A 72,089-nucleotide genomic window follows, 5' to 3' on the forward strand; every position below is an offset into this window, starting at 1 on the left:
TCTCACAAAATGAACGGACTGATTAATTAGGAAGCAGCTAAATGAGTTCTTTAAAAATGTCTAAAATGTTTGTCTTCTTTTCCTAATCCTCCTCAATCAAACTGACAGTTTTTTTTAATCCTCTTAAATAGTGAATGCATAACAATTATGTTGGAACTCAAAGAATTATCACGGCCTTAAATCCCTTAAAGAAGAGATTTTAAATCATATAGAAGAGGATTCCTCTATTCACGGTTTATGGCTGGCAGATGCTCCCCCTCTGTCCCCTAGCAGACACCACCCACTTCTCTGGCTTCCTCTCATCCCTTTGTTTTACCTCATTTGATGGCTTTGACTTCTATGGGAGAAAACCAGTCCGTCTCCACTGAGGCATCTGTCCTCAGGATGTGAGCTCAGCCTTCCACTGAGATAATCACTTCCTTCCTTGACAGCCCTTACTCACAGTCACAAAATATCCAACTTTTAATGTATAAAAATACATGTATATAAATACATTATAAAAATAATGTCTCATGCCCTTTAAAAGGGAGGAGGAGCCCCACTCCTGAAGAGTGAATTGTATATAGTGACTTTCTTCCCAAAAGGACAGAAGAGGAACTTTATAGTGGAGAAAGCTGATAAATTCTACTTCAAGCCAGGTGATCAAGGTCAACATCAATAATCTTAAAGCACATTAATAGTTCATACTTTTGATATGACGTGATGAAAAATGGCACTGTACCTCTGTGGTCTTCCTCTCCAAAGCCTATAAACCTTTGCAATCATGAGAAAAACATCAGATACATCCCAAGAATTGGGGCATCTCATGATGTGTATAACCAGTGCTCTTCAGAACCATCAAGGCAATCAAAAACAGGGACTCCTAGAAACTGTCACAGCCAAGAGGAACCTGAGACAACATAATGACCAAATGTACAGTTGTTTCCTGGGGCAGAAACAGTACATTAGGTAAAAACTAAGGAAATCTGAGGAAACTATGGACTTTTGTCAAGAATAATGTATTGATATTCATTGTTCATTGTAACGCATGTATTACAAACCCACAGTATTGAGAGACTTTAATAATAGGGAAACTATGTGCCAGCTGGTAAATCTCTGTACTAACAGCTCATTTTTTTTTTTGTCAATGTGAAACTTCTATAAATGAGCCCTATTAATAAAAATAAAGGAGAGATAGGAATGGTTGAAGTACGTATGTGGCTAATGAGGTATAAAAGCCTGAGGTTTGGGATCCCTGGGTGGCGCAGCGGTTTGGCGCCTGCCTTTGGCCCAGGGCGCGATCCTGGAGACCTGGGATCGAATCCCACGTCGGGCTTCCGGTGCATGGAGCCTGCTTCTCCCTCTGCCTGTGTCTCTGCCTCTCTCTCTTTCTCTCTCTGTGACTATCATAAATAAAAAAAAAAAAAAAATTTAAAAAAAAAAAAAAAAGCCTGAGGTTTGCTATCACTGAGCTTGGGTACCACAGTGGAGCTCTGGGAGGGATGCAAAGCACAAAGCTCCCCTGGGAGGTCTGGCCTGGCTGAGGGGGACTGGCCTCAGGTGAGAAGAATCACGTGTACTTCGTCTCTGTAACTCCATGCCCAGCTCAGCACCTCAACATGCACCAATGGTCATCACATAGCCACCATGGAACTAACACCGCGTAAGTCCTTTTGGTACATGAGCTCATCAACCTGATTGTACAGATGAGGGAAACTGAGGCATGTGGAGTAGTTAAGTAGCTTACCCAAAGACACACAGATAGTAAATGGCAGAGCCAGCATTTGAACTCAGGCAGTTTGACTTCAGAGTACCCTACTATGCACTACCACCAGCAGACATGCAGCAAATGCTGGCAACGTGAAATGATTTTCTGTTGTCACATTACATTTCGGGGTGAATCATTTACTTTGAACATTTGAAATTCCCAAACTATGTTTGGTAGACCCAGTTGATCCTCAGCATCGGATTTATAGTTCTTGGGTTTGGCTGCAGGAAGGAGTCACTAAAAGTCCATGACGTAGAGCAATTTTAATACTGCTGAGACATGAAGCAGAATCACGCTGCTGTGAGGCAGGATTGTGGAATTCAGTTTAATAGCAGTCATTTATTTTGAAGGGTTTCCAAATCGAATCCCTACAGACCTGGGTCCTCAGATCTGACTCCTTGGCTGCAGCCTTTAGCAGGTCAGCATCCTGCTGGAGGGATCCACCTCCGTGGGAGGGTGTAGAGGTGATAGTAATGACAAACACGTACATGGATTTCTTACCATAATGCTTTATTGACACACTAAGGTATTGGCTGCACAGTCATTAAATAGATACGGGCTCTAACTGAACACATCACCAGATGCTTTTCCTATATGTTTAGACATCATGATTTCCCCCAGGACAGCCCAGCTTATGGCTGTTATCCCCACATAATTTTTAACAGCGCCCTCTTTTGCTCTCAAAAGTGCCCATTTAAATAACTTGCACAGCCACCATATCTATAATACAGAAATGATGTGCTACTCCCAAGCTAAAAACTCTAGAGACCATACCAACTGCTATTCTAATATGTCTGTGACAGCTGGGCCTCTTGTTCCTAGAGCTTTGGTAGAGTGAACTCAACTGAAAAAAAAGTTATTGTGAAAGAGATCATGGTTTTCAGGGGTGTGATTATTCACTCATTCCATGGAGGTCATGGTTTTGCAACTTTGAGAAATTTCAACTACATTTCTTTTGCAATCAAAGACTGTATTACCAAAAGCACATTGATTTACAAAGAAATATACTTTGTGATCATCACCTGAGCTCCAAAATTGAGATGGTTGCCTTTAAGAAGTGACAGATGGCATGATCCTCCATGAGGATGGTCAGCATGGCCACATGTGATGCTACACTGAGCATCAAGCATCAATGGCTAGCCTGCTGGAACAGGGCCAAGGGCAGGAAATGCTTTAGTTTAACCCCAATTGTCATTTAAATTTGTTCACAGGTCTCATACCTAGTGACCTACATCCTAAATTTCTTTTCAGGGCTAATATACCTTGTGTTACACTGAGTGTACAAAAATTGATAGTTCCCCTCCAATCAACTAGCAACATAAACGTCTTCTATAATTCTTTACATTTCTCTTCCATATGAATCGTTTTGCTCTGTGCATCTCTTTATCATTTGCAAAGTTAGCAAACTCACTGAAAATGATGGGGTTTTACTTCTAAAATCTTTTAAGGTAAGTGTGTCAGCTTTTAATTCCTATGATTTGCTTTCTCTCAAGAATTTTAAAATTTGTTGTAAAATTCTCTTCTCCATGGTCACCAGTGTGTAGCAGCCACCAAGAAATCCCAATATACACTCAATTCTAAGCCTTGGCTGAGGTTGTTGATAAAGTGTTGTGTTCTGTGTGGTAAAGGCCACTGATGTTGGCTGTAGCCAAACTAATCATAAAATATAGACCAGACCAAATTCTGGAGATGGAAGGTGGTGATGATGATGCAGTTATGTAAATAAACATAATGCCACTGAACTTGACATGTAAAGTGGTCAAATTGGTAAATTTTATGTTATGTATATTTTGCCACAATAAAATTTATGTATATGGAACACATCACTCAGAAGCACTGGGAGACAAGGGCCATGCGTGTGTGCATGCATGTGTGTGTGTGTGTGTGTGTGTGTAGATGCCGCCTGGCTTAGCTGAAAAAAATGAAATTCTCTCAGCCAAGAATGAGAGAAGGGCAGAAGTCTCTGAGACATGTTTGCCCATTGTTGGGTGGTCTAAAGGGGCAGCAAACTTTTTTAAGAATAGATATGAATCCTGTCTTAGGAGACCATATTGGCTAAATGCTGTCCTAGAGCTGCAAAGACAAAAGCAGACAGGCATCATCCTGAAGATGCAAATAGATGCTAAATACATTGATTTGTTCATCAAATATGTACTGCACTCTTGCTACCATATTTCATCAGATCTCAGACAATATGAATTATTAAGCCAGTTATGAAGTATGTGTTTATTATATGACGTTCTGGTTTTTTGTTTTTATTTTTTTTTTTTTGTATATTCTGAAATACCCAACTGTTTAAAAGCTCTAATACCATTGCAAATACTTTGAGTCCGGGTATGATATAAATTTACTTCATTCACGTAAAACCCAAATAGGAAAGGAGCATATCAGATCACAAACAACCACAGGAAAGAAACAGAAGCTCTAGTTACAGAATGGAGAATAATTGAGGGGCAGGAGAGAAAGAGAAGTTAGCAACTATGCCTAATAATTTTCCTAGAAAATACCTATTTTTTTTTTTAATGTCAAGTGTTTTTCACACATTCAAGGAAAAACTGGATGGCTGAAAAATCCTAAGGTCCTACAGAAAATCTAGAAATGCCATCTTATGACTCAAAGCCCAGGCCTCCTGAAGTTAAAACAAGTGGCTATGCAGAACTCTTTAGAGCTAAAAATGTGCTATGGGTCACATGATACCCATAGCAATGGGCCCCAGCATATCAAAGTTGCTCAGGTTTATATCTGCAAACCCAAATGATCATCACTGATGATCTAATAATGGTCTACGCGGCCTTGGTGTCACACAGACTGCTGACAAAGCCAGATTTAATTACACACTCACTGGGGCTTTAGATAAGTTACTTAAAATTCACTCTCTTGACTCAGTTCCCTGACCTGTCATCTGGAGTCAGTCACAACCTTCTAGGATTGCCGGGAAGGTTGAACAAGATGGTACATATGCAGCATCTATCACGTGGTGCCAGGTATATATTAAGTGCCCAATAAATGTTAAGTGCCGGTATTATTAATATGCTGAGAGATTTGTTTCTTATCATTGGTATGGGTGAAGGCAGACTAAACGAGGAGTCAGCCCTGGCTCTGACCCTAAAATAGCTAGGTGGCCCCAGGTCAGTAATCCTCATCTGTGTGCCTTGATTTCTTTAACTGTCCAACTAGAAACTCTCCCAAGTCGATTCCTCTTATGGATTTGTTGTCTCTCCCATATCTTTCGTGTGACCCCCGCCTCTCCCTGTTCCCCCAACTCCTCCCTCCTGTCCCCATGTCAGACCTGCTTTACTCTGCAAGCACCGGGGCAGCTGATTTCCTTCTCTCATGGGGACAACCACCCTCTTCTACTAATTATTCACTCTGTTGCCACTTTTTCCTTCTTCCAAGCCTCATTCCACATGGCTTCCAGGATTTGTGTTCTATAACCCAGCTCTGACGACAACTTCCTGAAGCTTACAGAGCTCTCTTCCCAGGATGGCCTCGCTCCACTTGGATTGCCATCCTTCTTCTTCTCCAACAAGGATCTGCTTTGAATGCTATATCTTCTTTCAAGTGTCTCCAATTTCTCTGGGACAAAGCTAGATTCTCCCTCCTTTGTGCTCCTGCTGCCCTATATACACACTCTTTTAGAAGTCTTTACTATAGTGACCTTTTAAATTTTTATTTGTTGAGAGAGAGTGCATGGAGAGGGCCAGAGGGAGAGAGAGAATGTTAAGCAGGCTTCCTCCTAATATGGGGCTCGATCTCACCACCCTGAGGTCACGACCTGAGCCGAAACCAAGAGTCAGATGCTTAGCCCACTGAGGCACCCCTAGTAATGATTCTTCGTAGTGAAACAAGACAAAACAAGCAATGCAGAGCTAAGTATTTTATTTACAAGAACTGGAATGTAATAGGTATTTGATAAGCATCAAAGAATTTTAGGAAATGCTGTTAAGTGACACGATCCAAGACACGTCCAATTATTTTAGTTTCAAATCCATTACTCTTCCGTGTAACCAGGAATAATGGAGGGGAACTGTGTGAGCAAAATATTTGTGGAAAGGTAGAAACTGGAGGTCCCTGAGATCCCCTTGAATTGGAGGTCTGTTGAACTGGAGGTCTGTTAAGCTGGGGCTATAACAGATATGCAGCAGAGAGCATGCAATCTCCAGATGACCAGTGCAGTTCAGCGATGACATGATGATCACTTCAACAGGCACAGCGCTGGTAATGGAAACGGGGAGTACATATAGCTGAGAAAAAGGCAAAAAGACAGTATATTGCCATGAAGTGATTGCATGTGAGATGTGAGAGGTGTCCATCCAGGTGACTCTTGAGGGGACAGTGGTACCGGTGACTGAGATCGAGACCTTAGGAGAAGGGCCAGGGAAGGTCAGGGTGATATCCCAGAGGTAGGTGACATATCACAACTCAAGGTATTCTTTACCTTCTTCTCCACCCCATGTCTGAGCAGAGAATGGGTATTAGTGGGATGAGTGTGAATCCTTGATGGGGATCCATGGACGTGCCAGTTGGAATACCCAGTCTGCTGCATGGACGTCCACCTTTCCTCCTTGAACTCTGGACGTTGCGATAGTGCTGAGATCTAGAGGTCTTGGCTTAACTTAAGGTTGCCCACTCGTGAGCTGTGTGACTGCGCTCCACACATCAGTATTCTCATTGGTAAATTGCCAAAAAAAAAAGATGATTATCTTAATGGTTATCGTGGCCATCAGAGTGCTAATGTGCTTGAAAACATCTTACGACTTACAAACAACTGTTAATATGTCATCCTAACCTTCCCTGCTCATCTCCAAAGCAGTTACACCGTGACAACAAAGAATGGAATCTTGTGGTTGTGTTTTAGGGATTAAACTAACGGTAGGAACAATTGTTTCCAGAACACTGTGCTTCTCCCCACAAGCATCATTGCTTTTAATTTCTTACAGCTTTTGGGTAGCTGCTGTGATGATGAATGTGCTTTATCTGATCTCAGAAAAACATACCGACAAGACTTTACCAAGTCGCCAGGGGCAGCTTCCAGCGAGACTGTGGAGCCGTTTTGCCATGTTTACGAAATCGTCAGTGTTCTTCATCTTTCTGGGTCCCAACCACCCTCATGGAGGAACATGCTCTCCCTCCAAGGCTGCTTCTCAACTGTGGCTGCACCTTAGAATTAACCAGGGATCTTTAAAAAGTTCTGATGCCTCAGACCAGTTAAGTCAGACTCTGGCAGTGGGACTCAGGTGTCAGCGTTCTGTAATGTTCTCCAGGTGATGCCAACGTGCAAGTGAAAGTTGAGAACCATCGCCCTATCAACCAGGGTAAGTGCCTGAGAACAAAAGGCACAGAATTTCAGGCTAGGCCACAGGCCACCTGAGTGTATAATTCTGGCTGGACGATATGACACTACTATTTGTTGCCCTTCACAAAAATGACTGGTTTCAGACACAATCCACCCAGAATCTGGTGGGGATGTGAGGGCCAAAGCAGCCATGGTCTGTGCTTCTATATCTGACTGTAGATGTACAGTTAGGTCTTCGAGGCTATAAGTCATGACAGAGGCCGCGTTTATGAGCGGAACCAACAGTTCTCGTGGTTCCCACTCTGCCTGTGTCACCAGCTATCCAAAGAGGCACTGTCAACTCCAATGGAAGTCCCTCCCCAGCCCAGGCAATCCGAATTCCTGTGGCTTACAAGGCCTGTCACAGTCCAGTGCTAACCCACCATTCTAATTGAGCCTCCGGTTCTCCTCCACACATACCTTGTATTCCGGCTACATCAGACTCAACACTACAGCCCTACACAGACCCACACACTGCAGATGCTGCTGGTTCTATCTCCAGGGCTCCTCCCCAGCAAGCCCCTGCTCCTCCTTAGAGAATCCAATCCACCGGAAAGACACCTTCTCTATGAAATGTTTCCCACTCACTCCCCTCCAGTGCTCCTCTATGCAGCAACACCTCTGCTGCCCAGGTAGAAGGGAACAATTCCTTCCTTCTGCCTGTGTCTCTTCCCACTCTTTCCCCAAAGTGAGAGGAGAGTAATCTGGTTCGATTTCAGGACAGTGATTGGTTCATATTCACCAGTAAGCACCAGTGAGTGTTTTCCAGCATGTCCAAAGGTCATAGGTCCACGTGTAAATAGCACAATAGAGTCAGCTCACTTGGGTTTGTCTCTTGCTTCTGCCATTTACATGTCATGTGACCTTGGGTGAGTTGTTTATTCCATTAAAGCTCCAGTTTTCTCATTTTTTAGGGAAAACAACATTTCTACCTCATAAAATTGTAGATTAAATCATATCATCCACATATGGTGTAAGTTTCTATTTTGTATTTTGTTGCAAATGTATCATTTCCAATATCATGAATCAAAATTAGGGTTCAGGTTTAGCGAAATAGAGACACATACTTAGCTTTCATGCTAATCAGGTTGCTCCAGCTCTGCTTGGACCAGGGTTGTCTAGCCAGAGTATCAGCCACTGTCCCCACCAAAAGTGAATAGTCCCTTAATTGTCGTTTGTTTTTTATTAGCACATTGCTTCTTGTTGGTATAGCTTCATCAAGACTTTTGAAGTAGAGTTAGTAGGACAAGCGTTCCTAGATCTCTGGCCTTGATACTATTTATACAATATGATTTGAGCAAATATTATGTGCTAACTATTGTTCTAGGTACTGGGGTTCAGCTGAGAACAAAAAAATAATACTCTATTCATATTCCTTCCTTGGTTCTTTTACATATCTTACTATAGAGCCCTTTTCATACTAAGTCATAGTTATTTGTTTTTTATCTACCAAAGCCATGGCATCCCATCAGTGTCAGCTAAGGTTGGGAAAATGGAAGTATCTAGAACCATCAGGGAAGAACTGGCTCTCATCTCTGCTTTCCCTGTCTTTTTTTCTCTGTTTTGTGTTCTGAGTAATTTCTTTAGCCCTATTTTCTAGATTACTAATTCTTGCTCCAGCTTTGTCTTCTCTGCTATTATCTCATCTACTGAGGGTTTATTTCAGTCATTTGTTTTTTTTATTCTAGAAAATGTGTTTGGTTCTTTTCTAGATCCTCCTAGATCCTCTAGATCCTCTTCTTTTCTAGATCCTCCTTTTTTTTTCTTTTTTTAAGAGAGAGCATATGTGAGTGACCACAGGAGGCAGAGGGAGAAGCAGAGAGAAAAATCTTAAGCAGGCTCTAACTTAGTGCAGAGCCTGCCATGGAGCTCGATCTCCATAAAAGTCAGAAACTTAACTGACTGAGCCACCCAGATGCCCCGTCCTCGTCTTTTTTCACAGTGTTATGTTAATTTCTTGTGCTTTCAATTCCACCTTCTATTTTCTTTAAATATTTTAAATTAATTTCTATATCTTATATCTGATCATTCCACTTCCTGAACATCTTGAGGGGATATGGTCCTCTTACTACTTACTGTTTCTGCTGACTGTGGCTTGCTTATACGATGCTTGCAATTTTGGATAACAAACACAAATGTAATTGGGATTTATCTATGGGAATCCTCTGACTCTTGGATTGGAAGTTTATCCCCCCAGGAAGGACTTTTTTTCCTCCTCTGCTACATGTGTAGGAATATTATAAGCCTGTGGTCACTTTATATCAACTTTTATCTTTGAAATTTCCAGGACTAGGTAGTATAAATGTGAATCCAAACCCATGCACTAATAGATCTATAATCACTAATTTTGAGATGTTTTTAATCACTTAGAACTTTTGCCAAGACAGACACATTTATTTCTCATCTCCCATTATGGGGAAAATGTTTTCTAGCCTACTCTTTCCCCAAGTGTGCCTTTCAGGGCTCCAGGTTTACAAAGCTTTCTCAATCCCATTCCTGACTTTTGCAGAGCTAAGATTTTGTTTTTTGTCCCCACAGAGTCACTGAAAACTTGTTCTTTGGTTGTAAACTTGGCAAATACCTTCTGAACTGAGGATTTCAACTTCTTGTTTTGGACACCCAAGGATTTCTCTGACTTTTTTTTTTCATTCTCACCTTGGCATTTGAGAATACATTTATCTTATTTTATCCAACTTTTCCAAGTATGTTGCAGTGGAAGAGTTTTCATATTGCCACCATCATCTTTGAAAGGTTGAGTCTCCCAGACACAATTCAGATGGACCAACATGACATGTTTCACTGCTCTTCTGTACCTCTGTCACTGCAAGCATGAGCAATGTCACTGTTGCTTGGGGTAAGTGGATACAATACCCAGTTGAGCACAAGAACTTAGCAAAGTACATTTGAAAGTTAGGGCAAGAAAACCATCTAAGAAAAAGCTTTTTGACTAATGGAAGAGAGACTTTCAGGTGTCACTCAAGCCAGGATATATTAATTCCCCAACCAAAGTTGAGAAATCCTCTATCATCTTTATATCCCAGGGGAAGGCATCTTATAAGTAGTGTTTTTCACAGAGGGAGTCATCTGACCAATAGTTTCAGAATTATGTCAAAATTTTGTTTTAAAATGTAGAGTTCTGGGGCACATAGGTGTCTCAGTCAGTTAAGTGTCTGACTTAGGCTCAGCTCTTGATCCCAGGGTCCTGGGATCGAGCCCCAGTTGGACTTCCTGCTCAGTGGGAAGTCTACTTCTTCTCCCACTGCCCCTACCCCAACTCACACTGTCCCTGTTTTTCTCTCTCTCAAATAAATAAATAAAATATTTTAAAAACAAAATAAAATATAGAGTTCTGAGCTCTACTCTCAGAAATACTGATTCAGGGGTCTAAGGTAGAACCTGGAAATCTATATTTTTAACAAGCACCCCCTGTCCCAGGAACTCTTAAGTATGCTGAAGTGAGAGAGGCCCTAATGCAGAGTGTGTTTGCTTTCTAAAGAGTATGTTGCCATAATTTGAGAGGCTCCACTGATTCATGCTGTAGGAATAGAAAGAACCAAGCGTAGAAAATCAATTTCAGTTCTTGAGATTGAAAGACTCTAAGTCTCTGTTGTATTAAAACCAAAACTTTGAACCATTGCAGAGAGAGACAGACAGACAGACAGCCCTCTGTCATTGTTCACCCCGCCTGATCCAAATACATGCCCATCCAGACTCTCATGATGACAGAACTGTCATTCTGTTAGGCAGAATTAAAAGTACGTAACAAGAGTCTGAGAAATAGACCCAGCACCATAAAAGAAGAACTGCTAGAGCAAAAGCAAAAGCAAGACTGAAACTTCATTCTGGGCCCTCCTGGAGCGACCCTGTCCTCAGTGGAATTCAGGAAAAGCCTAGTCACTAGTGCCAGAATCATACTGGATCTAAAGCCATATGCTATTTGCCATTGTATACAGCATATTTTGTTTAACCATTACTTAACTATGTATGTTAATGTATGTATATGTATGTATATGTATATCTATGTAACTATGTATGTATGTATGTATATCTCCTCCCATTATGTGGGTTTAATCCTTATCCCTAAATTAAGCCTTCATAAAATCCAAGCTAAAAGAATACCTTCTGGAAAGTTTATATAGAGATACCAGAATCACTGTCTGCTGCCCAGAGACTGAAATGGTGCTCAAGTAGGGGTTCCTGGAGCACTAACAATGTAAAAAAAATGTTACATAATATGGAGTGTGGGAGGGGAAGCGAGACCCATAATCAACAGAATTAGGCAGAGGATTAGGTTTATAAGAAATAATTACAATTATAATGGTTTTAAAAGAATGTCATTAAAATGAAGTATTTTAAAGAGTGCCATGCATTTGGAATCATTTGGGGAAAAATGGAGACATGTCAAATGAAGAACTTTGCTGTGATTGTTGCTTTAAGCTCCATTTTTGGTTTACAAATTACTGCCATTTTACAGACAACTAAAGAAACATGATCCAACTGTATTATTCTGTTACCCCATGTATTAACAGTTCCATATGGTTAACATCAGTAAGCTGATTTCTCTAGAAACAATTAAAAGTCTTGCCAGATACACAAGAAGAAACCATGTGAGCATGTTTCCTGCTTGCTGGTGACATTTCATCCCCTCCCCACCACTTTAGTCCTAACAAATTACTCAGCCCACTAGAGCAGGATCCCTCAAAGGCCGGGAAATGACAGCCCTCATCTGAGACATCCTTTCTTACCACAATCCAAATTGGGCCTTCAGGCAAACAATAAAGCAGTTTGTTGTTGTTTTGTTTCTGTGGCACCAAGTGACGTTATTAAGAAACGGAGCCCATGTGAAAACCAGCTGGTGAAGGTCTTAAAATGCAGTACAATGTGTACACCAAGGTAAAGGAATTGACAATAAATCAAAAAAAGGGGGGGGGCCATTTTGAAATATTGGTCAGGATGGGTTAGATTTTGCTACAGTAACATCCATCCCCAAATCCTAATCAATGGCGATCATAAAGGTTTATTTGTCACTCATGTTCTCAGTTTCGGCGGGGAGGTGGGGAGCAAGTCAACTCATTGTCAAAGTCATCACTCTGAGTTTGAAGCTGACAAAAAAGGAAAGCATAAAATCTAAGACACTTGTGTCCTTGAGAAGGGACTCTGTTTCCTGAGTTGCTGCCCCCATCCCAGTCCTGGGGAGAGGAATAATAGAAACTCCAGGTGGGTTTGGGGGATCAAAGGACAAAGAGGCACCTCTACTTCAGAGCTGGGGAAAGGGGGGGGGGGAGAACACAGGGCAAACCTGGGAGAGTTTCCTGGCCCTGAGCCTGGTCTAAAAATAGTAGAGACTTAGCTGTGGGAGGTGCCCAGGTGGACAGGCAGGTAGCCATCTGAGTAGACTCTTGATAGAAGGCTAAGTGCAAAGGAGGGCATATTAGTATTAGTAGATGTCAGGACAGACAGGGAGGATAGCCACCTCCCCTCCCTAAACTCTCATATTTCAGCATTTTGGGAGCCCCCAAACTTAGACACAATTTAGGGATTGGGGAAAGGTCCTCAGTTAATGGAGATTTAGCATCTGCTTCTGGGCAGGAGAGAGATTTGCAATATAGGTTTTAACCTTTCATCAAAATTCCTTCTAAATCTCCACCTCTCCCCTTCCTTAGAGAGGGAGCATTTGAGAAACCTAAAGGGTTGTGTCATCCTAAAATAGTGGGTGCTCTGGACAGGAATTCTATTCTTGAGAATTGCAGGTAATGTAAAAAGAATCAGAAACAGAATCACGCCAGGCTCAGCCCCAAACACCCTGCCTTCTCTGGTTCTTTCCACTGTTCTTCTGGCTCTGATTCCCCAGTTGTCTCCAGCACATCCCTTCCCTGACTGCTCCTCATTTGTCTTTCATGAATTTTGCTCCACTCCATCTGTAGGATGCCAGAAAGAATCATAACCATAAAATATCATTTAAGATCACACTCCTCTTGTCTCTTCTATTTGATACAAGGGACAAGGAGACAACACACACAGGTTCCTCCAACTTTTCTTTTTACCCCTCAACCCCAACCCCTTTATTGCCCAAACTGAGACTGGCAAGCCAGACCTTCCTTTGTAAGCAACCCTGACTCCTGGCTCCTCCTGCACATTTGTAAGATTCTAGGGGCTTAGGGAGCCAGAGTGGAATTTTCTGGATTTGGGAGGAAGTTGGACACACAACTCTTGGGGACTCATGTCTATTAGTGTTTAAGTGTGAATGTATGTCCAGAGGTGAGGGACAGAGGGCTCATGAGCTATTAGAAAATAGACAAGAAAAACAAAAGCAAGCCAGATAACTATTCATCTAGAAGTTAATTCCTTATGCCCCTAACCACTCCATCAATATCCTTTTGGTAGAAGGGGAGAACTGTTCTTTTGCAACATAATCAACAAGTACAGTCTGAGTGAGACATTTGATGGTCTTTTGGTCTGGTCCTAACAAATATTTGGATGCTTGTGTGATTATAAACCTGGGACCACAAAGTTAACAGTGGAGAACAAAAACAAAACATAGGTTTGTTGTTGTGTATGTGTACATGTGTGCGTGCACCCATGTGCGTGTCATCCCCACGAACTGAGAAAAACCTAACAGCAATGTCAGCCTCAGGCACAGAGTAACTAGCTCCTAGTTACCTAACTAACTAGCTGCTGTTTCTGTTTCCTGCTGTCGTGGAATTGATTTTCCTTACCTTCTCATCTGCTTTTAACCTGCATGGCTCCTCCACCTTAAGGCAAATCCAAACTTTCCTCTCAGCTATGGTTTTCACTCACTTCTAGTCTCTGTTCTTTTTCACCACATTTTGGGGCATGAAAAACTCTTCCTCACTCCCTCCACTGTCCCTTCCAAAGGGAATCTACTCTGTAGTCAACCAGCTCTGTCTTCTAGAAAAGCTGCTCTGTGGAACCAGAGTCCTGTATTTATTTCCCATGCCTGCTGTACCTAAGTGCCACAACAGGGTGGCTTAAAACCATACCTACTTAGGGTCTCACCGTCCTGGAGGCTAGAACTCCAAAGCCAAGGTGTCGGCAAGACCAAGCTTCCTGAAGCCTCTAAGGAAGAATCTTTTCTTGCCCCTCTCAGCTTCTGCCGATGGTAGTCATCCCAATGTCCCTTGGTTTGCAGTGACATCATTTCCTTCTCTGCCTCTGTCATCACCTGGGGTTCTCCCTGCGTGTCTGTGTCTTCACGTGGCATCCTCCTGTCTGCATGTGTCTGTGTCTAAACGGCCCTCTTCTTAGAAGAATATTGGTCATGTTGGATGAGGGCAGACCTTAATGACCTCATTTTACCTTTATGTCTTACAAGATTACATCTGCAAAGACCCTATTTCCTTTTTTATTTATCTGCACTCCCATGTTTATTGTAGCACTGTACACAAGAGACAAGCTATGGTAACAACTTAAGTGTCCACTGAAGGGTAAAGAAGATGTGGTATATACACAATGGAGTATCATTCAGTCATGAGGAAAAAGGAAATGCTGTCATTTGCCGTAATACAGAATGCGCTTAAGGACATTATGCTGAGATAAGTTAAACACACAGAGACAAATACTACATATTTTTATATGTGGAATCTTAGGAGAAAAACAAAAAACTGAACTCAAGTAGGAGAGTAGAACGATGGTTACCAAAGGCTTGGGTGGGGGGATGTTGTTTAAGGATACATACTTGCAACTAGTAGATAAATAAATCCTGAAGATCCAGTACACAGTACAGATATTACGAGGAACAAAACTATATCATGAACCAAAGACCCTATTTCCAATTCAGGTCACATTCACAGGTAGCAGGAGAACTTCAACATATGTTTTGGCAAACAGAGTTCAACCCTCATTGTCTCCATATCCCCATCTCAGAGTTAAAAGCGGAGCCTCCTTGGGTGACCGAATCAAGACAAGAAGCCAATGCAGGCCCAGGAAGGAAGCTGAGGGCCTTTGATCAGGGAATTCTGGGAAGTATCCTAAGAGTGGTTTAGAAAAGGAGGCATCTAAGGAGCCCTTGGGTGGTACAGTTGGTTAGATATCCAAGATATCTCCTCTTGGTTTTTGGCTCAGGTCGTGACCTAAGATGGTGAGATCGAGCGCCCCCCATGTAGGGCTCCTCACTCAGCACGGAGTCTGCATAGGACTCTCTTCCTCTCCCCCTGCCCACCCCTGCCCACCCACGTCCTTAAAATAAATAAATAAATCTTTAAAAAGAAGAAAAGTCGTCTAAGCTCTGGCTGGGCACATCCTCTTAGCCTGTCGACATTGTACCATGTAAGGATGAATGCAGCAGAAGGAAGGTCTGTAGAAGGACCACCCAAAGTTTGGTCCTGGGAGGGCTGCATTAGCATCACCAGGAACTTCTTGGAAATGTGCACTCCCAGGCCCTACCCAGACCAACTGAATCTGAATCTTTGGAAGTGGACAGTAGGGTAGCAAGTATCTGGGTTTTTTCCACGCTCTCCCATGATTCTTATGCAGGCTAAAGCTTGAGGGCTTTAAAGCTTTCAAACACCCCATTGTCTTAAAGCCCGGGTGCCAGGCAAAGCCCATCCTTCCCTTCTAAGCATCTGAGGGCAGTACTAACCTCAATAGCATCCCAGCAGAAGATGTACAGCCGCTGCTGGCCACTCAGGTGATGCGGAGGGGTGTCATTATCTAAAAAGGCAGCCAGACCCTTTGATGCAAAGATCTCTGGAAGCAAAACTGCATTTTCTTTGTTGGGCAAAAATTGCATCTCTGTAGTTCCCACCTCTTGGTTAACATTTCTCTTTGGAACTCCAAAAGAAATCGGTTCCCTTTTCCACAAGCAGCCCTTGAAGGTATTCAAAAATAGCTAGCATGTCCTCAATTTTTTCCTCCCATGCCCATCTTTCTAGACCTGTGCTTTTTAATATAGGAGAAGAAGGTATGACATAGGGGGTAAAACAGAATTGAGTGGAGGCATTGTTCAATTTGCTGCTGGTGAAGACATTTGATTTGAAACCTTAAATAACATTAAAGGAGAACATGAGGATTTGTTTTTTAAAATGTTTATCGAAAAGGACCATACATTCGAAATGACCTTTTCAGTTAGATGACAGGAGACATAAAGATCCCATCTCTTTTTTCCCAGATCCTTACTCAAAGAGGTAAAAAAAAAAAAAAATCTAACGTACCTACAAAGCCAAAAAACTTTTGGAGAAAAAAATCATATGAGATTTTGAAATGGAAAAAAGAAATTACTGAAGATCCTTTCTGCGGAGTGTCCCCGGATCATCAGATTCTGTAAGTGCGTGCATCGTGGTCAACCCTTCCTCTAGACTTCTATCCATTTGTAAATGAGTTTTGCAGATTCCTGATTGGACCATGTAGATGTGGTACTTTGAAAGAAAGGTTGTAATACTTTGCTGGTTCCCTCATTAATTTCTGAGTTAAAATCTTTGGCATATTTTTTTTTTTAATTTGGATGAGAGTCACTATTGTATCTTATTTTGAAAATGACCCTTTAACAATAATTTTTCTTATAACTCACCCATCTCTCTGCCCATCTTTTGGCTTTTGAATCTACACTCCCTTCCTTCCGCCCATATTATGTAGACACAGAAGCTCCTACCATTCTAATACTGTTATCACTGTAAATTCTGGAATGGAGCTGCCTTTGCTCAAAATCTAGAACCCCAGTCAAGCTGCTGACATTTCTGGGCCTCAGGTCCTTCATGTGTAAACTGAGGAGACCTCACAGGGTGTGTGATGAATAAGTGAGTTACATAAACAGAGCATTTAGAAAAATGTGTGGGGCATTTTTTTTTTTAAGTCTGTTAATTTTATCACCTTTACACTGCAAGGACAGAGATCAGTCTCTCTCCCTCTGGCACTTCTTAAGGATCCGAGAACCATAGTCCCTTCTCTGTTGCTTCTGTTAATGAAAACAACATTCTAATTTAGGACTCTTTTGGTATCGCTAGTTTCTCATTTTCTCCTCTGCCAGGATATTATCAAGGAAGGATTTATATCACATTTTTTTACCTGAAGGCACTCAGTTTTGTTTTATTTATTTATTTTTAACAGAATGAATTGATCAAATCACCACTCATAATTGCCCTTCAGGTGGATCAGATACATTTACTGCATTTATGTATTTGGAAATTCAGATTGTAGAACACCCCCACCCCCCAACCCTCAGCCCCAAAGCCTCCACTCCAGCTGAGGAGAAACATCAGTTGGCACCGTAGGGGTGGAAAGACCATGCCCACCTTTTAGGTGTAAGACAAGGGATCCCACCTGAATGATCCCTTTGGAGAAACGGGGAAAAGGAGTTTGTTTTAGTTTCCTTAATCTGCTTCTGGACCACAAAACTCCTCTTGTGGAATTGAGCCATTAGATTTTAAGTTTCCAGTGAAGGTAGTTCCTGGAATCCTTTCCAAGTCCCTCCCAGTTAGATCAGTCAGGATGGACTTGAATTTTTTTGCTGTCACAAACAACCCCCAAATTCCAATGCCTTAACCCACAAAGGTTTATTTCTCGTTCATGCTGCATGGTTTGCCAGTGGACCCTGCTCCAGGACACAGGCTAACAGAAGGTTCTCCACGCTCACCAGCAAAATGAAAAGAACATGGAAAATCGTAACGTGGCTTTTAAATATTTTTGCCCCAAAGTGACTAACATCACATCTGCTCACCTTTCACAGACACACCTAATTGCACGGTGGGGCACCCATGTGCCCAGAATGAGGAGCACCATAGTGCTTTACCCCACCCCTTACGGCTTCCACGCCTTGACTGCATTATCACACCTTGACTCTGTTCTAATTTGTTAGCTTCTCCGCCAGCATTTGGAACAGGATGTAAGTCCATTTCACTTGGCTTTGCTTCTAACTTAACAACATTCCTAATATTATCTGAAACCTGTGGGGAGGAATGAAGTTCCTTAACCTTACCAATTAGCTTTTTTTCAACCCCAAGCTTGCTTGAAACAGGCGCCTTTGGCATTGCCAGAGTAAGCTTTGTTTTTTCCTTCCAAGTTCCCCCTCACCCAGCCCCCGCCTGGGTCTAATTGTAAAAATGCATCTGCATGTTTTAAAAGCTCATTATGTAAATGTATCAGAGTCCATATCTATCAACAGATAATTAAGAAGACTATATACATATTTATGAGTTTGCTTAATATTGCTTTAATGAGGAGGTTTGCTAGAAATACCAAAGCAAAGAGGCAAGAAGAAAAATGATCCTAACAAAGATGGGCACAAGTTTGGAGCATTTCTTGGTAATCCTGAGATCCCTCAGAACACTCAAAGGGCACCTCAGATTTCCTGGTAGCTAACCATAAATGGTAGGGGAAGCTGGGGAGACGAGTAGACAATGTCACTCGGCATTCTGAAAATAGGCTATACTTTTTTTTTTGTTTGTTTCAAATAACAGTTATTCAAGGAGCCAGTGTCTCATGTTTCCACCACCTGCAAAAGCAAGGTCGCTGTGGGATGTGGTCTGAAAGTGTGACATGCAGCCCCCAGCTGATTCACAGACTGCAAAGACAGAGCCACTGCTCCAGCCCATATGTTTTCCTCAGGGTGCCTGGGTGACTCAGTGGGTCAAGCGTCAGCCTTCGGCTCAGGTCATGAGCCTAGGGTGCTGGATGGAGCCCTGAGTCGGGCTCCCTGCTCCATGGGAAGTCTGCTTGTCCCTCTCCCTCTCTGCCTCTCCCCTACTCCCATCCATACACTCACTTCTCATGTTCTCTCTCTCTTTCTCAAATAAATAAAATCTCTTAAAAATAATTTTTTTTTTTTTTTTTTTTAAAGAGGAGCTTCCCAGGAGAGGAGGAAAACCTATATGTATCCCTCTAGCAGGCAAAGCCCCCCAGGTCCATGGCTTAGTGAGGAGAAGGTGCTTTTGCAGAGACATGAGTAACCTTGCCACAGGCAGATGAAGCCTAGTGCAAGGACACAGGTGAGGTAAGTGGAGCTTCGGCTAGAATTTACCCAGGCCCCTTTGTGTGGCACACAGTCTACACAGCCACAGAGGCAGTCCTGTCCAGAAAACTCCATGGGAGCGACTGTCACCAAAAGCTGGCCTAAGTCTAAGAACAGAGGCCCCTTCTTCATTCTATCGACAAACATGTCCCTTTGATTTATGCAAATGGTGGCTCAACCCCACCTTTTGAGCTTCTCTGCTCTACTTCTCCTCACTGTCAACACACATTCCATTGGCCAGAACACAGTCATCTGGCTCCACCAAATTACAAAGAAAGCTGGGAAATGGAGTCTTACTAGGTGACTAGAAGGAAAAGGAAAAAGTGTTCTTTCTTTTTTTTTTTTTTAAAGTGTTCTTGAGCACAGAGCACCATCTCTGCTGTCCCCCATCTGCTCATCCGTGTCACACCATGTCCCTCATGCAGAGAGCGCAGACCTCATCCCAAGTGAGACAACCCAAAGACCACCCAACGACCACAGCCAGCCTGAGGGCTAGGATCTCGGTGATGTGGTGCAGTCCTCGTCAGGTGCAGATGTGCCTCCCTGTGATCTGGTGACCTGTGAACTAGAAGACAAGTCATCTTCTTGCACCACTCCCTACACATCAGTGGAGTAGGAACAAGATATCCAGAATTAAACCTGCCATTCAACAAAGGAAGGAATGGAAGAAGCAGTCCTTGCCCTGAGCGATTCTGAAGTTTCTTGATTCAATCTAATTCTGGTTTCTGGGCTCACTGCCTTGTCTGTCACTCTCTCAGGCATGTCTGAACGAGATGCTGACAAGTACACTCTTCTTGGAGGCCCCGCAGCCTCAGGACCTGGATTCCTCCCGGAGCAAGTTTAGAGGCTGAGATTATTTTACAACTTCAGCAAGACTTTTTTTCTTTTAAATTCAGATTTGTAATTTCTTTGGCTTGAATGTGGTAGATCTTGTGTTCCATTTGTGTTTGGTCAGTACTGTGTGTCAGGGCTTATATCCACATCCATGCCTAGATATAACTCCAAAAGATGATTTATGTCTTTGTTTCCTTACACCCCCCAATTGGTCTCTTTCTCTCTCTTTCTCTCACTCCTCGCCTCCCCCCACCCCTTAGAGAATGTCACAAATCACATCTTTCCACATTCCATTGGCCAGAACTCATTCACATGCCCACTTCACTACAATGGAGGCTAGAAAATAAGGTCTCCTTATGTGTTTGAAAAGAAAGAGAAATGGGGTTTAAATCCTCATCATGATTTCTTCCTCATCTTGTCTGGGAGTTGGTTATATCCTGGTTGGCAGCCTCCACTCAATGCACATATTTAGAGCAAAGTAGGACATCTCCAGAAGAAGAGGGTATTGTTTCTAGAAGAAAACAGGATAAGAAGTAGAAAAATGGTGGATGATTCCAGCCTAGATAGAGGTTAAGTATTTGGGGGGCCAGGTAAACCTAGAATGAAATCTCAGCTTCAACACTTACCAGCCTCGGCTCCCTGGGCCTCAGTTGCCTCATCTGTAAAATAGAGGTAATAACCGTACTTCCTTCAAGATAGTTGTAAACTTAGACAACGTTTGTCACACACTTGGCACAATACCATGCAGAAGGAAACAATGATAGTGTAGAAGGTACAAGCCTCAGGCCAGATACCCAGCGGTACAAGAAATGTAACTTAAATTTCCTGTGTCTGATCTTCATGTCTTATTAAATCTCCCTTTCCTCTGATAACAGAAACTTAATCTCAGTCAATTCATCGGCTCTCCCAGGATCTTTGTAAGTTCCAGGGAGCTAATGTGGATCCAAAAATGGCAGGGGTGAGAGTGTAGGCACTTGCCCTTCCATATTGTTCCTCATCTATGGTGGCAGCTACTTTGCATATTATTCAGTCTTTGTTCTATTTGGGTCACAGCTGTGCCCTTGCTTGTTCCCAATCACCGAGCATCTGGAGATCTGCCAACTCTGGGTTACTCCACAGTGCACCAGAAACACTATTGTCCAGGTCATTCCAGGACCCCAGACACCTCTATGAGGTTGCCTTGGGTTTGTCTGTCTTGACTCATTGCACCTTCTTTTCTCATACTTATCGGCTTAGGGACTTCTGGAGTCTTTCCACCCCCTGGCAAAGAAGCTCAGGTACTTTTTGTTCTTGGTTCTCCGATCCTATCTGGAAGTTTCATCATTTGGCATCAACAAACTCCCTTCTTCCCATGACTCTATTCAGAAGAAAGGCCCTAGTAGTCTCTAAGACTAAGATGTCCAAAATAGTAGCCACTAGCCACATTTGGTCATTCAAATTTAAATTGGTAAAGTCTGCTAAATTAATTATACTAGTCACATCTCAAGTGCTTAGGAGCCATATGTGCCTCGTGGGTACCATTTTGGAGAGCACAGTTTTTACTATAGAACACTTCCATCATTCCAGAAAGTTCTATCAAATGACAGTGGTCTAGGATCTCTTTGTTGTCTGGCCTTCCCATCCTCCTCATCTCAGAATCTTTATCTGGCCTGGTGGAGAAGCCCAGCTCTTACAAGATCTTTCAATCTTAGAACAAACCTCCTTCATGTCTAGGCCTACGTCATGAAACTCAAAAGCCAGAACTGACTCTCTTATTCTCTATGTTTAATGGAGTCATCTCTTCTCTGAAGCCTAGAGATTGGGTTGACCTTGTTACCAATAAAGTGACCAACTGTTTAAGTTTGCCAGGACTGACAGGACCCTTACTGGGACATGAAGTTTCAGTCTGAAAGCCAGGAAAGTCCCAGACATTCCAGGAGAAGTTGGTCACCTTAGTTATAGAGAACCTTGGCTACCACGGGCTGTGAGGAAAAACATCAGTCTCTATATCTCAAAAGTTACTTTAATTCTGAAGCTAAAATTAATCTAACTCCAAAGTTAGACTTGGATATTATATTTCCTCCTCTCTTTCTAGAAGCATTCTTTGTCCCCATAGTCCGACCCCTTTCCCCTCCCTTGTCCCACGAATTCCCTGGATTTAATTGATTCTGCCTAGTATTTATAAGATGTAGATCTCCAGATCACCTTTCCCCTTTGCCACCCGCTAGGGGAACTGTTTGAGAGTCTGATATTTCACCCCCTTTTCAAGGGAAAACTATTGATCCTGAGGTCATTTGAAGAGTGAGCCACATAAAAGACTTCTGCAGGGCAAACTACGAGGGCCAGCTCCAAAAAACCCCTTTAAGCATTAAACTCAGACCCTCAGTGGATTGTTAATAGCTACCTCTTGGCCCATTTCTAACTCAATAGTGACAGTTTCAAACACAGAAGCTATTGTAGAGCTCAGCTGTAGGAGAACTGCTGTCACTCACCCGCCGACTGCCTTGCCCCTTCCATCCTCTCCCTGACATGTGCTTGCCCTGGCTTATTAGTTTGTGTGAACTGCCTAAAAATACCTTGATAGCAGCAGCTCAGAGGGTTAAAGGAGAAAAAGGAGCCATTTGGTAAGAAGACAAATGTTGTTCTTTCTCTTGATTACTCCCCTCAGTGAAATTCAGACCCATGGAGACACTGGCGTAAGTTCTGTCGGAGATTCTGACCCATTAACATGATTTGTGCTGTTCTCTGCTCCTGGAAAGCCTCTCTTCCCCCATTAGCCTTAACCTATAAGGTCCAGTGCAAGTACAACCCCATCCAGGAAGCTGTTCATGATTCACACTGACCAAATCATGTGTCTCAACTGCCAGTATGACAGATTGGAAGCATAAAGGCTTATTATATAACCTTACCCCAGACTTGAAAGGAGGATACCAAAAAAATGCCTTCTTAACAAACACTTCAGGTACTTAAAAAACAAACATTCACCTAACCAAAGAGGTAAAGGATCTATACCCTCAAAACTACAGAACACTTCTGAAAGAAATTGAGGAAGACACAAAGAGATGGAAAAATATTCCATGCTCATGGATTGGCAGAATTAATATTGTGAAAATGTCAATGTTACCCAGGGCAATATACACGTTTAATGCAATCCCTATCAAAATACCATGGACTTTCTTCAGAGAGTTAGAACAAATTATTTTAAGATTTGTGTGGAATCAGAAAAGACCCCGAATAGCCAGGGGAATTTTAAAAAAGAAAACCATATCTGGGGGCATCACAATGCCAGATTTCAGGTTGTACTACAAAGCTGTGGTCATCAAGACAGTGTGGTACTGGCACAAAAACAGACATATAGATCAGTGGAACAGAATAGAGAATCCAGAAGTGGACCCTGAACTTTATGGGCAACTAATATTCGATAAAGGAGGAAAGACTATCCATTGGAAGAAAGACAGTCTCTTCAATAAATGGTGCTGGGAAAATTGGACATCCACATGCAGAAGAATGAAACTAGACCACTCTCTTTCACCATACACAAAGATAAACTCAAAATGGATGAAAGATCTAAATGTGAGACAAGATTCCATCAAAATCCTAGAGAAGAACACAGGCAACACCCTTTTTGAACTCGGCCATAGTAACTTCTTGCAAGATACATCCACGAAGGCAAAAGAAACAAAAGCAAAAATGAACTATTGGGACTTCATCAAGATAAGAAGCTTTTGCACAGCAAAGGATACAGTCAACAAAACTCAAAGACAACCTACAGAATGGGAGAGGATATTTGCAAATGACGTATCAGATAAAGGGCTAGTTTCCAAGATCTATAAAGAACTTATTAAACTCAACACCAAAGAAACAAACAATCCAATCATGAAATGGGCAAAAGACATGAACAGAAATCTCACAGAGGAAGACATAGACATGGCCAACATGCACATGAGAAAATGCTCTGCATCACTTGCCATCAGGGAAATACAAATCAAAACCACAATGAGATACCACCTCACACCAGTGAGAATGGGGAAAATTAACAAGGCAGGAAACAACAAATGTTGGAGAGGATGGGGAGAAAAGGGAACCCTCATACACTGTTGGTGGGAATGTGAACTGGTGCAGCCACTCTGGAAAACTGTGTGGAGGTTCCTCAAACAGTTAAAAATAGACCTGCCCTACGACCCAGCAATTGCACTGCTGGGGATTTACCCCAAAGATACAAATGCAATGAAACGCCGGGACACCTGCACCCCGATGTTTATAGCAGCAATGGCCACGATAGCCAAACTGTGGAAGGAGCCTCGGTGTCCAACGAAAGATGAATGGATAAAGAAGATGTGGTTTATGTATACAATGGAATATTACTCAGCTATTAGAAATGACAAATACCCACCATTTGCTTCAACGTGGATGGAAGTGGAGGGTATTATGCTGAGTGAAGTAAGCCAGTCGGAGAAGGACAAACATTATATGTTCTCATTCATTTGGGGAATATAAATAATAGTGAAAGGGAATATAAGGGAAGGGGGAAGAAATGTGTGGGAAATATCAGAAAGGGAGACAGAACGTAAAGACTGCTAACTCTGGGAAACGAACTAGGGGTGGTGAAAGGGGAGGAGGGCGGGGGGTGGGAGTGAATGGGTGACGGGCACTGGGGGTTATTCTGTATGTTAGTAAATTGAACACCAATAAAAAATAAATTAAAAAAAAAACATTCTATTGCTATAGAAGTCACACGCTATACAAGTCACCCATTTAGAGTGTGCAATTTGGTAGCTTTTAGCATATTCCCAGTTGTACATCACCACAGCCACCACAATTTCAGAGCACCGTTATCATTCCGCAAGGACACTCTGGCCTTTAGTTCACACCCGCCTATGCCCATTGCCCCTGCCCAGCCCTGGGCAGGCACTCGTCCATCTCTGTGTCTGCAGGCTTACCCACTCGGGACATTTTGGAGAAATGGAATCACACAGTATGTGGTCCTTTGGGACTGGCTTCTTTCACTTAGCATCATGTTCTCAAATTTTGTCCATGTCGTAGTGTGTATGCCGCTGCATTTCTTTTTATGCCTGAGTAAGCTTCCATGATATGGATATGCCACATTTTATTTTCCCATCCATCAAAGCATGGATGTTTGGGCTGTCCTACCACTTAACACTATTGCCTCATATAAACAACACTACTGTGAACATTTGGGTACAAGTTTTGAATAGACGTAGGTCTTCATTTCTCTTGGGGATAGGCCTCGCAATGCAATTGCTGGGCCACATGGTCATTCCATGTCTGACTTCCTTTTTTTAAAATATTTTTTTATTGGAGTTCAATTTGCCAACATATAGTATAACACCCAGTGCTCATCCCATCCTTGTCTGACTTCCTGAGGGACCGTCACACCATTTCCCACAGCAGCTGCACCATTTTGCATTCCCACCTGCAGAGTATGAGGGCTCAGATCTCTCTACATCCTCGCCGACACTTGCAATTACCTGCTTTTTAAAAATTCTAGCCATCCTAGTGGATGTGAAGTGGTATCTCATTTTCATTTTGATTTGACTGGTGCAGGTGCTTCTCATGTTCACTAAGGTTTGGAAACCTTTGATACGCCTCTCTGCAGCAGGGGCTGGAGTTCACTGTCGATGGCCCCTCCTAGATGGGAAGCTCCCAGCAGTTCTGGACCACATTACATGGCTGCCTGGCTCCCTCTCAGTGATTGCCCCGGGCCTGGCACATTGTAGGTGCTCATAAATAAAAGCTAATAACTACTGAAGCCTTGCTCTGTGTCAGGCATAGGTCACACAAATTAATTCATTTCATTGTCGCAACAACCCCATGAGGTTGGCACTATCATTACCACCATTTTACAGAAGAGTTAAATAAGTTGCCCTTACGTGAACCAGGTCACACGATGTCAAACTGGTCTGCCTGCCTCCTGCAATACATAGCTACTGTGTAAGTATGAAGCAATTCATCCTTTAATGAATTTGAAACTCTGAAGAAAGGAGGAGATAGCAGGCTGCAGACGCTGGGCTCACTCTACCATCCATTTGACTGAATGGCTGTCTTTCAGAAAGAACTGGAAATCTGAGCTGCCTTGCTCCTGAGTGACATCGAGACACTTTGCAAAACCTCGATTCCCAGTGAAGGACATAGTAAATTTCACAGGCATGCCTTTTTTAAAAAACCCAGTAGGCACTAATCTTGATGTCACCAAGCCCACAAGGAAGTATTTATGGTGGAAAAAAGGAAATAGAGATTCATTCAGGTAGAGACTCAGGAAAAATGCATGTATTCCAGGGATGCGGTAGCAGTGAGGTTGAAAGGTAGAAAGAGGTCTTTATACCTCTGAATTGAGCTATTTTGTATCATATGTCTCCTCTTGAGAGTAAACATGCTGAAGATCGGCTTCTAACCACCAACATAATTTTCTGCCTCCTGTGCAAAGTAAACCCTTCAACATATCTTACCAAGCAGGGCTGCTGAGCACTGGTATCACAACTTCCACAAATTAGAAAAAGTTGCTCCTTCAGTCTGGGCCAGGTGCATGGGTCGGTAAGCTGAGCATGGGCTGGACTGCAGCCCACATCAGCCCACTTGGCCAGGCATCATTGCGCAGTGTCCAACCTAAACAACTATATATGGTAGCCCCTACTACCAAGCACCTTACATTCCAGAGAGTAGGTAACTCTCTGTATACTAGAGTCTAACCCTGGTGAACATGCGAATCTTGGTGATTAAGGAGATACTTACTATAAATCAAATCATAAATTGTTAAAATCTCTTAGCTCTTTATAATCCAGATGAAAGAAACAACCACAGGAGCCAGCAACAAATGACTGATAGAGCTTTGTCTGACATAACAGAATATAAAGCCAACTAAACCCAGACATACAGAATCCAAGCCAATGCCATCCTTCAAAGCCAAGCTCATTCATCTTGACTTTGGTGCCTTATCCAGGAAGCCAGAGTGCCCTTGGAGTCCTGAAAGAGAGAATATGGCACCAGCAGAGAACTGAAGGTTTGCAGCTCAGGATGGCAGGCAAGCTGCTTACCACGGAGCCAGACCAACTTCCAGCAACACATCATGCTTCTCAGGCCTTGATGGAGCCATCTAGGGCACAGGCTTTGTGAGGTAGCCCCACAGAGGTCCTGGCCAATGGCCACCACCACCACCACCACCAAATAATGTCTTCCTCAAAGCACTCCAGGAAGTTGGCCACAGGGAGTGGGAGAGGGTGAGAAGCTGTATGAGGTACCCAAGCATCTGTCAGAGGAAATGATGACAAGGAACAACACCAACTGCTCTTTGCGTCTCTCCAAATGCCCAAGCCTACTGGTACACAACTTTGAAGAATGTGGCATGGTGGCGGAATAGCAGTATTCAGAGAGAGAGAAAGACAATGCCTGGACAGAGACCATGTGCTACTATGTGCAGCACATAAGCAAAGCACAAATCTAATAACATTACCAATTATTAATTTAAAAAATGAATAGTTTATTATTATAGGTTGTTAAGCCTGTGCTATGCTCTTTACTCCTCTTATCTCACTTGCATTATTAAGGCACGCAATAGTCTTCAGAGGTGAGCGTTAGTCATGTAAGCTTCTCATGGGTGAGGACACTGAAGCACAGAGAGGGTATATAATTTTCCCAAGATCACACAGCCTGTAAACAGTGGAGCCTGGATATGGAGCCCTGCAGTCTCATGAAACTCAAGCTCTTGGCTGCAGTCCTATTTTGCTTCTCCAATGACCAGATAGTTATTTGATGATGTGAAGCCATAGTGGGTCTTTGGAGCCACTACGATGCATAGTAGGCATGCTGTCCATCCAATCATCGCTCCATCCCTCCATCTGTACATACATACATTCATATGTACTTACACATCTTTCCAAGGAATATTTATTGTGCTCTGCTCTTTGTATACATTGCTGTATTTAATGTTACTAACAACTCCAGTTTGCTGGGAACACAACATGGTTCCTACCCATGGCAGATGGTTTCCCAGAATGGCTGCGATATCTTTTAACCATCACAATGTTTCCAATGAGATTCCGTCAACCTTCTCATATATAGGTGGACCCTGCTTACCCTCAGCTTGAATCTGGGCGGTCAGTGATGCTTGCTCTGCTCAGTAGACGTATTCTGAGATTTCAAAGCCCAAGGTTTAAGAGGATTGGCAGCTTTCACGTTTCTTACTTCTTAGTGGCCATGTAATTAGCCTGGCCACCCGACACGGCCATGTTGTGAGGAAGCCCAAGTGAGCCACGTGAGGAGAGCATAGCCACATGGAGGAGCACTAAGGCACCAGACTTCTGGGGAGAGTCTTTGGAGCTTTCAGTCTCTTTTAATCAGGGTTTTCCGAGAAATGGAACTGATGGCATATGCGTGTGTGTGTACACAGTTTGTATATACACACAAACATATAAGAAAAATTGATTTACGGAAATGGTTCACATGATGATGGAGCCTAGCAAGTCCAAATCTGCAGGGTGGGCCCGCAGACTAGAGATCCAGGGAAATGCAGATGTTGCAGTTCAAGTTCAGACACCATATGGTGGACAATGCCTTCTCGCATGGAGGAGGTCCACATGTTGTTTTATTCAGACCTTCAACTGATTGGATGAGGCCAACCCGCGTTATAGAGGGCAATCTGCTTTACTCAAAGTCCACTGATTGGAATGTTGATCTCACCCAAAAACACATTCACAGAAACAGCAGAACAATGTTTCACCAAATATCTAGGTGCCAAAGTTCAGCCAAGTTCACAGATTAGATTAACCTTCACAGAGAGCAGTTGAGTGAGCCTTACTGATATCATGTGGAACATAAGAACTAACTAAATTCCTGATTCACAGAATCACGAGAAATAACAAATCCTTGGTCACAAGCCACTGAATCTGAGGGCTGTTTGTTATGCAGAAAACCGCCCCCACAGAACTTCTAATTTAGCGGCCTTCAAAAACAAGTAAATAAACACACACAAGTACCATTATATGTTTAATACACATTAAAATGGAAAGAACAGAATTGTTCCATCACTGCATGTATGAAACACCTGCCAGGTAAAACGCCCCTAGTAGTGTCAGGACACTGACATCAGAGTCTCCCTTTTCATGTAAGTCATGTAAGCTTCTCATGGGTGAGGACACTGAAGCACAGAGAGGGTATATAATTTTCCCAAGAGTCTCCCTTTTCTAGCCTCTGGTTTGAGCTTGAACTGATAACCAGGCAAATCACTGCACTCTCTGGACCTTGGCTTCTCCATCTGTGAAATGGGCCTGATAGCACTCATCCTCCCTGCCTTGTAGGCTTTTGCAAGGCAAGAAACAAAAGTGCTATGATTGCTGAAAAGTCCTTGGCAAACTACATCACAGCCAGATAAATGTTCCCTTGTGCTAAAATGCAAAATTGCTTTATAATTTATTGCTGAAATGGAAACATCTGGCCCAGGAAACTTGAAGGAAGCAAGCAACCTTTCTGACCAAAGCAATTTCATCTAATAGCTGGTCTCTGGAGTCTCTTGCTTCAGCTCTGATTTGTCCATTGCTCTGAGTTTTATTTTGAAATATGTTGGGCTTGCTTTTTTGGCACGTCTGTTTTTCTATTTTTACTTTTGATGGGAATAGAGCAAGAAAACCTCATAAATGATAAATATCCATTGTTGGGCATTCTGGCTGAGGTATAGAGGATAGAAATCTCTCCACGAATCTATTCACCCATAAACCTTTAATTCTAGTTACAGGGCAAACTGGAGTGAGCCAGCATTGTATAGATTTTTATTAGCAACCTCCACAAGCTGCAATTAGTCTACAGATGAATGTGACTTCCACCTGGGTTATGAAACAGCAAAGCCAGGAGTCAAATCCAGCTATGTCTTGTCCCTGTTTCAAAACTCCCTAGTGATTCCTCCATGGCCCCTGTATAAAAAACCAGCTCTTTGGCACAGCACTGAGGTCCTCCATGATCTGACTGTTGCTTACCTTTCTCACCCCTCACATCCTTGGGCTTCATGATGTGTTAAAGGCCTTTACATAAGCTCTTTCCTTCTACCGAGTACAATGTCCCCCTTCTATCTTTGCTTCACCAATTCCTTCAGCCTCTCATGTCTAACTTCAGATGAGCTCTCTTTGAAACATCTCGAAAACAGCAAGACTGGGTTTGGTGTCCCTCATCTGTGACCACTCAGCACCTTACCTCTAAGATAGTGGCAAATTAAGATTTCCAGGAAGTCAAAGGCACAACTCATAAAACAAATCCTGAGCCTATTTCAAAGATTTATTTACCTTATTTACAGGGGAACCAGCAGGGTGATAAAGCTGGATAAAAGGGGCATATGAGAAACCCATTATTACGCACCCAGTGAAAGACAGAATGCTGACCTAAGAGTGGTAATTTAGAGACAAACAAAATGTAAGATAATGGATAATGTCCTGTAGGTGATAAGATCATAACCCTTAGGAGATGGCTTTTCCAGTGGACGGAAATCATCTATGTCTCTACCAGACAAAAATCATTTTGCAACTTAGCAATTTCCTGCAAATTAAGATCTAATTTTTCAAAGTCTAGACCCTAAGCAGTCGTAATAGCCAAATTAAGGGTATCAGGTGGCCTTTGGGCCAGCCTATTGGACAATGCTTTAGTATGACATTGAAAGGCATGCAGTCGTTTTTCTGGATGATTCTTTTTTTTTCTTTTTTTAACCACTAGTATTAACACTCTCTATTGTAGCTACTGATCATCTTGTCCAAAATTCCCAGCAATTGAAAGTTTCTTAGGGGCCAGGAATATGTTTTGTTCACTCTTGTAGCCTCCAATCTTAGCTCAGTACCTGGGAAGTGGTAGGCACTCAGATGATTGTCATTGGATGAATTAAAAGCTCTTCTCTTGGAAGTTAAAGTGCCTCCACCCAGGAGCTTTTCAATTTCTCATCGATCAGGTTACAGGTGACAAGAAATCTGTGTAGTGACCCCAGGTCACAGCCCAGATGCCTCGCCCACCCCAGCCAGCCTCCCCGCGACCCCAGTGGCCCCAGCCCCTTAAGCACGGAGGCCTGACTGTCACAAGGATGGTCAGAGGCAGAAGGCTGAGTGAAAGAAGCTCGCCTCCTTCCCCTACAGTCTCCATTCCAGAATCAGGTGGTCTCCCTGGAACCACTCCCACCCAAGGTGGTTTCTCCCTGCCGGCCCCTGCCAGCAGGTTGGGCTGGAAAGCACAGCCTCTCTAGCTGGCTGCCTCACTTCTTGGTGCTGCTCTAGAGAGCACAGGGGCTCATTCTATTCCTGGAGTCAGCTCCCCAGGGGCAGTTGTGGGATGGTAGGCACAGAGCTCGTCTTTGGCAAAGGTGTAGAGGGCAGCCAGGTTTTCTCACAGATAATGAGCCCACATAATCCAAATCAAGGCTGATTTATGCACTTAGTACTTGTTGCCAGCATGGATACACTGCCCTGTTTGTGGCTTGTTTTTATTAGCACAGGAGGCAGGTGAGGCTCACTCAACTAGATGGGGGAGGCGCGGAGGCAGGCCTGATTTTCAGGCCAGATTTGGGGTCAGGAAAGGTCTGGCAAAGGGAGATTTGAAACAGTGTGAGTGAGAGGGGCTTTATCACTTCCCATCACACCTGTGTCAATCTTGTGGGGACCTTGGAAAGATTTCAGAGAAACAGGGAGTTCCTGGGTTTGGACAAAAATAAAATAAAACACAGGCAAGAGTGTGAGATTCCTTTGGCAAAGGGTGGGCTCCCCTGAGCCCCTCCCTGGGCGCTGGTGGAAGGTGGTTTGGGTACGTGAGAGAAAATAAAGAACAACACAGCAACAAAGGCTTCGCATGTTCTTAGGAGCAGGGTGGATCCCTGAAAATGTAGGAAGTGGGTGCAGTTTGCCCTTAGAGTTCCCAGTTTCTTATTTCCGGGCCTCCTCCCTCCATGGGGGACCCCTACCACCACCGCCCTACTTTCCTCTCCCGCTTCCAAAATGCTGCTGTGAACCATTTACTCCTTTATTGCAAACTGAAAGCTAGGTGCTCTCTCTCTCTTCCTTGGAATGGTATTCACACTTCAGCCTTTTCTCTTTGAAAAAGTAATACAGTGGCCATATAATTTGTCATCCATCCAGGAATATTTTTAGCGCTCTTTAAAATTACACCAGAACAACAGGAACAAACCAGAACTGTCCCAGAAGAATCCTGGGCAAACCAGACCTAAGGCAGGTCATCTTAGAAATGCAGGGCCTTGTCTTCTGTTGGAGGATTTGTGGGCATTCCTGGGCAGGTGTAGAGGGGTTTCTGATACTTTCCAAAGGGGAGGGGAATAGGAGGAAGGGGATGGGAGCAGGGATGTATTGGAATGTTCCCAGTTGCCTAACAAAGTATCCAGCTATGATTGGCTTAAATTAAAGAGATTTTTGTGTAAGATTTTTATTTATTTAAGAGAGAGAGAGAGCGAGAGCGAGCACACATGCATGCAAGTAGGGGGAGCAGCAGGCAGAGGGAAGAGGGAGAAGCAGACTCCCCACTGAGCAGGGAGCCGATGTGGGGCTTGATCCCAGGACCCTGAGATCATGACCTGAGCCAAAGGCAGATGCTTAGCTGACTGAGCCGCCCAGGTGCCCTAAGAGATTTATTTTTCTCACATAACCACCACCCTGGTCCAGAGGGAGGTGGTTCCAAGCAGGATCAGTGGCTGTACCGTGTCAGGACTTCTCTGAGAATCTCTTGGCACCCTCCCTCATTATTGCAAGAGGGCTGCCAAGGCTCCCTACATCATGTTTCAACAAAAACACAAGGAAACGTAGGAAGAAGGAGATGCAGCTTTTCTGCTTGTCCTTTCTTTCCTCACAAAGATTTTATCTGCCCAGGATTACCCCAGCAAAGTTCCCCTCCGGTTTAATTTACTGATACTGGGTTATATGGCATTGCCAGCCTTGCAAGAGAAGCTGTGAGAGTGAGAACCTGCATTTTCTGCCTCTGTGGTAAATCCAGGTTTTGCACATTATTGGTAATTTTAGTAGTAAATATATTATTAGTAATTACTAAAATTAATGTTATGAAATTAAAATTAGTATTATTAGTAATTAGTGATTATCACTTACTCCTTACTCCCAAATCCTTATAGGTTCTGTGTGATTTCTTTCTTCTTTCCTTTGTCCACTTGCCCCCTCAGCCACTGTATATCGGCACAAAAGGGCTTATTTCTTCGTCTTGATTGGCCCAAACTGTGTCTTGCCTCAGGACCTTGGCGCTTGCTGTTTCCTCTGCCTGGAATGCTCCTGTCCCAGCTCCTCTCTTTTCAAATTTTAACTCAAAGAAGCTTTCCCTGGCCACGCTAATTAAAGCGCCCCTCTTCTTTTCTGTAACAGCACCCTAATGATTTCCCTCCCCAGGTTTAACACTGACATTATTGTCTTACTTGTACGAGTATGTCTCTCCTCTAGCCCCTGCCTCCCTGAGATCAGAGGCTTTGTTCTTGATTTATCCCCTTTTGGCTAGAACAACGCCCAACACATAGTAGTTGCTCAATAAATTTGCTAAATGCTTAAGTGGTTTTAAGAACTAAGGCCTACATCCAAGTCTGAGCTGCTCAGTGCCCTGTGGTCGTATAACCACCTCGGAGCACAGCTAGAAAACACTGGTCTGGTCTAACCTCCATGTTTTAAACATGAACATGGGGCCAAGAATTTTCCCCCTTTGAGATAGTAGAGTGAATTGGTAACCAAGGTGAGGCAAGAACATGAGCATCAGAGACTAAATATTCCAGGTACAAGCCAGATTGCCTTTGAGTAGGCCTTCGAGCTACCCTACCTCAGTGTCCACACTTGTAAAAATAGGAGTTAGGCCACTTCCCTCACCAAGTGAGTTTGGGGTTGACATGAGAACAGGCAGGCAGGAGAGTCTAGTGTGGGACCTAACTGACAGGGGTGTTCAGGGAAAGATAGCTTCCGGGTGCCTGGGTGCCTCAGTGGTCGAGTATCTGCCTTTAGTTCAGAGTGTGATCTCGGGGTCCTGAGATGGAGTTCCGCTTCGGGTTCCCTGCAGGGAGCCTGCTTCTCCTTCTGCCTGTGTCTCTGCCTCTCTCTGTGTGTCTCTTTCATGAATAAAAAAAAAAGGGGGGGGGGGATAATGCATGACAAGCTCCCCACAGAGTTCTTGACCTAAACCTGGGTTCAGTAAGGTCAGCGATTTACATCAGTGTAGACAATTCTAGACAAGATTTCAAAGCCAAAGAATGAGAGATAGGGGTATAGTTCTCAAAGGTGGGTAATTTTGCTTTCTCTGCTCATCCTTTTCCCTTTTGCAGGTGAGAAGCCAAGTAAGATCCAGCCTGTCCTCAGCCTTTATGCCCACCCCATTTCAAGATGACCTCAGGCTACAGAGTTTGAAACTTGGTCTTGCCCGGAGTCCAGACGTTTCCATGTCAGCCAGCAGAAACGGACCATGAGAACACCCTACGGCCTGTATTTGCTGCCTGTTTCTCCGGATGCCAGCGAAGAAGGCCTTCTAGTAATGGGATCAGTAACCCGAGCAAGAGCACTGAAAAGGCAAGTCTGAATTTATCCCCGCCTGTCATGTTCCAGGGAACACTGAAAGCCCGGTAATGGGAAGCGCTGCCTTCTCACAAGTCCCCGGCCCACCCCCTGCTAGGTGCTATTATTAGCACTGATATTAATAAGTGCTCCTGACACGCAGGAGAAGTTCAGAGTGCTGAAGAGCTGCAAAGCGTGCCAACACCTCAACGGCCTGCCTCTGGCGGCCTGCAGGCCCGGGACACAAGAGCCGAGGCCCAGATGGCAGAAAACCCGGGCCTCGGGAGGGATCACTGCAGAGGGATTTTCCAGGGAGAGAAGGAGAGACAAGACTTGGCCCCTGCTGTCTGGTCACCAATCTCGTTCGGAGAGCTATTCTCGGAAAATCATTGAAGAGATGATAAAAGATAAGGAACAGTCCGCTCTGAATGTCACCCCTACTGTCCTGGAGCCTTGGGGGAAGAGGGTGAGCCGTGTCCAGCCTTGCAGCTAACTAAGGTCAAGCTGGGACAGAGACTGTTCCCCAGAGGCTGCTCCTTCTTTCTTGTACATTATTATTATTATTATTATTATTATTATTATTATTATTATTTTAAGATTTATTTATTTATTTTAGAGAGCAGGGGAGAGAGAGAGACAGTGAGAATACTCAGACTCTGCCCTGAGCATGGAGCTAGATGTGCAGCCCTAAGAGCGAGACCTGAGCTGAAATCAAGACTTAGCACCTTAGCCCCCTGAGCCACCCAGGCACCCCTCTCTCTTACTCGTAGAAACACAGCTTTCTGAGTTAGCAAGGAATTCTTAGAAATAAGATCCTCGAGCAGCAGCTAGTAGCCACCATGCGTCCTAGACTCCATGACAATGAGTGTGGTCACCTGGCTGAGCTCTGGCCCACGGCTGGGAGCAGAAACCCTGTGGACAGCTTCCAAATCACATTTTTATTTTTGTATGGAAGCACCACACTTACATTTTTTTTCCTCCCTCCTCCTGTCACTGGCTGGGGTATGGCACCAACGAGAGCACTGGTCTTGGACCAGAGAAGGAAGCCACACGTTGACAATGGTAGACCTCTGTGGCAGCATCTGGTTCCAGCAGCCCTAGACCTCTCATCTTCCCTTGGTCCGCTGGATGGAAGAAAAACTTTTACCCTATTTAGGCCGTGATATTTTAAAGCCTCTTTCTTACAGTAGCTTATCCCATACCACATTCACAGGCCCTGGCTTTGGACTCAGGTAAATGTTTATAGACGTGCCCTCAACCTTGCCCCCCTCTCTCTCCCTTGCTCACTGGGCTCCAGCCAAACTGCCTGCTTTTCTCTTCTGGGAGCTCATTAACTTCTTTGTCATCTCAGAACCTCTTCCCCTTGTATGAGTTTGCTGGGGCTGCTGTAAAAAGTATCACGGGCTGGGTGTCTTAAGCAGAAATTCACTGGCTAATCGCTCGGGAGGCTGGAATTCCAAAATGAAGGTGTTGGCAGAGTTGGTTCTTTCTGAGGCTGTGATGGAAGAATCTGTTCCATACCCTCTCCTTGGCTTGTAGATGGCTTTCTTCTCCCCATGCCTCTTCATATTGTCCTCCTTCTAGGTGTGCCTCTGTCTGAATTTCCTGTTTATAAGGATACCAGTCATATTGTTTTAGGGCCCACTCCAATGACCTCATTTTTACTTAACTACCTCTGGAAAGACTATCTTTCTCCAAAGAAGATCACATTCTGACGTACTATGAGTTGGGACATGTGAATGGGGATGGGAGAGACACAACTCAGACCATAACAACTTCCCCTTAGAATATAAACTTGCTTTACTTGATACATAGAAATATTCAGTCCTTACTGAATGAAATCAGTATATAAATATTCATAATTTCTATTACATAATCAATTAGAAATATTTAACCAGCATATCTATGCTTCTATACAGTTGACATTAATTGATATTTACTTGATAGTTAATAATTCATAAAAATAATATTCTGGAATTATGGAAAGATCCCAAAATGCAATTCAAATAATTGGAGAAAGATTACAGTAAGTTCAGTATGATTTTAATGTTGATTTTATTTTATTAACATAAAATTTGGTCATTCATAGATGGGATTTATAATAATCACCAAATATCAAGAATGTTTGTTTTTATTCTAGTCTAAAATAACTTGAGGGTTTGTTTTAGTAATGTGCCCAAAATAGGATTTCAATAAAATGAGAATAAAAACAGATAAAGTGGGATTAAGCAAAAATAAAAAATAAAGCAAATGTTCTGGCCATCAGAGAGTCACTATAATTGCTCTACTAGAGCATAAAATTTATATTTAAAATTTTGTGCAACATGGCAGCAGATACAAACATCATTGGAAACAATGGATTTGGAATATTTTTTCAAGAGAAAGAAGTTTTTTTACCTTGTAGAAAACGCAGAGAACTTTCCAGAGGGTGCAATCTGTAGGGCACAGTTGCCCATTGGATCATTCAGTGTCTTCCCCAACAGTTTCACCAAGAATTCAGAATTTAAGCTCTTTTTCTTGTACCCAGCATTATAAAAGTCAGGCAACAATATTAAAAGACAATTTAGTGACAGTAGTCTTTGAGGTGTGTGGTATAGATATGAAAGCTTCCACGCAAGAGCACTGAGAATATATAGATGAATAAATAGATACCACATCTCTTCAATTCCCTCCTTAAATCTCATCTCCTTTTCACTGGGCTCTTTGCAGGAATGGGTTCAAGTGCAGTGGTTAAAGGAGTCACACATCTGGGTTTGAACACCACCAATTCTGAGAGCCATGTGATGTCAGGTCAGTTACTTACGTATAAAATGAGGGTGATTATAATGCTTATTTCAAACGTTTGTGGTGAGGATTAAATTGTGGAGGCTGAGAAAAATCAAGGCCATTCCACCTCAAGTTTAGCATTAGCACAAGTACAGCCATCTAAGGCCCCTGTGAATAAGAGCTGAACTTTATGGGAAAAACTGCACAATGTCTTCAATGTCCTCAGCAGGTAATTCCATATCAGAAAGACAACAGAGCCCACTTCCATGGTAGAAAGTCCCATATTAGAATGAGAACAGAGCTCAATGCCCTTGAAAGCCCCACATCAGAATGTAAACAGAACTTGAGAAATTCCTCCATCCCTTCTGAAAATCCCCTAGACCAGCCTATAAAAAACCCAGCTGTAACCCACTTCGGGTCCAAGTCCCTGCTCCACTGAGTCGGGTATACTTGGACCCAAGCTCGAGCTTGCTAATAAACCCTCATGCGCTTGCATCGGTGTCGGCTCCTTGGTGGTTTCTCGGATTCGCAATCTTGGGCACAACATTTGGGGGCTCATCCGGGATCCGAGAGACCTCCAGGACCCCATCCAGAGGGTTTCACGCGTGGTGAGTGCACTCAACTTTTTCCACCTTTTGCGCGCATATTCTCTGAGAGCTCTAAATTGTACTTTTTACCTGTAGGAATTCCAATCTGTATTGGGTCAGCATTGGCTTAGGTGCACACGCTGGTGGGCCATTGACCGGGGGTCTTGAGGAGACGTCCCTTGCCCGGGCCTGGAGGACGGGGGTCCTCATCTGTAAGGAGGGCTGGCTGTCAGCCCTTCGGATTACTTTCTGTCTGGTCTCTGTGGCCGCACTGGAAAGTTTGTCTGTGTTACCATGGCCTAGTTAACTGTGCGTTTGTTTGTGTTACTGTGTCTTTGTTATCTGTTATAACTGTTTACATAAGGAGAGGGAAATTTCAAACTTACTGCATGTCAGAATGGCCAACCTTTGGCGTGGGATGGCCCTGAGAAGGAACTTTCCATCTACCTATTATCTTACAGGTTAAGGCCGTGATCTTCAGGGACAAACCGGATGGCCACCCTGACCAGGTGCCCAACATCCTGTTCTGGCAGGACGTGATCGAGAATTCCCCTCCTTGGCTAAAACCATTTTTATCCCCCAAAGCGCACAACTTGGCTGAAGGTAAGGAGAGACTCCGTGTCCACCGCTAGACTCTAGGGGCAGGTCTCCAGGCTGCCGCGCTCAAGCCTGCCCATCTGGCTAAGGTATGGTTATGTAAGACAGGGTAAGGACGAGAGTCCAGCAGCCTTCTTAGAATACTAGGAGAGAAGAGCTTGTAGGACTTACAGTAGCAGAAAGAGTCTAGCAACAAACCAAACTAAGTGACCGGCAGACCTGAAACCTAGCCAAGATCCTGCTGGCCACAACCATGGATGACCCACAGGAAAGACGGAGGCACCTCAAGAAGCTGGCTTCAGGGACAGGTAAGGAGGATGGCCCTGGTCCCCATCGGGAGCGCCCTAAGCTAAACAAAAACCAATCTGCTTATTACAAAGAAGAGGGCCACTGGGTAAAAGACTGTCTTCAAAAAAGACCTAAGGCCCCTGCCAAGATCTTGGAGATGGAGGACCTGGATGACTAGGGGAGTCGGGGTTCGGCACCCTTCCCCAAGCCCAGGGTAACTCTGAGTGGAGGAGCAACCTGTTGAATTCCTAGTGGACACTGGGGCACAACATTCGGTTTATGGTTTTCCTCCACCTATTATCCCCAATTTAAAACCTCTTCACCTTTGAATAGATGGACCCTGAGAAAGGCACCAATGGCCAGCTCACCTGGACTCAACTACCACAAGGATTCAAAAATTCACCGACCATCTTCAATGAGGCCTTACATGAAGACTTGGGTGAGTTCCATTCCAAGCATCCTCATTTGATATCCTGTTGGCGGCGGAGGACCAGGACACATGCCTGTGAAGCACCAGGGACTTGCTCCAAACCATAGCGGCTCTAGGATACTGGGCCTCAGCTAAAAAAGCCCAGATCTGCAGAGCAGAGGATCCCACAACCGCAAACTGTCCGCCAGGATGGACAGAGGCATTTCCCACCAAACATGAAACAGCACAGACCGTGACCAAGAAACTGCTGGAAGACATCTTACCGAGGTATGGTTTTCCTGTTAAGATTGGATCAGACAACGGCCCAGGATTCGTCTCTAAGGTAACACGGGGAGTGGCACTAGTACTTGGGGCAGATTGGAAATTACATTGTGCATACAGGCCCCAGAGCTCAGGACAGGTAGAGAGGATGAACAGAACATTAAAGGAGACCTTAACTAAATTAGCCCTGGAGACTGGCGGGGACTGGGTGACTCTCCTCCCCTTCGCCCTGTATAGGGTGAGGAACTCCCCATGTAAGATGGGACTGACTCCCTACGAGATCATGTACGGTTTTCCTCCACCTATTATCCCCAATTTAAAACCCGAGGTGCTTGCTGAAGTTGATCACCAACTCCTTTTCTCCCTCCAAATGTTAAAATGAACCCATGAGCAAGTGTGGCCTAAGCTGAGGGCCCTCTATGAGACTGGGCCACCCCCGGGCCCCCATCAATACCGGCCGGGTGACTGGGTGTATGTGCGGAGATACCAACACCAGACACCTCAACCTCTCTGGAAGGGACCCTACATCGTGATCCTGACCACTCACACCGCTCTCAAGGTTGACAGGATTACTCCCTGGGTCCACTACACCCACATCTGACCAGCTGAGCCGTTCTCAAGGACTTTGTTCCAGAATGGAAAGGCCAACCAGACAAGGACAACCCCCTAAAGCTAAGACTGTGCCGTTCTCACTTACCCCACTAATGTTGCTTCCCCGTTAGCCATTTAAAAATGTGCACCCAATTCAGCCTTGCCTTAAAAGTAAGGGTTAAAAAGATGGGAGCATCTTTCTTTTTTTTTTTTTAAAGATTTATTTATTTATTCATGATAGACAGAGAGAGAGAGAAAGGCAGAGACACAGGAGGAGGGAGAAGCAGGCTCCATGCTGGGAGCCCGATGCGGGACTCGATCCTGGGACTCTAGGATTGTGCCCTGGGCCAAAGGCAGGCACCAAACCGCTGAGCCACTCAGGGATCCCCAAAATGGGAGCATCTTAACTGTAGAGAGGCTTTTGCAAGCAAGGGGGGGTTATGTGTTGCCCCAAATGAGGAGTAATGCTTCTTTACTGACCACTCAGGAATAGTCCGGGAATCTATGGCAAAAGTCAGAAAAGGTTTGGCTAGATGTAAACGGGAGCGAGAACAGCAACAAGATTGGTTTGAATCATGATTTAATCATTCCCACTGGCTCACTCTGAGACCAGCCTGGACCCATGATTGGGTCCTTCCTTAGGTTCCTCTGAGAGGGGGAAATGTGGAGGCCAGGAAAAATTAAGGACATCCCACCTAAAGTTTAGCATTAGCACAAGTACATTCATCTTGGGCCCCTGTGAATAAGAGCTGAACTTTATGGGAAAAACTGCACAATGTCCTCAATGTCCTCAGCAGGTAATTCCATATCAGAAAGACAACAGAGCCCACTTCCATGGTAGAAAGTCCCATATTAGAATGAGAACAGAGCTCAATGCCCTTGAAAGCCCCACATCAGAATATAAACAGAACTTGAGAAATTCCTCCACCCCTTCTGAAAATCCCCTAGACCAGCCTATAAAAAACCCAGCTGTAACCCACTTCGGGTCCAAGTCCCTGCTCCGCTGAGTCGGGTATACTTGGACCCAAGCTCGAGCTTGCTAATAAACCCTCATGCGCTTGCATCGGTGTCGGCTCCTTGGTGGTTTCTTGGATTTGCAATCTTGGTCACAACAAAATAATGTCCATGACACTCTTTATACAGTCCCTGGGACATGGTAAGCACTCAGTAATGTTAGCAGTTAGTAGTAGTAGCATATGCTTGGATCACAGGTATGTTTATCTACTTTGGGAACCACATGGGTCCGTGGTAGAGATCACATTCCCATATGAAAATCAAAGTGTTCAAATGGTATTTCTGCTAAGATGGAAGGCTGCTTAGTGGAAGGCTTCATGTGTATAGGAAAGGTACAGAAGACTCTGTTCTGGTTTCACTGGAAGAGCTTCATCTCTGATAGAAAACAGATGAATCACTGACTTCTACCTCTGAAACTAATTATACATTATATGTTAATTAATTGAATTTAAATAAAAAAAAACAAAGAAACAAAACAGTATGCTAAATCCATTGGCAATCTTCTAACAGCAATACCCTCATTGTAATCCCTTGTTTTATTTCTTGACATTAATTCACCAGATTAAATAGAAAACAGACTTTAATTTATCCAACTCTAAACAAACAAACAAACAAAAAACCCTTTGTATAGATAACCCATCTATTATAAAGTTGAGAATTTGACTTACCTTTGTCCCGGATTCCTGGGAGGGAGACTCAAAGTCCTTGGAATTCTCCATGTAATAGGAATGTCTTTGTTACTCATGAGCCTCTTGGATCACACCTGAGTTTGAACTGAAAGATAAGATGACTCAGAATGGGAGTTGGTCACCAGAAAGATCAACTGTATGATTAGAAGGTTGGGGCTGTGAGTCAGTCCAGCCTCTGGGGAGAGGAGGAAAGCTAGGGATTGAGTTTAATCACATGGCCAATGATTCAATCAATTGTGCCTATATAATGAAACCCTAATAAAAACTCTGACATGGATCCTTGGTGGGTCTGTGTGTGCTTCCACTGTGCTTGATGAATGCATTGATATGTCAAAAGCATGACATGCCCTGATGCCACAGGGAGAGGGCACAAAAGATCTCCCAGATCTTGCCCTGTGTATCTTTCTTTGATGGGTCCTGACTTGCATCCTTTATAATAAAATTAAAATCATAAGTACAGTACTTTCCTGAGTTCTGTCATTCTAGTAAATGGTCAGATGTGAGGCGTTCTGAGAACCCTACAGATTTATAGTTTATTTTTTTAAAGATTGATTATTTATTGGGAGAGAGAGAGAGAGAGAGAGAGAGAGAGAATCTCAAGTAGACTCTGAGCTAAGCATGGAGCCTGATGTGGGGCTCGATCCCACGACCCTGAGATCATGACCTGAGCTGAAACCAAGAGTGGGACACTTAACCAAATGTGCCACCCAGGTACCCCTGTAGTTTATTGATCAGAAGTGCAGGTGGCCTGGGAACTGAAGTGGAGGCAGTCTGTTCAGGGACTGTACCCTCAAACCTGTGGAGTCTGATGCTAACTCCAGGAAGTAAGGACAGAATTGAATTTCAGTAAACCAGTTGATGTCAGAATACCATCTAAAGGCCCTTGGGTCCTCAGAACCCCTGGTCCTGCCTATGGAATAAAGGCCATGAGAGAGAGAGAGAGAAAGAGAGGCCTCAGGATGTTTGGGGTCCTAAGAAAGTCCATTAGCAATTCCTTTCTGCTCCCCCAGCAAAGAGATCAGTAGGGCATGGTGGTCAATGACTCCCAGAGCATCACTTCTGATTCCTTGGAACAGGTCTTTGTTTATTATAAGACAAAATCTTCCATCGAGAGGGAACTTGAGAAAGCTTATAGGACTGATGAAATGGTTTCATTCAGACCATGGGCTCAAACTAAGCCCCTATTTGTGATGATGAAACATTGTGAACATTTTATTAATGGTAATAAATCACAAACTAGTTACTAATTGTTGTAGATTATACTAGTTATTTCCTTGTTCATGTATCATATTTCCTATATGTTTCTTCACTCCCCTTCTTCTGGATTCTTTCTTCTAGATTCTGTCTTCCATTCCCGTGTCACAAGAATGGGTATGAGGCCAGGCCCATCCAGTCACAGTGCTTGTTTTAGTTAGAGTAGGTCTGTTGCTATAACAAACAGGTCCCAAAATGTATAATGGCTCAACTACAAAAGAAGTTTATTTCTCGCTCACATAAACAGTCCAAAGCCATCAAGATCAGATTGGGAAAGGAGGTGGTTTTGCTCCACACAGTCATTCAGGGATCAACGGCCATGGTCTCCTTCAACAAATATTCCCAAGAAATCCCTGCATTAATATCCACTGACAGAAGGGGACCAAGGGGGTGGAAAAGGTGCGGTGTTCCATAACCTTCATGCCTGGGGAGTTACGCATACTAGTTTTGTTCACATTCCTCTCATAACACATTCCACATTAGTTACATGGCCTCATCTGGATGCAAGAGGGGCTGGGAAAGGAAGTCCTTCTCTGGGCTGCTGCTTCCCAGACAGAGCTTTGTAATTTGGGAAAAGGAGCACAAATCTTGGTGGACCATTGGACATCAGAGATTGATCAAAGGGTAGACCCCATAACATGGCCTAGACTGAAACAGCCAAAGAACCCCTATGGGATTGATATTTGCAAGCTGGGAGAAAATAGAAATTTTTTTTTTGGGGGGGGGGGAGACAGGTGAGGGGGGAAGATCTGAATTTGGACTACTGCAGCCATGGTCTCTGCCATGGAGGTGACAGCCTGCAAATGAAGCCAGGCAGAGAGGGAAAGGAGAGAGACAGAGACCAAGAGACAACACACACACACACACACACACACACACACAGAGAGAGAGAAAGAGAGTTAGAAAGTGAGTCCCGGTGACCTCAACCTCCAGCTCTGGTCCGGAAGCCTAGGTGCCCATTCTCCCCTTCAGCCCTCTGAGTCACACTACTCTCCTTCCCATCTGCATGAACCAGTGACTTCCCTCCTTATTAGAGAGAATATTGGGTTTCTGTCACTTGCATCAGCCTTTGAGCCTCAGCCATATGCCAGAAACTACGATGGGCATTTTATATACATTTCCAGATGGATCCTTAATCCAATCATAGATATCATCATGTCTAGTTCAGAGATGAGAAAATATTTGGAAATGTGAAGTATGTAGGAGTCAGGACTAACATCTAGATCTACGGTATAAGACAAGAGTTGACAAACTGTTTCTGTAAATGGCTGGAGAGTCAAATATTTTTGGCCTTATGGGCGACATATCATTGTTGCAACTGTGTCATTGTCACACAAAAGCAGCAGGACCAACAGTAAACTAATGGGTAGGGCTGGGTTCCAATACAACTCCATTCAGAAATCAGGTGGTAGGCTGAAGTTGGCCTGCAGGCTGGAGTTTGCCAACCCCTACTCTAGGGGGAAAATGAACAATACCAACCTGATAGTCAAGAGAAGGATGGTTTTGTCAATAACTAGGTTGGTGACCTTGAACATATTCCCTGACACCTGAGGTCTGTTGATACACGTTTCCTTATTTATTTCACTGCCTTCATTGGCCTTTTTAATTCTCCTGTCTCCTTTTCCATGTCCACGTGCAGAATGTGCATAACTAGTGCATGATGGTCCCATTTTTAAGTTGGAATCCAACTGAGAACTCCATGTGTATTTTGATTTTTAACTTGGCCTCTGGCGCACTGTACAGAACAGGAATTATTCTCTTTTCCTTATGCCCCAGTTTGTGGAAGGCATCAGTCATTTTGTGGGCTTCTCTCCCTTGGGTGCCCCTGGGAGGTGTGGAGACACTGGCTGCACACTCTGTGGCTTCAGCCTGCTGTGCTGGGAAGCTGGTCAGTCTGCCGCTCTAGCCTCCCTGCCCATCCCCACTGCAGTCTGCTGTCATTTCTTGCGGCTGCTAATCCACTCCCTAAGGAATCCTCGCCGCTTAGATCAAGGTCCAAGAATGTGTCCTTGTCTGTCCCTGCTTCTAGTAAACTACAGCTATGCCCCTAGAGACCTTACCTGTGACTTCAAAGTGCACTTCTAGGTGTTGGGTGGTTGGCATTCCCAGAAACATGATCCTGCAAAAGCAGGGCATTATTTAAATGCCTGCATGTTTACTGCTTAGCAACAAATATGATCCTCAAGTCATAAGACTCATTTTACAAACCACTCTCTTCTTAAGTGATGAGGCTTTCAGAAATCCTCAGCACCCGAAAATTTTCCATGAACCCTGAAAGTCAATAAAAAGAGAAGCAAGCAAAAGCTGAAGACTCCATGTTGCTCATTTTCAGTAGGGGCACAGAGAGGTCCTTCGGGTTTTCTGGAGAAAGCCCACACTTGTGCGGTGTTAACATGAACAAAACAGGAGCACCTGGGTGGCTCAGGGGTTAAGCGTCTGCCTTTGGCTCAGGTCATAATCCTGGGGTCCTGGGACTGAGTCCCACATCAGGCTCCTCAAAGGGGGCCTGCTTCTCCCTCTGCCTATGTCTCTGTCTCTGTCTCTCTCTCTCTCTCTGCGTCTCTCATAATAAAAGACAAGCACCAAATCTCTTGGGGGGGATATTTAGAAATACAGATCTGAGGGTTAGAATGAGTCAAGGAAGGCGAGATAGTAAATGCTCTCCCTCCCTGATAAAGGACTGGTTGCTGACAGACGAATTGTTTTTGGAAAGGACCAGATAGAAAAAATTTCAGGCATTGCACTCTGTATATCGTCTTTGCTGCAAATTGCTCTTCCTTTTTTTTTTTTTTTCCTTTGGTGGGATAGAGGAGTCATTTAAATCCTTTAAAATTATAAAAAACTATTTTTAGCTACTGAGACAGGAGTCCTGGCTTTGCGGCTGCTAGCTGTATAACAGGGATGGGTAAACTAAACTTTTAAAGCATTGCTTTCATCATCTATGAGAATACCACCAGCTTGGGGTGCCTGGGTGGCTCAGTTGGTTAAGCATTCAACTCTTGATTTCAGCTCAGGTCTTGCTCTCAGGGTTGTGAGTTTAAGCCCCACATTGGGCTCCATGCTGGGTGTAGAGCCTACTTGAGAAGAGAGAGAGAGAGAGAGAGAGAGAGATAGTACCACCGGCTTGTTGACTGTGACGCTTTATCCTGGTGCCTGGCACAGAGTGGTGTTCGATCCATGAGTGGTGGCTGGCATTGCTATTTCCTGAATCATCATGAGTCCATGTTAATTGCTATATACACACAATGGATTATTATTCAGCCTTTAAGAGGAAGGAAATTGTGACCCACGCTACAGCGTGGATGAGCTCTGAGGACATTATGCTAAGTGAAGCCAGTCACAGAAAGGCAGAGTCTATACGATTCATTCTACTTATAGGAGACCCCGAGTGTAGTCAAATTCATAGAGACAAAAAGAAACCAAAAAAAAACAAAAAACAATAGTGGTTGCCAGGGGCTGGGGGAAGGGAGAGGATATTTGTTTAATGAGGACAGAGTTTCGCTTGTGCAAGATGAAAGGAGTTCTGGAGTTGGATGGTGGTGTTGGTTGCACAACAGTGTGAATGTACCGTGATGCCACTGAGCTCTATTTAAAAATAGTTGGGTGGCACGTTAATTTTGTCACAATTTCAAAAACACAGAGACACATATCTCAGATATGGAAAAATAAAATGAGGGGAGCAGGGAGTGTTGTGAGAGGGGTGCAGTTTTAAACAGGGGGGACTGAGGAAATCCCCTCTGAGAGGGAGATATTTGAGAAGGAGGGAGGGTGGGAGCTCTGGGTAGCAGGGATGTCTAAGTTCAGAGGCTCTGAACTGGGAGTGGGCCAGGCCTGTCCGTCTGCCTTTCCCTCACCCCTAAGCACACACTGGAGCAGAGCAAGTGAGAGGAAGGTGAAATCCAAGGAAGAAGAGGAGTGTCAGGGTCCAGTGGGCAAGAGCACAGAACTCGCTGGCCACTACAGGCCCTTGACTTTTACTCTTGTGCAATGGTGAGCCACTCAAGAGTCTTAAGCAGAGGAGTTACAAGAGCTGAGCTATATTTGAACAGAAGCACCATGGCCACGCTGTTGAGGGAAGACCACAGGGACAGAGGCTGGAGGCTGGGGGGCAGACAGAAGGTTCTAGAATCATCGAGGGACAATGGAGGAGAGGATGAGGGTACTGGCAAGGGGAAAATTCATTGGATTAGGGATCTATTTGAGGGTGAGTCAGCAGGATTTGCTGGAGGATTGGATGTGGGGTGCGAGAGGAAGAGAAGAATCAAGGACTGCTCCCAGGTTTGGGACCTGAGCTAAGGCTGGTTAACATGGTTTATGGGACATATTTGGGTTAATGATTTCATTTCCATCTCACCATCAAGGCCTCATGGAGGTCGAAACTCCAGGGCTCAGGCATGAGAGCTGCCAGGCTTGGGTGAGAATCCTGCTTCTGGTGCTCATTAGCAGCATGGCCTGGGCCAAAGCCCTTGCCATTTTTGAGCCTCAGTGTCTTCATTTTACAGATGGAGACACTGATGCTCAACACATGAGTTATTGTGGGGAGTGCAGCACCAGGTGCCCGGGAACCGGTCAGTAGTGACAACTGTTTCTATTTCACCAGCACACCTGGAATTGGAACTTGGCTCTCTGCGCCCAGTCCCTTACTCTTCCCCCCAAGTCCTCTCTTCCTGCTTTCTGGACAGCGGCTAAGCCAATCCATCACTCTTGGGAATAATATTCCATTTTCAGACGTTTTAACTATACTTGATCTCACTGAAGACAAGTTTTCTTCAACCAATAGACTCTTTCCTAGGAGGTAGAGGGAGTTCCAGAACTGGGGCATAGCTGTGTGTGTGGTTGGTCATAAGGGGTAGGTGGCATTTGGGGTGACTTTTATTTGGTCTTGCCACCTTCCAGGCAGGAGCAACGTGCTCTAGACCCTTTTTCCCTCCTGGCTTAAAGCATTGGGTGGAACTGACCGGACATTTGAACACTTATCAAGCACAGCCTCACTCTGCCTGAAGATTTAGTTCTAACGTAACAGTACAGAGAAACATTTCCTCTCCCTCTTCTCACAGTTTAGTCCCTAGACTAGGAGATGGGAAGAAATGCTGATGCCATCACCCCTCAGGCCACGTGGGCTATAGGTAGATTGGCAGAGGCTAGCAGAAAGAGCACTGGCCAAGGAGTCCCAACCTTTGCATGTTCCCCAGCTGGGAGTCACAGATCACAGCAGCTCTAAGTCTTAGAGTCTTTGCCATAAAACAATATCTGCCGCTGCACCTCATAGAGAATTAGATTAGAGAAAGCAGGTCAAGGTCAGATGTCACAGGTCATGAACTACAACTTTATTTAAAGTTCAAGTGTGTAAACCATACACCCAGTCATCCTCTGCTCTATCTCAAATCACGATCTATGGACTTCCTTCATTAGGATTGTCTGGGGTTGCTCAATAAAATGGTGAATTCTGGGGCCTAGTCTGGCCTAAGCTTCCTCCCTGCCCACCAGCCTCACAGTTCTTGAACTCAATAAAGCTTAGACCCACTCGGCCAGGAGTTAACTTTGATGGAATAGGAAAAGGGATAAAGGACTTAATTGCACCCAAAGACTCGGCATTCAGATAGGTGCTAACCAAAATATACATCATGGACCTTATTCATCACATTTAAATCTTCCCAATGGGTGGGACATAGAGTTCTGTTAAAAACAGCTGGGTTGGGGCACCTGGGTGGCTCAGGGGTTGAGCATCTGCCTTGGCTCAGGTCGTGATCCCAGGGTCCTGGGATTGAGTCCTGCATCAGGGTCCCCTCATGGAGCCTGCTTCCCCTCTGCCTGTGTCTCTGCCTCTCTCTCTGTGTCTCTTGTGAATAAAGAAATAAAATATTTAAAAAAACAAAAATTAAAATTAAAAAACCAGGTGGTGAGGCCACTCGTCAGGATTTTAAATATGCAATGTGAATAGTTACACTCTTCCCTTCTGAAGGGAAATTTTTAATGTAGAATCTTTTTTTTTTTTTAAGATGAATTTCCAGTGTTCTTTCCATGTGTTCCTTATGCCCCCAGAACACCCAGCCTTGGCTTTTCTTGGTAATTTGCTAAGTATCACAAAATCAAGGACGCGCCACTCTCATGCCAGCATTTCAGCACTGGGCCCTTCTCCCACAGCCATTCCATCGCTGTGGCCAAATTAGCCATCACACCTGCGCTATTGATCTGGGCAAGCGCCCAGGGGACAGCCTGTCCTGGTTGAGGGCAGGCCCTAAAGTTCTTGCAGCACACTGACTCGGCAGGACCCAGATGCTTCCCCAGGCCAGATGGGCCCTGGGAGTTTCTAAACCCTTGGCCTGCAATCTTTTAACCAGATAATAGGCCCATCAATTCAGCTGCCAGTCCCAAAGTTTTCAGCTGGGCATCTCTCCATCTCCTCAGGAGACAATAAGCTTTGTGGATGCACAGATGCTGCAGAATCCATTTGGAATAAATTGAGCATGTGGCAGAGGAAAAGGGTAGGAAGGCTGCAGAAACGCCCAGCGGCACTTGCTGGGCGGGGGCAGGGGGTAGGGGTTCCTTACTTGTTAGCCACAGCTCCCCGGCTGCTCCGATCCTGTGGTCCTGGGAACTTCTCTCCAAGGACGAGGATGCCACACACATGCACACACTGCTGAGCGTTACAGGCACAGATGCCTGGGGTGACCTTAGGAAGCTATGTCCACTTAGGAGACGCAGAAACCTTGAGAATGGTGCAGAATGGGTGCACGTGTTGAGGTTGTCTAGATATTAGGGACCAGGGACCTCCAACAGCTGGTTTACATTTTTGGTTTTTGGTATTAATACCTTCATAATTGCCCTGGACCCATTTCGGGGGCCCTGACCCATGGCACCTCCCCATCTGGAATGCCATTCTTCTCCCTAAGTTCTACTCACGATCTTCAGGGCTCACCTCCTCCATGCTGTCTTCCTGGGCCACCAGAGAGCTCAGTGACCGCCCCCAACCTCCCTCCTACCCTCCCCCCAGCTCCACAAGGTCCTAACAGCCATCTCCCTCATGTCATTCCGTGCGTGTGACTCTGAACATTCCCAGCTAGATTCCGTGGCAGGCACCATGCCTGGATGTCCTTGGTTATCCCCCTCAGCACCTAGCACGATGTTCAGCCACGACAGGTACTTGCTCAACGCCTGCTGACTCATGAGCAAGGACTAGGACGTGGAAATAATCTTTAAAAATTGAGTTGGACAACATAATAGGCTTTGTGAAAATAAGATACTACCTGAATGACTGATGAGAAACCAACTTTGGCAAAACGAGCACAGTAGGATTATTCCATTATTATCCACCTAAAAGAAGTAGAGCCTAAGAGCAAATGAAAGCCCTTGGTGACATCAGTTTTTGGCAGTCCCCAATGGAAAGTGACCCTGCCAGGCCCTCCTCCCTCATTCAATCCGGGAACGCTTTCCATTAACGCTATTAACCCGACACAGCGGTCAGGGGCATCACGGGCCGGCCAAACACACTTGGTTCCAATTGCTGAATCATCTCCATCTTGTCTGCCCTCACTAATACCTTCAAGAATGAGAAGTAGAGGAAGGGAGAGGAGCACCAGGGACTATTCTGCTTTAGCCAATCCTCAATAGGAAACAGTCTGGCCCATTCCTTCTCTCCCTGCGACTCTTTCCATTAAAAATATTTCTCCTCCACAGCCATGTTTTCAACTTCTCGTATGATGAGCTCAAATTGAAATTCTCAGCCCTCCACCCTCAACCCTTTTAAGGGCGGAACTCACCCTCTTCAGTGGACAGCTTAATTGCTTGACATCAGCCAAGAGACCCAGGAACATTCTGACCTTCTGAAACCAGACTGGAAGATCAGAGAAGACTTTCCTTGCTGCCCCCTGGACTCAGCATTTTCAAGAGATGCAAAAAGACCCCAGGATTGAAGACAGAAGGCAACAGCAAGAAGGCAGTAGAAGTCGGACATAACCAAAGTTGGCAAATTCAGTCTTCTCTGGAAAATTAGAGCCAAGGGAATTCTATTATTTGGAGAACCTCTTCTCAAGGCAGGAAGCAGGCAGATTGCAAAGAAGGCTACACTGCCCTCTATTGGGGTCCTGCCGGCACTCAGCCAAGGGCTTTCATTCATGATCTCCACTGTCATTGTGCAACCAATATGGGAGCCATTAGTATTACCCGAAACACACTACTGAGACCAGACACATCAAGCAATCTGCCCAAGGCCGTGCAGCTAAGACACAGCACAAGCAAGGATGCTAAACCAGGGATAAACAACTTCAAAGTTCATTTTCTTGCCATTTATCTTTATAGATAAGCTTTCCTTCTTGGATTCAGCTTCCTGCTCTGAGTTGGCCAGCACTAAGCTCTATTGTGGTAGTTCTCAGAGCTAGCTACATATTAGATCATCTGGAGACAGGCTCTAGCCGGCCAAGTGCTCGAGCCCCACCTCTAGAAATTCTGATTTTAATTGATGTGGTGTGGATTCTGGTTTAGATAGGTTTTTAAAGTTCCCCAGGTGATTCTAATACATAGCCAGCAGTGAGAATTCCTCCTAGCTGCAGAAGAGAGGTAGGCAGAAACAGGTGGTCCCTCGAAACTAGGTTGCACTATTTAATGGAGAAAAGGTTCGGGGGAGGGGTTCACTAAAGAAAATCACTCTCGAAAGAGGTAGGCTCAATAATGGAAAGCAGCTATACTTGTGATGTTGAGGTAGGGTGAATAACTGCCCCCCAATGAGCTCCACATCCGAATCCCTGGGTCCTATAAATAGGTTACCTGACATGGAAAAAGGGACTTTGCAGATATAATTAAGTTAAAGATCTTGAGATGGGAAGAGTATCTTGAATTATCGGGGTCACCCTGCGGTAACCACAAGGGTCCTATAAGGGGGGAAGGGGAGTCAGTCAAAGAAGATGTGATGACATGATCCAAGCCAAAATCAAGAGTCAGCCACTTAACTGCCTGGGTCACCCAGGCACCCCATGTTTTATTCAGTCTCTTTTAAGGAGCTACAAGAGAAAATAGTCTAAAATGAGAGCCAGATACAGTCACTTATTCACTCAGCCAACAATTGTTGAGTACCTATTATGCACCAGGCCCTTTTCTAGGAACCAGGAACCTAATGATAAACAAGATCTGTTCCCTATCCTTGGGAATGTCCAGTCTAGTGATGTAAAGAGACATAGTAGATTTCCATAAGGACAGCAGGATACATACAATTAGGGTAGATAGGGTGTGACGAAGGTGTACATAGGAGAAACCTAAATATAGATCTAGGGGAGGGTATACCATGGAGGGCTTCCTGGAGAAAGTGACCTCTAAGATGGCTGAGTGGTTATTTCCCAGAGGAAGGGATAGGGTTATGGAGAGTTTTAGGGGGCACCAGCTCTTCCATAGTTTTGAAGTGAAGAGCAAAGAGTGTTTTTAGGGACCTGCAGAGACTCCATACAAGCATAATATGGAGGGCCAGACCCACAAGTGTGAGATGGTGAGAGGTTTGGCTGGAGAGCTGCTTAAGAACCATGATAAGGAGTTAGAATTTTAGATTGAGACAGTGAGGAGCTGTTGAAAGACGTTAAGCAGGACAGTTTTGTAATAAGATTTGAACTTTAGAAAGATCATTCTCAGGGGAGCAGTTGAAGAGGGACAAGATAAAAAATCAAAAGACAAACTGGGAGGCTACTGCAATAATTCTCAGGGAAGACCACGGATGTTGGAGCCAAAGTGCTGGCAGTGGTGTGATCAGAGGTGGATGGATTTAGAGACATCAAGGCAACAGAGCTGTAGCTGTGTTGTGAGATAAGGGAAGGGGAGAGAAATCTTGCCTTCCATGTTTGCCTTCCAGGAAACACAGGAACCAGAATTTTGGTTTTTAATTTGTTTTAAGATTTTATTTATTTATTCATGAGAGACACACAGAGGGGCAGAGACACAGGCAGAGGGAGAAGTAGGCTCCCTGGGGGGAGCCTGATGTGGGACTCAATCCCAGGACTCTGGGATCGTGCCCTGAGCTAAGGGTAGTTGCTCAACCACTGAGCCACCCAGGTGCCCCAGAACCAGCAGTTTGAGTGGCAAGTGATGTGCTCAACTTTAGACACATTGACCTAAACATGTTGAGGTGTCCCATGGGATCCTCAAGTGGTCACGTGCAGTTGGGAGTTAGATGTATGTCCCGAGTTCAGGAGAGAGATTTGGAGTGAAGACATAGATTTGAGAATCATCAGCCCATGAGTGGTCTACTTGAAATGATGGAAGCGAGGAGATCACCTAGAGAGAGTAAAAGCAGGAGTAATGACCTACGGTCAGGCAGAGGAAGAGAAGATGGTCAAAAAAGAGAGACTGAGGCTAACCACCCCCAGAGGAGGAAAAGTGGGAGACCATGGTGACCAGAATCCAGGAGGTGAGTGCTTCAAGGGTGGGACTGGTTCATGGTCCTGAATGCTTCATTGAGGTCGTGGGAGACAAGGACACGGACTTGATAAAACGAAGGCCATGACCAACTTTAGCAAGAGCGGTTTTTCAGTAGAGCATTGGGGGTGAAAAAGCCTGAGGGATGTGGCAAGAAGCAGGAGATGACAAGTGGAGAGAGCCAATGGGGACTTCTCTCTCGGGATGAGGACGTGACATTCTCACAAGAGCTTTGAGAAGAAGAGCAGAGAGACGAGGCAATAACTGGACGGAAACAGAAGGCGGACTTTTTTTTTAGCATATGAAAAATGAGAATATTGAGATGCTGTGAGGTGAAAGAAAGGGAGAACAGAAGGGGGGTAAGTACCGTGGAGCTCGATTATTCTCAGATTCCATATCTGTAAATTCTCCTGCTCAGTGGGATTTATTTGTAATTCCAGAAGCAATACTTGCAGGGCTGTCATGGTCATTTCTGGACACGCACATGCTCAGAGCAGCAAAAAGTTTGAGCTTCCCAACGTGCATATTCCCCACTGAGGTTGAGCCAGGCAGTGCTCAGCCTTCTTGCTTCCGCTCTCATACTGTAAATGCTTTCAGACCGCTGTGTTTTTTCACATTTCTGTGCTTTTTTTCTTGCCAATGTCACTGTTTAAAATTGCCCCACACGTGAGGCCAAGGTGGTGTCTAGGGTTCCGAAGTGCAAGAAGGCTGTGATGCGCCTAATGGGGAAAACACGGGTTAGATGTGCTCGGTTCAGGCTTGGATTACGGTGCTGTCACAGTGTGTTCAATGTTAATGAATCACCAGTGTATTTTAACAGTGTATTTCTGTTCCAAGACAAAAACACAGGTAAAACTAGGTAAAAAAAAAAAAATATATATATATATATATTGATTGATTGATTGATTGTGTATTGATTATGTCTTGATAAGGCCAAAGGCTCCCAGGAACCTAACCCTGTATCTCCCCTGGAAGGGGTGGTTCAGGATTCAGTAATTCATTGTTCATGGTGACTTCACAGAACACGACTATGGTGAGTAAACAGGAGTGGACTCGACAAGAGAGAAGTCAGAAAGAGTTCTCAGAAATGAACGTAGGGGGGCACACTTTGGGGGAATGGAATGGTCATCTAGAGTCCCCAGGCTTGTCATCCAATCAGTTCACTAGACCAAATAGCCCTTTCAAATAAAAACCCAGGGAGATTGCTGTCAACTGGGCTTTGCTCAGAACAAGCAGTCCTGGGATGTGATGAGGGAAGGATGGGTAGTGGAGGAAGTGGTATCAGTAAGAGGACGACATTGAAACAAAGATGTGGCAAAAGAGGGAGGTCTCATTTAGTTGTGCTCTCTACAAGGTGCAATTTATCAAGCTAAAGGGGTGGGGGGGCTTTTTTGAGGATTTCCTGCCTCTTCTGATGATGCCAAACTTTATTTTGACCTCTACCCCTACTCTAAAACAGTACAGTTTAATCTTTACTTTGTTCGTACCTGGCTTGAGGAGGAAGTTAATTTCAGACCACTGAGACTTGGCATTACACAGTAATCTCCTTTTTATTAACTCATCTCAGCAGTTGAAAGCATTGGAAAACACTATAAAAACATTGCAAACAAAAAACAAAAAAAAAAAAAAACAAAACAAAAAACAAAAAACAAAAAACAAAAAAACAAAAAAAACAAACCTTTGTGACCAAGCATGTATCCTGTGGGAAACATTTAAGAACTTTTCCTTCCCACTGCCCTCTTCCTATATTAGAAAAATAAAGCTTCTCTGCTCCCAAAGTGAGTTCAAATAAAGGGGAAGCACCACTTTGTTTTAAATGGTGCTGTGCACATTTTGAAGATAGAAGCAGCAGGGCTTCAGACAGGAGGAGACACAAGTCCTCGGATACTGAGCACCCTTGCTAGTCTAGGTGAAGTTACCACGAAGTTCTGATAGTGGGGGAGACTGACACCTGATATATTTGCACGTCGGGTCACAAAAGGTGAGTGCCTTCTGTTGGCAAGCGTAGGGAACCACACTTGGCTGACCCCAGTGAGGTGTGATCTATGATTTACCAGGGAGGCTGGGCCAAAGCTCACTCTTGTTCTATCTGGAGAAAAAAAAATCTTTTAGCAGACTGACAAGGTGAACAAATTCAGCTTATTCTTTAAACCAAATACACTTTCCCTTGGCAGATTATAAATTTAACAGATTGGTGATACTCAAGAACTTTTTGATTTTTTTTTTAAGATTTTATTTATTTATTTGACAGAGAGAGAGCAAGAGAGTGAACATACAAGCAGGGGGAACAGCAGGCAGAGGCAGAGGGAGAAGCAGGTTCCCTGCTGAGCAAGGAGCCTGATGCAGGACCCAATCCCAGGACCCCAGGATCATGACCTGAGCCAAAGGCAGACGCTTAACTGACAGAGCCACCAGGTGCCCTTGATCTTTTTTTTAATGCACAGCCTTTATTTTTTTAGAGTGCTTCTAGGTTTACAGAAAACTTGAGCAGAATGTACCCAGAGTTCCCATATTTTCCTTCTTCCCCTCTGCACACACAATTTCCCCTGTTATTAGCATCTTGCACACCCCTGTGCAGTACATTTGTTACAATTGACTAATAACACGTTATTATTAACTCTGGTCTATAGTTTACATTGATTTGCTCTTTGTATACAAAATATCCTTTCAATCTGTTTTAGAACCAAGGAAATCATAATAATAAAGCTAATCATCCAAAGAGGTATTTCTAGGTCGTGATGCTCTATTGCACACATCATTAACTCATCCTTACCATCTTGAAAGATAGGCTGAGACTCTTGCATAAGAAAAGGAACTGAGGTTCAGAGTCCAGTGACCTGCCCAGGGTCAAATGGTTCTTGAGTAGGAGAGACAAGATCAGAACCCAGGTCTTCTTACTTCTTTTCCAGTTACTCTAATGCCACTTTTTAAGATGCCACTCTTAGCCTCATTCCTCAAATCCAAGTTTACATGTCTAAGCAGAGGATTACGATGCACACTGCTAATATTTCCACTGAGAAGCAAAATGTGAGAAAGTAAACAAGATGATACTTCCTCAAATATTTGGCAGGTGAGTGCACGCAAGTGCTAATTCACCTTTTGGGCTTAAGTATTTAGGGTCCATACTTCCTGCTAATTTATGTGTCTGTTTCCTCTGCTCTACAGGAAGCCTTGGGAGAAAAGGAACATGTGTGTCTTGCCCACTGTTGTCTCTTGGTTGCTAATATATTACCTGGATCATAATAATGCCCAAACAGCAGTTAGTAAGCAAATGAATGGAACGGTGGTATATGAGTATATATGGGTGTGTATTATTTATGGATATGTTATACGCATAGAGGGAGAGGGAGGGACTTATTTATTACGATGTGAGGAATTGACCCACATGATTATGGAGGCCGGGAAGTCCCACGATCTGCTATCTGCAAGCCAGGGACCAGGAAAGCTGGTGGGATAGTTCCAGCTAAAACCTGAAATGCCAGAGAACCAGGGCAACCAATGGTGTAAGTCCCAGACCAAGTCCAAAGGCCCGAGGACCAGGCATGAGGGCGGCAGAAGATGGGTGTCTCAGCCCAGGCAGATGGCAAATTCGCCCCTTCCTCCATCTTTTTGTTCTTTTTTTTTTTTTTTCCATCTTTTTGTTCTATTCAGGCCCTCAGCCGATTGGAAGTTGCCTACCTAATTGGGGGTAAGCAATCTTCTTTACTCAGCCTACTGATTCAAATGCTCATCTTCTCCAGAAACCCCCTTAAGGACACGCCCAGAAATCATTTCACCAGCTATCTGGGCATTCCTTAGCCCGCTCAAGTGGACACACGAGATTAACCGTTTGGATATTGTTATCTGTGAGAAATAGTGACCATACAGAATTGTCTCTGGAATCCCTTTTTGAAATGTTCCCTTTTGCTTTTCTGGTCATTTTCCAACTACTATTTCATGTGACCTTTTCTACTTCTTCTGATATTTTAGTCCTTACGATTTCAACCACATCCTGTAATTACAAGATAACTTGAACTGACACCAAATTTCCCATTCTCTTTTCCTGCTACTTAACAGGGTTCAGGTACAATTTACCGTTGCTCTTAAGATAATGTTTATACCTTTGGGCTGCTTCCAGTCCCCAAATCCACATGCATGTGGACATGTCCATGCAAAGAGCTTTTGCCTGGTACCTTCTCCTCAGTTTGAAGGGCAGAGGGAGGTGATAGAAGGAACACCAGGTAAAGAGGAAATCTAAGTTCTAAATCTGAGCTGTGTTTGCAGCTCCTTCATGTAATGGAAACTTGTTTCCTTTTGGCTCCTTAACCACAAGAGGGAGATAATATCACGTATTCTTAAGACAACCCCTGAAATAATTTTCTTTTCCATATAAATGATCACATAAGGGATGTTAATACCCTTGGGTATTTCATTAGTTGTTTATGAGTTTTAGTAAACATTGAATCCAAGGTCCTAAAGCAAAGATTACAAACTGGTAGCTCCAGGGACCATCGTGAGTCAAAGAAGTGTCCTGTTTGTCCAGCGGTGCTGTTTTTTAAATTGTAATTCAGTTACTAAAATGCTTAGACTTTGAGAGACTTCACGTGAAAATTCTGGCTTCCTTTACAAATCTGGGGATTTGGCACTTCTAGGCCCACATCGCTGTTTGGCAACAGTGGCCAGAACTGAGCGATGATTGCCTCCTGGTAAAGACACAAGGGCCTCCCTTTCCCAATACCACTACACACACACACACACACACACACACACACACACCTACTGTGTAATCACACCCAGTCTGTGCCCTAGTCCCCACCACTCCTATTTGATTGTACCCAGCATGTTTGACTTCCTTATGTTACTCTCTGGTTTCTGAAGGCATTTCGAATTTGGCAGTTCCTGTTTTAAAGGGTTGTTACCTAGCATGTAGTTGACTCCCCTGGGTAAGCCACCAGCCTGAAGGGATATTACACAGCCTGTAGTTGATCGATCCTATTCACGGAGTTCCAAAGAGAAAACCCCTATTACTTGATAATCCACTAGAACAATACAACCTCTCTCTTCTCTCCAGAAAATTTTCCTCACCATAAATAAACCATTTAGAGCGAGATGGTATCTTACAGCCCATCTGGTCCAACCTACCCTTACGTAATAACATGAGAAAACTAACATACCAGATGGTGAAGATGCCTGCTTAAAGCCCAGAGGCCCAACAGAACTGGAATCAAGAGGCAGAACTAAAATCAGAACCAGCCTCCTGGTGGAAGGCTTTCCAGGCGGCCGCTTCCCTTCCTTTTCCAGGGTGGCCATAGAAAGCAGCTGCTTACTTTCCTTCATGAAAAGCATGCTAAGCTTGGACTCAAAGACAAGAAATGGGTTTTTTCATCTCTGGTTCTAGGCTTTAGATTCTCAGCTTATTTGCCTGACTTTAATTACCACGAGGATTCTCTTTTGAACCCCGTCCTCATTTCCCAGGGCTGCCATCACCAGGTGGCTTCATACAACAGAAATTCATTCTCTCGCAGTTCTAGGGGCCACCGTTGTGAACTCACCATGTCAACAGGGCAGTGCTCCTTTGAAGTCTCTCGGGGAATCTTTCCTTGCCTCTTCCTCGAGTCTGGTGGCCCCTGGAAATCCTTGCATTCCTTGGCTTGTAGCCACACTGCTATAACCTCTGCCTCCTTCTCTTCTCCATCATCTTTAGGACACCAGTCATTGGTTTTAAGCACGCATGCGTGCACGCAAGCACACACACGCACACACAAACACATACACATACACCATCCCCCACCCGCAAGTCCTTACAACTTCATTTTAAGTAATCAATTGAATCTGCAGGGACCTTAATCCCAAGCCAAGTCACCTGCGGAGGTTCCAGATGCGCCTGAGTTGGTTGGTGGGAGAGGGGGAGTAAGGAAGGGGATGATCCATTCAAGCCACTACAGACCCTCTCCAGATTTTACAAAATTGCAGGCCAATCCACTGAGGCTGATTATGCCATGGCTCCTGCATGCTCTCTCACCACTTCTGTAGGCTGTCACGACACCTGCTGTTAAGCTAACATCTATACAGACCTTTGTTACCTTTCAGGTTCTTTAGGTCTTTACCTGCTGTTCTCATCATGAGCAGAGATAGAGTGCAATGGTCATCACTTGGACTTTAGGGTTGGGTGGGACCGGAGTTCTAGCTATTTGGGCTTTAATGCTCAGCTTGCCTCCTCATGGTTGCAAGACAGCTGTCTCAACTCCAAGACCACTCCAGTCCATTTAGACTTTTCTCAGATCCTACTGGCCAAGATGGAATCACCCAACAATGTCCTAGCTCGGGATTCTGAAACTTTTCTGTCTCAGGACACCTTTTACACTATTAAAAAGTATTGAAGACCCTAAAAAGCTTTCATTTTTGTGTTAAATTTACTGATACTTACCATAGGAGAAATTAAAACATTTTAAAACATTTAAAAATGACAAGAGTAAACTCATTACTGGTGAAAACAAGTCTTTTTATGAAAAGTAACTATAATTTCCAAAGAAAAATTTAGTGGGAAGAGTGGTATCATTTTCCATTTTGGAAACCTCTTTGAAGTCTACCTTAAGAAAATTAATAGAAGGAAGCTATATTCTCCTATGTACTTCTGCACTTAGCCTCTTGTGATATGTTCTTTTAGTTGAAGAATGTATGGGAAACCCAGGGCATACAGATATATAGTTTAGAAAGGGAAAAGTATGTTGACAGCTTTTTCAGATAATTGTGAATATCCTTCTTTGATATTGCACCAAAACTTGACAAGTAGTAGTTTCTTAAAAGTTAGTTGCCACGTGGAATCCAAAAACATACCAAGGAATTTTCCATACTTGATTACCTTAAAATCTTGTACTTTAGACTTTGTCACTTAGATGTTAGTCATTTGGAAAATATTAGTTCACTGAGTTACACAGATCTTCCACATGTTGACACATTTCCTTGTACAATATAAAAATATTACATTTATTAATATCACTACCAATCTCATTCTAATTACTTTTGGAAGCTCGAATTTTATTATTGGCAGCCAATGTGGTCAGTTGTTTTCCTAGATATGCTTACCTCACTTCCTTTTTTGGAAATATTTCTTTCAAATACCTAAGCCTGAATAATTATCATTCGCTCATCACTTGTTTTAAGTTAACAGTGGTGTTCTATGAGAAAACCAGCTAGCTCAGCTTGCAACTCAGTTGCACAAATGCTTTTCCTTGGTACGATTAGCATTTGCTATGCAGTAGAAACACTTCATGAGTACTTTCCAGGTCAAGGGTGGCAAAGTAATAAAATTAATAACTTTTACTGCTCCGGGGACATTCTTAAGTAACATGCTTTTGTATTACTCTGTGTGATGGTGAAGACAATAGTGACTACTTTTGGTGCCATGATTCAAGCTAAGCCACCAGCAATCTTTACCCACCATTGCTTTTGCAGCATCAGTGCAAAAGATGACATGGGGAAAAAGGCAAATAACATCTTGAAAAGATTATATATGTATGCTTTGTTGAATCTGCATGTTCACTGGGGGGTATATATACCTTGAAAGCATGCTTGGCACAGAGAAAAACACTCCTTGATGTTGGATATTGTGATAAGTATTAAATCGTACATGAGCAGTTTGATTTTCCTTCCTATTGCCTCCTTTCAGCAAGGTTTTTTGTTTGTTTTTTAGTGACTAATTTATTTGATCTTCTCAATACCCTATGAGATATAATAGGTACTTTTCCAGAGAAATAGGTTAAGCAACCTAAGATCTCCCACAAATTAGGGGGGAATGACAACATCACTCAACATGATTTAGGGCCCCACACCTAGTCCTATGGCCAACCCAGGTCTAATAGATGTCTTCCCTATAGACCTCTGGGCTCAAGAATCATAGCTGGTGAAATCATGTCAACTCAGACCTCTAGAAGCTTCTTCAGACAGTTTGATCCAGAAGTAGATAGGATAAAAAAAAAAAAAAAAAAAAAAGAAGTAGATAAGATATTCCTAGTTTGCTTTTTTTTTCCTCTGTGCTGCTAAATATCTCTTCCTCGTTGGCTGAACATTTCAAATGAACATTTTTAAAATTCTACCTCTGTGTTAAATTATGTCATGAGAGAGCCTACATTCTTTATTATATTACTTTATCTCCTTACAGAAATGTATTCATTAAGTGGGTACCATACATCACTGCTCTTCAGGTGTACTTTTTTTTCATATTTTAATATATTCTAAATTAGAATGCATCTTCTAGTCTACAGGAAGTCATTATTTGGCAGTGTTTTCCCTTTCTTAGTGATACATAAAATAGTGGTATAGCTATTAGCAATGGCGTTTAGAGCCAACAAAATATGGTATTTAAAAATCTAACTCGACTTTTCCAGCCCTGACATAAGAAATAACTATTTGAATACCATCTCCACACTTTCTGCAGAATTATTGTTATGCATCCTGTGTTTTAGCATTTGATGCCTCTAACACAAATCTGCCACAATAAATCTCAGAGTTCAATACTAGGAAAAGCCCTTGTGTCTCTCACTGAACCATCGTGCCTCTCTTACTGGGTAGCTTGTAACCTTTCTTTTTGATGAAGACAGCCAAGAAGCTCAGAGCTAAGTATTGTGTTAAGTTACAATAGTCTTCTTTCTTCAACCTAGGTTCTCTCTTCTGAACTTCATTTACCATCTTTACCCTTATTTGATCATGGTGAAGAAGGTCCTGCTTAGTTCTTTTTCAGAAGTGGGGCACAACGTACCAAATAGAACACACAGGTTTTCTAGAATATATAAACTATGATTGAAATGCCCTCCTAGACCTGTGATACGCAATCTTTGTTTTTGCATCTACACATGTGTGATACCCTCTTGGCAATTACCACCTCATGACCCACAGCGAATCAGCACGAGGGTTGAGGGAAGGAGAAATGCAACAAATCTGCCTAGAGAAGTGCATTCAAGGCCCTGAGGGCTGTGCTAAGAGCCGCTTATGATCTTAACCTACCTCTATCCCTGCTTTTGGTCATCTTTCTATGCCCGGGATAAGGATGTGCACACAGTAATGGGTTAAAAAATTGTACTTGAAGATGATTGAAAATAATGTAAAGTTAGGACTACAGACTTGGGCATTAACATTGGCAAGAGACCCTAGCAATGAATGGCTCCAAGGTTTAAGCTTTATCAGCCTCTAGGTGGGGTCATGTGCATTTCTTGTTCTAGCCAATGAGAACAGAAGTACTGTGTGACACCTCATGGAAATCTCCTTAGAGGGAAAAAAGAAGGCCTCTCTTCTTTCCTTCCTCCATTCTGCTGCCTGGAACTCACCTAAGATGGTGACGCCTCCATCAACCAACTTGGACCAAGAAAATGAAGGTCACAGTTCAGAGAGTAGGAAACAAATTGAAAGAATACAAGTCTCTGGTAACTGTGGAGCTGCCTACAGTGCTAGGCTGCCTCACTCCCAGACCTCTTTTTTTGTGTGAACACCCATAAAGCCTTGGGTGTTCAAACCACCTTCCTGGGGTCTCTCTTACTGTCGGCTAAACATAGTTCCTTACTGATACAGCATCATAAAATGAGTCATACAAGGTCATAGATGAAGGCAGGGATGAAGGTCATCAAATAAGTCCAGGCCTGGAGGTCGAAAAGCCCTTTTTCTGGTCTTTGCTATGATAGTTATGCCTTGAGCTTGCTTCGTGAATTTAAGTAACCCACTTAACCTCTATTTACTTATGTTTCCTCATTTAAAAAAAATAGAACTTCCTCCCACAGTTATGATGACTAAATGATATACACATGGGAAAGTCCTTTGAGATGGCAAAACCATTCATCTTTTTTATGGTTAGTTGTAGTAGTGATGCACTATGGAATAATCTTTCTGTTATTCCATTTCCTGCCAAATGGGCTCAATTCTAGACTCCCATGTCCTGGGCAGTGGTGTTGACATTAAGATAAAACCATGGTGGTTTTTGGAATTGTTTAACTGAGGAATAGAAGGTGGGAAATAAATAGGCATTGGAAAAGTCTTCAAATAGAGAGGTAGTTGCTAAGAGTGATCAGCTGTTTTCTATAACCCCCAAAGATAGCCTGTGACTAGGAGAATAAGAATTTCCTGGTTGGGTACTGTTTTGGAGCTGGTTCTCTATAAGTAGAGATCGGTATTCTTATGTGAGAGATTTCAGGAGAAAGATGTAAGGAAGTTAGGGAAGCAGGTGAGAGCCAGAGAAGAAGACAAAGATGTGGGTTCAGAGTGAGTCTAGCCTCAGCCTGACGCCACAGGGAACTCTGGAGCCTGAAGAGCACCAAGTAATGTGCCACTTGAAGGAGGCAAGGGGACCAGGCTTGTAGCAGTCAGTCACTGGGACAGACCACCCCTGAAAGGGAGAGGGAAATATAACCTCCCAAGTGACCATGAGTGAAGAGGCCCTCACTGGCCAAAGACAATGCTTGAGAAAGAGTGCAGCTGACATTGGATAGCAGCCAGTACTTAGAGCTGCTGAGAGATAGAGGCACTGGCCCAATGAAGGGGAGCTGGTGGTGCACCCCAGTGTCTACTAGAGGAACAGAACACTGAAACGGTAGAGTGGGTTCTGGAGGAAGCATCTGGCTACCTTTCTAGGGACACTTAAAAATAGAATCAACTTGGGATACCTGGGTGGCTCAGTTGTTTGAGCATCTGAATCTTGATTTTGGCTCAGGTCATGATCTCAGGACTGAGGGATCGAGCCCCAGATTGGGCTTACTCCTCAGCGGGGTGTCTGCTTGGATTCTCTCTCTCCCTCTCCCTCGGCCCCAAAATGACTCTCAAATAAATAAATCTTTAAAAGACATAAGAGGGGTACCTAAGGGTGGCTCAGTGATTGAGCATCTGCCTTTGGCTCAGGTCATGATCCCGGGGTCCTGGAATCAAGTCCCACATTGGGCTCCCCACAGGAGCCTGATTCTCCCTCTGCCTATGTCGCTGCCTCTCTCATGAATAAATAAATAAATACAATCTTTAAAAAGAAAAAAACCAAATCACCTGTCTGGCAGAGTCAAAATGATTGGGCTTGCCATGAAGAGATGAGTGGATGAGACCCCTTCACAATAGATTATGGAGTGCTGCAGGTCTGTCTTCCTGCATCCTGGGAATTCAACTGCAAATCTGACTGAAATGAGAATGTCTGGGACTCAAGAGCTCCATCAGGCAAATGCCCACAGACAGAGGGGAGAGATGAGTCAGAGGGACATTTTCTCCTCATTCCTTCTTGTCCCCCTCCCCCCCCATAATCAACGCCTGCTGTCAGAGGTAGTGTGGAATGATCACTAAGATGGCAAGCTCTACCGTTAACCCCTGTGGGTTCTGCCCTTGGACTGGTTAAGATCCGTAAGCCTCAGTTTCTCCAGCTGTAAATAGGGACGATGGTTGTGGCAGAGGCGGCTGGCTGGGTGCCCATCCACAGTGGAGACGTGTGGCTGCCCCGTCGGCAGGAAACGACGGTTCTAGTCCCCATCACGGGCACATGTGTCTTATGCTCGCCATCGGAATGTGAGTGGGAGTGATCGTCTCTGATCAGAGCCAGGAAGGAGTAGGTGATGCCCCCACCAACTCTTTCCCCCACTGACACCTGAAAGGAGAGAATTTTGAAGCCCCTAGAGGAGGGTCAAGGCTTAGGTAGAAGGAACCTCAATTCCTATGTTACACAGAAGGCTGCCTGCCCAGGATTACTCAGGCTAGATGGAAGTGAAAGGAGAAATCAACTTCTTTCATGGTAAGGCACAGTGATGGAGATGATCTCTGTAAAGAATTTCAGGCCCCTCAATGATCTCCATCATCTTCTCTCACTATGTACCCCCAAATGGCCATAGAGTCTGTGTGAGAGCACGATGCTGATGCCTCTCAATATTTGGCTAAAGAGTACGCAAACGGGGCTGAAAGACGAATTCCCTAGCCCCCCTCAAAATCTGAGATACAGAAACTCTGGAGTCACTGTTGCTTAGCAACCTGACAGCTAAGCAGCATTTATAATTGTTGGTTCTGAGTATTATCGGAGAAGGGATATAATTTTTTTTATGGAAACAGTAATGAGAAATAGTTAATTGAATGCTTATGGTATAGTTGATGCTGTACTAAGAACTTAGGCATGCTATTCATTTGATTCTAATCATAAACCAATTAAAGTATGGATGTTACTCTTCCCATTTTACAGACAAGAAAACTGAAGTTCAAAAAGTTTCAGCAAGTCACTGGGTTAGTAAGTGGTAAACTTGGATTTGAATCCAGGTCTGCTCAGCCCCAAAGCCTGTGTCCTTTTGTCTCTAGGACATAACTGGTCCCAAGGCTGCCCCTCAAAGCTAAGGGCTCTGGCCACTGGGGGGGGAAATTTCATTGATACAAAGCCATAGCCAAATCCCTGTCCCTTGGTAGATTTTTTTTTAATCTCCCTTAAATCAACAGGCCATCCAAGATGGAAAGTTTTGTTTAAGCCATAATTTACATTGGTCACCCAATGGTGACATTTTTAGTTTTATGTTAATTTCAGCCCCTCCCCACCAATTGGCATCATGGGAAAAAAGGGACCATAAAAAACGTATAAGGGGAGAGCTGGGAGGGCTGAGTGATTCCCCCTCCCCCAAGATGAAAGACACTGTCCTCAGAGGTTCCCTCTGACTTCCCAGGTGAGCTCTTGGCATGTATGATTTTCACTGTAACCCTTCAGAGCTCAGGGCTCTGACATGCCCGACACTACACAGAAGGGTGGCCCAGCCCAATAAGCTAGATGAAGACAATGCTCTGTGTCACTCTGGGAAAGGTCCAGGCCTCTCAGACCATGACTGCACCTGTCGCGGGGTGGCCCAGTGTGATGGACCTCTGCTAACAGTATGTGATGAGGGAAGGGGTTGCAGGGTGGGGGGCTAAGGGCCGTCTCATCGGAAAGAATGAGCAGGCAATGCTCTCTCCAGAGCGGATTGCACTTGCCTGAAGTCCGCCAGGCTCCCCTGTTCCTGTGATGGTCATGCATTTTAAGCCTTCCCAGCTGGCTCTGCCGCACAACTTTGGTCACGAAGAGCTGCTGCTCTCAGGGCTCCATTTTGATCTTGCTCTTTAACAGCAACTCAAGGCAAGGGAAACAAAATGTTACAGGTGCCCACACTTGGCCTTTTGGCTTCGTGGATTTCTCCACGGCGCTGGGGGCTTGAGGGGTCATTGAATCATGCTTCTCCTCCCCTCTGGATTGGGAGCTGATGGAGAAGTTATTATACACAAGGATCGAGTATCACATGAATGGCGTTCTCGCCAGGAGGCTGCTTGAAGACTTGGCTGGGATTCAAGGGCAACAGAAACGTCTCCCCCCCACCCACCCGGAGCTGGATTGAAATCGCACGCTGCTCCCAGGGTGGGTGGCCTGGGCCATGGCAGAGTGGGGGGCAAGGGAAGGGGTGTGGGTGGCGCCGGTGGGCCAGCAGAAGGTGCTCTGCAAGACCAGCCTCATGCCCTCGCCCTGTTTTCCCAAGGAAGACAAGAGAGAAGGGGGTCAGGCCTTTGGGGAGGGCTCCCCTCTCCTGTAGCAATCACGCGGAGTGGGACACACCAGCTTCCCCCCCAAGGGGCTGCTGAGGACACAGAGAAAGGATCCCCTAACGGGAGAGGCGGTGCAGAGCCCTGCAAGACCATGAAAGCCCCACGCGGGCCCACGCGGGCCTCGGAGGCAGCCTCGCCATCCCCATCTGCCAGCTGCCCCAGGTCTCCTATTTCAAACCAAGACACTATCTAGCTTTGTCACTCTTGGCTTAGGAGCTGGGACACCGCGGGGCCTCTGTCAGGGGCTGCAGCCAGCGACCCCTCTCCCGAATGCAGGATGTGGCCCTAAGTAGAGGGTGACCTTCTCAAGTACTGCTGTTCCCGAGCCTGCTGCACTTCCCTTCTCACAATGTGAGGCGCCCGCCCGGGGTCCCTGCACCTGGGCCCCGCATGCTTCTCTGAGTGGCGCAGCTCTCCGATCCGCTGGCATTTCACAAACAGAACATTATTCTAATGACTCCAGGCTATACCGGTGGGCCTTATTTTTCTCTGCCTTTTCTGCCCCCCTGTACCTTGGACCCCAAGCCCCTACACCTGGTCACTGCACCGCCCCCAGGAGCCCCGGGAAGGCCTCTCCCGGGAACCTCGGGATCTGAAGACCCTGGTCCTGGCCTAGTGTGGCCCTGGGGTTTGTTCGGGTGCCCGAAGTGTCAAAGATTTCCAAAACAGGCTTGACTCACGGGTTTAGGCCATGTGGTTTTCTACCCACCGTAAGTGATCGCTTACTAAAAAGGCTCGCATGTTTCAATCAGTGCAGCGGCCCAGGCAGGATGGGAATGTGCCAGAAGGAGTGGCTCAGGCGCAGAGGTTTAGCCAAGTTTAGCGAGGGCCAGCGCGGCCGGGGGGTCAGGGGGAGCCAGCTCCCACGGAGCCAACCGGAGTTGTAGGCAAGTACCCGCAGGCTGAATAACCTCCGCGCTATCTCAGATGTGCCTCGTTTCCAGAAACTCCAGAAAACAAAGGGCGGGGGGGGGTCTTCATATACGTGATCTCTTCTTTTTAATGCATCTTAATGAAAAGATACCCTGGAAGGAGTCTCTAAAACCGGCCTCAGCCCACCCGAGTTCTGGCCGCTGCGGCTGTCACCTGAGCGGCCGCAGGTCTTCCTTCTGGGCTCCTGACCCCCGCCCTCTCTCGCCCCTCGGCTGCCAGCTTCAGTCTCGAGCACCCGGTCTAATGTCGTGTGTGTCCGGGGTGAAACTTGTCCCAGGCTCACCTTACCGAGTGGAGGACCAGCGCCTGGTGTTGGCCCGAGGCCTTCCGCGAGGTGGCACTGACCCCGCTGTCTGGCCTTGGCCTGCCCCCACCCCCAGCACCTGCCCTCGGCCCCCAGGTGCGGCTGTATCTGTTCTCCAAACACACCCCTCTCCTCTGCCCCGACAGCCCCCAGCTGCTTGTCTGAAGAAGCCCCAACCTTCTCTCTGCTGGCAGTTTCTCTATTGCGTCCTCTCTTCCCCTGGCATCGAGCACAGGGTCTTACGCATCATGATGGCTCAATGAGTAGTCATTGAATTGATTCAGAGTCGGGGTGCTTTACTAATTACGGGCACGGATACACTCACTTCCCAAATATTCTCCTTTTTTTAAGATTTTATTTATGTGAGAGAGAGAATGAGTGGAGGGGAGTGGCAGAGGCAGAGGGAGAGCAGGCTCCCCCGCTGAGCAGGGAGCTCTAAGGCAGAGGTGGGGCTCTATCCCAGGACCCCCAGATCATGACCTGAGCCCAAGGCAGATGCTTTACCGACTGAGCCCCCCAGGCACCCCCTCCCAAATATTTTCTATCCTATATTCAGAAATTGTAATCTCCATTCCAAATGGCACAAGGAAGAAAACTTCAAGTCTTCAAGTTCTAGAACAGTTTGTGGTTTTGTTCATCAGATTTTAGGAAGCTAGAGCGCTGCGGAGCTGCAGGGTAGGAAACAGAGCTTAGCAACTTAGTGGGCATTTGAAGTTAGGTTTGAATCCTTGTTCCATCCCTGACCACTTGTGTGACCTTGAGAAAGTTCCTCATCTCTCTGAACCTCAGTTCCTCATCTCTCTGAACCTCCGTTTCTTATCTCTAAATAGACACCCCCACCCCGTATTTTATAAGTTTCTTTGTGAGAATATTAATCAGAAAGTTTCTATTAAGCACAAAGTCGGTACGTAGTATACAGGAGGTATAAATCATAGCTGTCCTAATCATCCTTATCCTACCAGAAGATCAGCTTCTGTAATTATCCTAACACTACCCATATTTTACTCCAGGATCAATCACTGCATTTTTTCATGAGTCTTTATTGAGGACCTGTATATTTACCCACCATGCTACGGATGGTGGGGGCAAGGAGAGATGGAGATCCAAAAATCAAATATGACCAGATTATAATCTGTTTGACGCTAACAGCATAAGACTGTTCATTGAACTGTGCTATGGACAGGTGTCGAAGTGTACCTTAAAAAGAAAAAGGGATTTCCTTAAGCCAAAGTGAGGTGCAGTATAATACGGCAGTGAGAAGCTTCCATGCTCGGGGCCTTGCCGTCCCCACGCTGGGCAGAGACTGACCTGAGCACTACCGTGACCCTCTGCAAGGGCTAGCCCTTGGCCACCCCCCTCCTGCACTTGGAAGGGCCCCGAGCCTGGCTTAGTGCTCTGCTGCCGTCACCTTGCAATTCTTCATCCTGCTCCAACAGGCTCTGCACCTGCATTTTGTGCAGGGCCCCACAAATGATGTAGCTGGTCCTGCTTAGAGGAACTGGAGGGGTTGTGCCAAAAACATGCTCTGTCCCCAGAGCCTAACACATCATGTGACATACATTTTTTTTGTTGTGGTAAAATATACGTAACATAAAGTTTACCATTTTAGCCACTTTAGACTTACAGCTTAGCAGCATGAAGTACATGCACGCTGTTATGCTGCCAACACATCATCCGTCTCCAGGCCTTGTCATCACCCCCGACTCAATACCCAACAATCGGCTCCCAGTCCCCGCTGACCCCCAGCCCCTGGTAACCACTGTCTACTCTCTGCTTCTATGTACTTGACCATTCTGAGCACCTCACATAAGGAGAATTATCAAATATTTTTTCTTTTGTATCGGTTTTGTTTTGCTTCATGTAATGTCTTCAAAGTTCACCCCTGTCATAGCCTGTGTCAAAACTTCGTTCTTCTAAGAGGCCAAGTAACATTTCACTAGGAGTACAAGCCACATCGTGTTTATCTATTACCTGTCAATGGCCATTTCAGTTATTTCAGATATATTTTTAAAACAAATATATAGGGTGTCTGGGTAGCTCAGTTGGTTAAGCGTCTGCCTCTGCTCAGGTCATGATCCCTGGGATCCTGGGATCGAGTCCCATGCCGGGATCCCTCCCCCACAGGGAGCCTGCTCTTCCCTCTCCCTCTGCCTGCTGCTCCCTCTGCTGTGCTCTCTCTCTGTCAAGTAAATACATAAAATCTTTTAAATAAATAAATAAATAAATAAAATAAAAAATCATATATATATATATGATTTTTTAAAACTTCCTTGAAAGTTTTTCCATTTTACAACATGCAGCCTAAACCTTGATGATGATGGGGCTGATTTCTCTCAGCACTCGTGAGCTAGCCAGCACTTCCTGCTCATATAGCCTAGGAGATCTTCTGTGATCGTGAAGAGAAAGGCACAAGAAAGAAGAAAGGTAACCTCTCTGGAGGTAAGCCTTTGGTCACACCTGGGTTTATCAGCAGTGTATCAGAAATGTCCACTGCACACCCACACAGCCAGCAGGAACGTGAACCTTAAAAAAGTTTGCATGGATGCATTCATCAAGAGTTTTACAGCCCCGGAGAAAACCCAAATCACGGTATCAGTTGGCCTTGAAGCTGACTCAGGCAAGTGAGATACGGAGCCTCTCTCAAGGAAAGTTATTTTTTCACTCCCAGAGCTTGTGGTGTATGCGGGATGAGGTGTGGGGTGAAAGAGTTGATGTGAATGCTCGCATCTGTGGCCTATCTATTAATGGAACATGCCAACCTTGTTACCATATTGTATTTACTCAAGTCGGTAAAGGCCTCAATAAACCAAACAACAATCCAAACATTGAACAACAGTGTCTGGTGGGGTCTGGTGATAGTTTTCCTTCTTTCCTATTTCTGTTCATCTATCACATATTTGTAGAGCACCTACTACACATGTGGCAGCCATCCTTTTAGTCACGACAAAAGTGAGCAAGCCGGGGAAGGAGGCCATACACTTGCAAACAATAAACAGGCACATAAACAAGATGACTTCAGAGCGTGCCGGTCCTACCAGGGACATAATGGAGGAGATATGAGGGTGAAGGTGCACCACTTCCTTGTTTGGACTTCCTCCTTCCTATCTCACGTGTTCAGTAGTAGCTAGATATTCACATCCAACGCTCTGAAGAGAAATCTAATCTGGAAATAGAGATTTAGAACTCTGGGTGGCACGTGAAGTCATAAAGGGGGATGAAGAATCTTGGGGAATTATGTGGAATAACAAGACCAAACACTGATCTCTAGAGACATCAACATTCCAGGGTGAGCAGGGTAGGAAGAAACAGAAAGGGAGAGCCAGGCATGTCCAAGGAGAGGGAGAGTCTTTGGAGAAAGGGTGTGGCCAACAGGGCCAACCAGAGATCCGCTACCAGAAGCCCCACTGCAGATGTGGCTGGTGATTCAACCACTGGCTGGCACTGGTTGTTACCCAGGCAACGGCATCCTGTTCTTTGAATAGGTCTGGTTTTGCTGTGTGGAGGTAAGGGGAGGGAGGGGGAACGAGGAGATGGCAGGGGTGTAGGACACAGAATCGGCAAAGGTTTCCCGATGAAGATTAGCCTCAGCCAAATTCTACAGAAGTTGGCCAGTTGCCAAGATTGGAGGAGAAAATATTCCAGACAGAGGAGTAGCAAGGGAACATCCTGGCAACTGCCTGTCCTCTAGTGTGCCTGGACTGTGGGGTACGTGGGGGAAAGTCATGAGCTCACAGAAGACTCCAGTGTGACAACAGGACTTTCCGTCTTATTCCAGAGTTTACGTTTTCTTTCAAGGCAATAGGGATCCACCAGGACATTTCAAGCAGAGGGCTGATCTGCTTAAATTTGCATCTTGGGCTGATCACCCTGGCAACAGAGAGAGGCTGTTGCATTAATGCAAGGTGAGAAATTACAAAAACCTGTGGCAGTGAGGGGGGATTTGTGATATACCGAGGAAGAACTTTCAGGGCGTTTACATTTACTGGCAAAATTAGATGTTGACACCCGAAGTCAGGCTCCATGGCCAGGACTGCTAGTAACAGAATTTCTGGTCATTAGCTGGGC

The 72,089-nt window shown here is 44.5% G+C and overlaps 3 long non-coding RNA genes across 6 annotated transcripts; 2 read left to right on the forward strand and 1 right to left on the reverse strand.

Annotated features, from left to right (window-relative positions):
* The first annotated feature begins 4,588 nt into the window (after nt 1–4,588).
* Nucleotides 4,589–40,963, forward strand: LOC144282328 (uncharacterized). Of its 3 annotated transcripts, XR_013350752.1 has the most exons (8): nt 4,589–4,731; nt 6,688–7,062; nt 9,621–9,936; nt 16,210–16,361; nt 34,151–34,391; nt 37,086–37,166; nt 38,191–38,634; nt 38,948–40,963. It is a non-coding gene; the product is annotated as an uncharacterized LOC144282328 (long non-coding RNA). The 3 variants fall into 3 exon arrangements; XR_013350750.1 differs by having other exon boundaries at nt 38,191–40,963; XR_013350751.1 differs by having other exon boundaries at nt 9,786–9,936; nt 38,191–40,963.
* On the reverse strand, nt 5,620–16,682 carry LOC144282329 (uncharacterized). The gene is made up of 3 exons (XR_013350753.1): nt 16,609–16,682; nt 6,186–6,414; nt 5,620–5,991 (listed from the first exon to the last, which is right to left on the reverse strand). It is a non-coding gene; the product is annotated as an uncharacterized LOC144282329 (long non-coding RNA).
* Nucleotides 40,964–46,988: 6,025 nt separating the features above from the next.
* On the forward strand, nt 46,989–56,545 carry LOC144281638 (uncharacterized). 2 transcript variants are annotated; one of them, XR_013350072.1, is made up of 3 exons: nt 46,989–47,057; nt 56,158–56,318; nt 56,414–56,545. It is a non-coding gene; the product is annotated as an uncharacterized LOC144281638 (long non-coding RNA). The 2 variants fall into 2 exon arrangements; XR_013350071.1 differs by having other exon boundaries at nt 47,046–47,131.
* The last annotated feature ends 15,544 nt before the right edge of the window (nt 56,546–72,089 follow it).

The sequence above is a fragment of the Canis aureus genome, chromosome 13 (assembly GCF_053574225.1).
Source record: "Canis aureus isolate CA01 chromosome 13, VMU_Caureus_v.1.0, whole genome shotgun sequence".
Lineage (NCBI taxonomy): Eukaryota > Metazoa > Chordata > Mammalia > Carnivora > Canidae > Canis > Canis aureus.